Raw genomic sequence first — 72,089 nt, 5'->3', positions numbered from 1 at the left:
GTCCTTGTTATTGGTTTGTTTTTGTGCTCAGATTAAATTCCTTTAAAGCTTTAAATAGTTGGGAGGAGGTTACTTGGAGGACAGTCTTGACCTTGCATTCTCTGCAAGATGTATCATTGGATTCATCCCTCTTTTCTAATTCACAACTTTTACAGACATATTTTCTTTAAACGTGCTTTTTCTTGAAATTATGAGTTGGGTTTTTAAGGTCACCCCTATTTGCTTTTAGTTGTTCTCAGTTGCTTTTTACTAGAGTACTGCAATTGTTTTATGCTTCTGCTCTTACTTAAGCATTTTCACATGTCTAGTATAAATGTTTGAGGCTATTAAATATAAGCCAATTTAGAAAATTCTGTTTTGTGTTAGGGTATATAAGTTGGTAAATGAATACATACGGGTCTCCTTTGCTTTGCTGAGAAAAGTGCCTGACTCACTTTCATTAATCTCAATTTACATGCCCAGGATATCTAAAGGGCTTTTAATGGTTCACCTCTATATTGGATCTTGTACCAGAAATGAATATTGCTATCAATGAAAAACATTAAAGAATGATGTGAATATTGCATGGTAAATAGTCTAGAATGAATATTTACACTGTTGCTTGCACTCTCTCTCAAAAGCACATTTTAATTTTAATTTCCCTTTAAAAAATATTAATAGTAATTTTGCACATGGAAAAATAGTAACAATTTGTACTTGCAACTTTATTGGGACATTTTGTGCAAATGGTGACAACATTGTTAGTTGTAATAGGCAATAAATAGAGATTTTACAAAGTGCCTCTTAATCTAAAAAGCTCAAAAATGATTAAACTTTGTTGTACAGTCTGTTCTTCTTGGCACTTTTTCATTACTTTCTTAAAATAAAAAAGGACAACAATTTTACCACTTCATAAAAATATTCTGAATAGAATATCTTATGGGGTTCTGATGCATATTCATAGCTTTGAGATATATATATGAGAGAGAGAGAGAGAGAGCGCAATAGTAATTTTATATATTAAAAAGAATGTGCTTACTGACTCCTTGACACTTGTTTTTTAGATTTTAGATCTTTTTTTCTTACAAAGTGGTATAGGCTTTGGTGGACATTACCTTCCTCATCAGCTGAACTTCTTTTATAGCAAAGTTGCAAAATAACCAGAAAAACCTTTTCTTTCCTAAATATTGAATGAAATTTGCTAGATTGTCATAGTTAAATATAAAAGGAAATCCCAACAATAGTCAATTCCAGAACAGTTTATTGCGCCCTCAGGAATGCAAAATCAATTTAGTTTATGTAAGTGGAAAATAAGATCATTTTAACACATGAAACCTAAGGAAAAAGTGTGTTCATACAAAATTGCAGTCAGGGTCTTCAGTATAGCATATTTCTTTCAAAGGAGGTTCCTTAATCTGAAAGTATGCTTTCAGTAAGACTAGCTCTTGAATTCTAATGAAGCTTTTTTATGTAAGCAGTGTAAGAAACATAAAATGCTAGAGTTGGAAATGACCTCAAGGGCCATGTCATACCCTATGAAGACCCTCACTGTTTTCCCCTAGTTAAGCCCTTTTTATTTAGAGAGATTAATATTTTATGTACAGTTTCTTGGGGAGGGGGGGGGGTCAGTCTAGACAGTCTCTTTGCATTTGAAGCCTCCATCGCCCTGCCCCTTTAAGAACAAAAGGCAAGGCACTTCTGTTCTTGGAAGAGTTCACCCTTTCGTGACTGGAAGGTGAAGAGAGAGGAAGACCGGTAGATCGGAGCTGTATTCAAGTCCAGTTGGATCTGTACTCAATTCCAGTCAGAGTTAAATACTGAGACCATCTTAGAGACAATAAGAAGAAATAAAGGTTCAACTGCCTTAAGTTCAACCAGAATTGTGTGTATCTCTCAAAGACTTTTCCTCTTCTCATAAATACCTTTTAGTGAGACTCAGGAGGAGAGAAAGTCTTAAAAAAATTTCAGTTAATAATTCTTTTTGATTCAACTATACAGTTTCTGATCTATTCCCTGCACAGTCAGTTCACCTTCCAAGTAGTTAAGATAGCGTGGGGGCAGAACAGGCCATCCAGTCCAACCCCATTCTGCTATGCAAAAACACACAATCAAATGGACAAGGAAATGTGAACATCATGGTGTCACACCATGAAATAAGTTCTATTAGATGGTATACAGAATTAGATGTATGATGACTAACATTTCCTGTTGTTTCTTTAATATCACGTTCACTGTAGTGCTGTAATAATTTACACTGAAGAGACAAATAACCAATATATCTAGTATTTAAGAATAATTTTGGTATAAATTTTATTGTGATATATGGGGGGGGGGGGGAGAGAAACATACAGTCATCAAAATTCAACAATCAAAATCCAAGCACTATTTTCCCAGTCCCACGACCTCCCCATTCCCACCCGTGAACCACCACCCATGACTTCCGAGACCACACTATAAGGAACTTGCATCTAACAAAAACCTGTCTTTATCATTACATTAAAAAATCCCCCATTCAGCTATTTCAAAATCTATTTTTGTCTTCTTTTTTAAATACCCAAAAGCCAGTCTCCATTTTCTAGCGAAATCTTTGTTTCCTTCCCTTATCCTATTGGAGATCTTGGCCATTTTAATATACTCTACTAATTTTCTTCTACAATCCTTAATAATATGTTCTTTTCCTATTGTGATTCTTGGTACCACAAAACTATACTGGCAAATTTCAACATCTTCTTTGCCAATTCTCTCCTGAAACAAACCCAATAAAATATTTCTGTTTTTTTCTTAATCTTCTTATTAATCATTTTGTTGTTTTCTTTAGTCACCTTTTTCCAAAACTGTTTTACCACCATACAGGTCTACCAAACATGGAAGAAGGTGCCTTTCTTCATTTTTCATCTCCAACGTTCCCTCTTTTGAGATTTATGAAGTAGTATTTAAGAATCATTGACAGTTCAAGGTTAACAGTTCAAGATGCTGCCATAGCAGGTAAACTCCCCAGTCTGCCAGAAAAAAAAATCAACATGCACAAATACTTTCACCTGGAAAATAATGGGGGCAGGGGAAGGGTTTCTGAGGTGGCATCTGCACTGTATTTCTTTTTTTTTATCATATCAGAAGCAAATTGAGGGTACAGTTTTAATGTATTTAAAAAACACACAAACAAAGTTAAACTTGACATTATACTAGATTTCCTTTGACCAGAAGCTGGCCACTTGGAGTGCCTCTGATATCACTATGAGAAGGTCCTCCATTGTGCATGTGGCAGGACTCAGCCTACATTGTAGTAAGTGGTCTGTGGTTTGCTCTTCTCCACTTTGTAACCCCATTTCTTAAAATTGGCTCTGCATCTTGTGGTGCCAGAGCGCAGTTTGTTCAGCATCTTCCAAGTCTCCCAGTCTTCTGTGTGCCCGGGGGGGGGGGGTGTATTCTCATCCACTATCAACCATGGATCGAGGTTCCGGGTTTTAGCCTTCCACTTTTGGACTCTCGCTTGCTGAGGTGTTCCTGCGAGTGTCTCTGTATATCTTAGGAAGCTATTTCTTGATTTAAGGTATTAGCTTGCTGGCTGATATCCGAACAGAGGATGGGTCGGAGATGTCAATGTCTTGGTCCTTCATTACATGCTGCTAATTCTCGACGGATGTCAGGTGGTGCAATACTGGCTTAACAGTATAATTTCTCCAGTAGTGTAGGGCATAGACATCCTGTGATAATGCACCATGTCTCATTCAGAGCCACATCCACTGTTTTAACATGGTGAGACGTATTCCACACTGGGTATGCGTATTCAGCAGCCGACTAGCAAAGTGCAAAGACAGATGTCTTCACTCTGTCTGGTTGTGAACCCCAGGTTGTGCCAGTCAGCTTTCTTATGATATTATTTCTGGTACTCACTTTTTGCTTGATATTCAAGCAGTGCTTCTTATAAGTCAGAGCACTGTCCAGAATAACTCCCAAGTATTTTGGTGTGCTGCAATGCTCCAATGGGATTCCCTCCCACGTAATCCTCAGAGCCTGAGATGCTTGTATGTTCTTAAGATGAAAAACATACACCTGCACTTTAGATGGATTAGAAATCAGCTGGTTTTCCCTGTAATAAGCAGTAAGAGCACCTAGGACTTTGGAAAGCTTCTGTTCAACCATTTCAAAGCGCCTGCTTAAGCAGTGATGGTATGCGGTATGCAACCATCTGCACTGTGGAATTAATGCAATTTAACACCACTTAATTGCCATGATTCAATGCTATGGAATCCTGGCAGTTGCAATTTTGCAAAGTCTTTAGCCTTCTCTGTCAAAGAGTCATGGTGATTCATTAAACTACAATTCAGGATTCCATAGCACTGAGCTATGTCAGTTAAGATGGTGTCAGCTAGCTGCTTTATTTCTACAGTGTAGGCGCACTCTTGAAAGGTCATGCCTTGGAGTCCCATGCCATAGCATGAGTGCAATTTAAATCCTCTTTTGATGCTAACAGCTCTATATCTGCTGCTGGGTCTCTAGAAGAAGAGGAAGACTCCAACTTTACAAGGATCTCAGCTGTACTGAATGCAATCAGTGAAGTAGGAAATCAGCTAAAATAATTATAGGAAAACATCATGTTATAAATGCCACATTTTAAACACTTGAACTGAAAACAATATGAAACAGCCAATTAGCTCTTGAATACTGGAGAAACTGCTACGGTAATCATGAATGTAGAACTCAAACATTTAGACAAACTGGTAGTTAGCCAACTTAACCCAACATAGAAGTAATCTATAGCTTAAAAAAAAAAAAGACCCGGAGAATGGTTTTTTGAATTTGTGGTTCCATAGAATCCCAAAGCAGAGAAAGAACATTAACATTAAAAATATCAGTCTAATGAATATATTAATGATTCCAAATAAGACGACCTGAAATCTGAAATGTTGCATACACAGAATAAGCTACATTATGGGATTTTTTTGGCTTGGCAGTCTTTTATGAACTTCTGTTTCTCTTGCTTTTTAGAGCAGAACATATGACCCATAGCTTGAAAGAAGTAGGCTATATCTATCATTATATCTTAGCCCTCCTCCCCACAAATGCCTTTTAGAAATGTCTTAATACTATTCCATTGGCCTTCTCTCACTTATTGCAGTTTAGATTTAAACTTCTAGAAATTTCCCGAAGTTCAATGGATGGCAGCAGAAAAATTGGAAAACTCTTTTGCTGCTTGGTAGAGCATTCAGAGTGGCACAGCTGGAGCCCATTATTCATTTAGGAGTTCTTAAATCGAATGCTCATCTTTCACATTTGCAAGAGAACACCCAACAAAAATAAACATTTTTATTGGTTGCTGCAAGTGACCCAAATAGGCACTTAACTGCTCACTTACCTTTATTGTTTTTTGAACACATTCTGAACATTTTAGCAACTGTCATGGGAATGGAAGTACACATTTTATTAATCAATGGCAACATATTAAACTCAGTAGGAAACTCTCCTCAGTTCACCTTTCGCTAAACATAGACCCATCTGCTTCTCTATATGTTATTATTCCAATTCTTTATTCCCTACTCCCCTCCCTTCCCCTTCAGTCTCATACAACCCAATCCTAATTATAGCCTGCGGTGGGATACATCATGTCTCTTGTTATTTCGTTGTTACAAAAAACACTTCGTATAAATTGTTTTTTTTTAAAGGAATTAAAAAATATGCATTACATTTTAAAATCTCTTGTAAAACAATATTTGTTGAAGCTGGCAACTAGTGTTTACTAACTATAACCAAAAAGTAAAAAAAAAAAAAGACAATGTAATTCTGCCTAGGCAAATCAGGGCCCTTCCACACAGCCATACAACCCAGAATATCAAGGCAGAAAATCCCACAATATCTACTTTGAACTGGGATATCTGACTCCACACTGCCATACATTCCAGTTCAAAGCAGATAATGTGGGATTTTATTCAACTGTGTGGAAGGAGCCTCAGTGTCTGGTTGCATTCCTAATTACAGGATATTAGAGAGCTGAAATGAATATTCCACAAAGCAGTTTCTAAATTGTCCATGGAGTATTTCAGTGGTAAATATATCTACATTAAAAAAATCACACACAGGCATCTTCCAAGAAAAATAAAAACAAACTAACAAAAGTCCCATGGTGATCAGTGAGTGGCGATGGGGGCAGGACTGTGAAATCTGGAAACCTCTAGTCACAGACTGGCATATGGGCAGTGGAAACCTCTAGTCATTCTACCTCAAGATCCGAGGCAGTTGAGTAGTCAGGCATCTGTATCCATGACTGAGCAGCCCTTTTTAGGATCCGCTCTGTTCACTCCACACGGGGAAGGGGCTAGAAAAGGTGCCCTAAACATAGTCTGCCTCTCTTATCCCTGACTGGACTGCCACATCCAGAGGGATCACCACTCTGCGGCCAAAAAAGAGAAATGAACTTTGGAATATGGAACGTACGGACACTGCTGGATAACACTGAATGCCCCGAATACAGGACTGTTATCATCTCAAGGGAGCTGGGACGCTTTAACATCGACATAGCAGTGCTTCAGGAGACCCAGAGAACAGGAGAGGGACAGCTGAAGGAAGAAAAAGGAGGCTCACCTTCTTCTGGAAGGGACTGCCTGAAGAAGAGCGAAGAATACACGGAGTTGGCTTTACTATCAGAAATGACCTGGTGAAGCACCTGACTGAAGCACCCACTGGCATCAATGAACGACTCTCAACCCTCTGAATTAACCTTGCCAAAAACCAAAAGGCAATCATATGTGCCTATGCACCAACACTAGATGCTGACAAAGACATCAAGGAAAATTTTTATTGTCAGCTGGACATCATCCTATCGGAGATACCTAAGGAGGACAAAATCATCCTCCTAGGGGACTTTAATGCAAGAGTCGGACTGGGACTCCGACCTGTGGTCAGGGATCATAGGAAAAGATGGGGTCGGAAACAGCAACTCGAATGGCATCTTGTGTGGAGAGCACAACCTTGTCATCACCAACACGCTCTTCCGCCAGAAAAACAAGCTCAAGACATCATGGAAGCACCCCCGGTCAAAGCATTGGCACCTCTTGGACTATGTAATAACACGTGCCAGAGACTGCCATGATGTGCTTCTCACAAGAGCCATGACAGGTGCCGATGACTGCTGGACAGACCACAGGTTAATCTGATCCACTATGGCTATCAAGATCGCCCCCAAACGCAGACTCCGAGGAAGAAAAATAAGGCGCAAAATGAACACCCAAGCCCTTCAGAAGCCCTCCAAATGAGCCCTTCTCCAAACAACACTCAAGAATCATCTACCCACAGAACACCCCGAAAATGTTGAGGAACATTGGAACAAACTGAAGACCTCTGTAACACCCCTAAGCAGCACGAACACTGGAAACCAACACGGAGGCCAATAAACAATCTAATATCTTTATTAAAGCAATAAAAGTTCTAAACAAAAATGCACAGAGTATATAGTCCAGCAGTTGACATTTTAGAGAAGATAAAAATTAGTCCAATATAATGAAGTTATATGTCCAGTATTAGAGTCCAAAGTCTATAATCCAAATAACTGAAACACACTCAAACTCTTTGGAAGTTTGAGTGGGGAAAGAGCAAGGTTTCACAGGGAGATTCTTGAAGTAAGGTCCAGAACAAGGATTCAAGGCTAGGCAAGGTATTTCGTGGTGGATCTGAAACACAGTCCAAACTTGACAAGGAGTGGAATGCAACTCCCGGTCTACTCGTGAATAAGCGCACCGGAAGGCCGCTTCGAAGCTCAGGAACAAGAGTCAATGTTCTTCTATGAATAGTCATGTTGACACCGCGATAGGGAAAGCTCAGTGCAGAATTTTTATGGAAGTTCAAAAGCTTCCCCCAACAGGTGTTTAACTCCCCAAATTTTCCCAGAGAATGAAGCTGTTTTAACATCATACCAGATGCCTGCCTCCCCGAAACTTCCCAAGCGAAACGGTTTAATCACAATCGTCTCTCTCTGCTAATCTCGCACTTTGTCTTAGAAACTGCTTATGGGAGCGATGTGTTTTGAGAAAAGCCTTCCTATCAAACACCAAACTTGCCGGGGGACCAGGCTCTGTTTCAAGAGCATCCCTAATTGGCTCTGGCATGAAAATGTCAACAGGGGACATCTGGAATGGAACAGAATCTTGCTGAGATGGGAAAAAGCCCAAATCCTCTTCAGTTTGATCTATGATGGCTGCTGGGTCATGGGCCAAAGGTCCCTGAGACATCACAACCTCCATCATCACAGCCTGCAAAGAAACCATTGGATACCAAACTAAAAAACATCAAGACTGGTTTGACGATAATGATAAAGAAATCTAATAGCTAATTGATAACAAAAGGAAAACCTTCCAAACATGCCAGAGAGACACCAACTGTGCTGCTAAGAAAAAAGATCTATGCCAGTGCAAAAGCTGAGGTCCAAAGAAGGACCAGAGAACTCAAGAACATCTGGTAGACAAAGAAGGCTGAAGAAATCCAACACTTTGCAGACACCCATGATGTTCAGGGATTTTTCAAAGCCACAAAGATCATTTACGGACCAAGAAACAATGGCATACAGCCTCTATGCTTATCAGATGGAACCAAACTTCTGAAGGACAAAACATTAATTGCACTACGTTGGAAAGAGCACTACCAGAACCTGCTGAATCGCAGCTCCAACGTGGCCGAAGAGGCCCTCTCACAAATCCCGCAACAACAAACCAGGGATGAGCTTGCAGCACTGCCTAGTTTGGAAGAAGTCAGCAATGCCATCTGCCAACAAAAAAACAACAAAGCCAGCGGACCTGATGGGATCCCTGCTGAAATCTTCAAAGATAATGGACCTGAGCTGAAACAATCCACCAGCTCATTGAAAATGTGTGGGTGACTAACAAAATCCTAGCAGACTTCAAGGATGCCACCATCATCACCCTTTTCAAGAAAGGGGATAGAACAGACTGCGGAAACTATCGCGGTATCTCCCTTCTAACCTCCGTTGGGAAAATCCTTGCAAGAATCCTCGCAAACCGCCATCTTCCTGTCTCAGAAGGCACCTTCCCAGAATCCCAGAATGGCTTCCGCCCCTCCAGAGGAACAGTGGACATGATCTTCACTGCACGACAGCTCCAAGAAAAATGCAGGGAACAAAACCAACTTCTGTACATGGCATTCATTGATCTTGCAAAGGCATTTGACACAGTTAATCGCAATGCTCTCTAGACCATCCTCCAAAAAATTGTGTGCCCTGACAAATTTGTGAACATCCTGCGGCTCCTACATGATGACATGATGGCAACAGCCAACCCTGACCAGGACTGCCTTCCACCTGGAAACCGATGTCCTCACTGCGGGAGAACATGCGGATCAAGAATAGGTCTCTTCAGCCATCTACAGATCCATCCCCAAGACAACAGAAACGGAGGACCATCATCCTCGAACTACGAGGGATTGCCTAAGTAAGTAAGTAAGTATATCTAGATGATTGCTAGGTGTGTGACTATCTGTGATCTTTTGCATTTTAGTATCCTTATCGGACAGCAAAAGATTTTGCAGCAGTTTTATGTAAAATGGCAAGAGGAAGCTTGCTATAAAGTTGAGCCACTTGTAACAAATTACTTGTTGTAATTTGATCTATTAAATAAGCAAGAAACAGATCTTTATCACAAAACAAATATTTTGGTTGGGACAAATCCACAGGAGCCTTCACTGGTATCACAGTCCATCAAATTTTCAGGATTGTACTTCTGTATAAGAAGGGAGCTCCCAGTGGTGCAGCGCGTTAAACCGTTGAGCTGCTGAACCTGTTGACCAACAGGTTGGCGATTCAAATCCAGGGAGTGGGGTGAGCTCCCACTGTTAGCTCCACCATTTGCCAACCTAGCAGTTTGAAAACATGAAAATGTGAGTAGATCAATAGGTACGGCTCTGGCAGGAAGGTAATGGCGCTCCATGTAGTTATGCCAGCCACATGACCTTGGAGGTATCCATGGACAACGCCAGCTCTTCGGCTTAGAAATGGAGATGAGCACCAAACCCTAGAGTTGGACATAACTAGACTTAATGTCAAGGGGAAACATTTACCTACCTTATAAGAAGGGAGAAAAGTTAAAGATTGCTTAACAAAGTTCTCCCAATTGATGATCTCAGTTAAAGTAGAATAATTCTGTACTAGATTGAACCCAAGGAATTGAATGTCCTATTAAGCTGGACTTTTATTATCTGAGATTTGTTTCCAGCCTATAGAGATAATTTTTTCTATCCAGCAGAACATCTGTCTAAACTTTCCTACCTGCTTTTGGCTCGACCGTTCCTATGTATTGCAGAAAAATCTGTATAACTTCAAGTTTTAGAAATGGTTGTACTAGTTCCTTAGGTAATCATAATTTACTTCATACTTTCCCTGAATCCTAGCTACTGAATTTTGCTTGATTTGGCCAGTGTAAATACTTAAATCTTCTGGGTAGGCACATGCTTTCAATAAGCTATTCAGCTCTTCATTGCTGTTACTTGCATGTCCACACCACAAAGCATCCGCTGTGTGCAGATGTGCTATAATTGTTTCCAGAGCTCCAAGAGCAAAATACATTTTATTGCTTAATAAGAAGATGGCAGAGAGATGTGAAACAATGATTTGAGGTCAACATAGGAGGAAAAAGTTCTTTAAGCTGCACTGCCTTCTGCAGAGCCAATGATCTTTACATAGATCAGCTTCATCCTAATAACTGGCTAAACTTTCTCTTCTCCTTTCCCATCTCCCTGGTTTTGGTTAGTGGTTTTCTTTTCTTTGCATTTTTCCAGTTGATTGTGTGGTGATGGAAACAAATCAAACAGAATATCGGCCTTGGGTTTCGAAATGCAGATTTGTGTTTCTTGTTTAATAAAAAGTAGTGTTAGCACTAAGGCCTAAATGCCCCAAAGGCATCAGATCCCTTCTGATCTTGGAAGCTAAGCAGGGTCAACAAGGAGGCTAGCATGAAACTCTTATTCTTGATTTGCAGAAAGAGTTAGAAAGAGAGACATATTGTGTGTGTGTGTGAATGTGTGAGACAGAATTCAATGCCCTGTAAGTCATCAACACTTCTATTCTGAGGTGGCATAGTTCTAGTTGGTACTGGGATGGGAGACCACCAACAAATACCAAATGCTGTAGTGTAGACTATATTTTAAAAGAAGGAGCTGGAAAACCACATCTGAGCATTTCTTGCCTAAGAAAATTTTATGGAACTCATCTGGTCATCATAAGTTGACAAATGACTTGAAGATACATACACATTATTAGCACTGAGTCCCAATATTACAAATTGTCATCTTTGGAAGCTGTGTTGTTGTTTTACCTTGAATAGAGAGAGAGTCCTACCAGGGTGAAGACAAATGACAGAGGCCTTAATTATAATCTGCAGAAGGAATGCAATGTACAGCAAAGGATGCCAAAATGTACAAGCATAACCATATTAGAACATGGAATTATTTTTATACAGTAAACATCCATGAATTAACATTGTCTCTGAATTTTCCCTCCCTGCCTATGAGTGCCTGAGCACTGAGGCTGGCCAGCCACCCCCCTCACTCCTGATTGGCCAGGTGGCAGGACCGAGCCAACTAACCTTTAGATTGGTGCAGGCTCTGATGACGTGGCTGGGGATTCCCTCCCAGCTGGGCAGGGAGACCCGAGCCAGCCAACCAGTTGTCCGGGGTGTGGAGATGATGGGATTATGTAGGTCTGGAGTCAAGGATTTTGGGGACAATGAGTGTTGATCTCCGTAGTCTGTTCTCAGACAGGATGTTGCATCCCAAGGCAGCGTGAGCACTCGAAAACCAGACAAGAGCCAATATAACACACAATATCTTTATTAAAACAATTATAAATCCAAAAGAAATTAGGTATAAAGTCTGAGTAAGGAATAGTTCTTGTCAGAAAGTCAATGACAGTTCCAATTGTGTGAAGGAAAAGGTCTGATATTATAATCCAAAATGAGAACTCGTTAGCTCTCCCAAGAAATCAAGTCCACGAAGTTAAACAGGGAAACAAGGCTGGTAGAAAACAGAGTTCTATCCAATGGAAATGCTTTGTAGCAATCAAGGTAAACAAGGTGTTAAAGCAGAGGCGAACTTGAATCAGGAACGAGGAATAACATCCGAAGTAATGTCAGGGTCTACTTGAGAGTCCGACTGAAAACTGGAAACTTGGCTTGAACAGGAACTAGGAAGGGAGAAACCTTTCTCCAGAAAGCACTGTTGACACCGCAAAGGAATCTACCGAACAACACACTTTTAACAGATTCTGGTCTGTTCAGAATTTGGGGAGTACAAACTCCCAAAACCTTCTCAAGGGAACGCTACCCATTTCCCCATCTGTTTGCCAGTCTCTGGCTGCGGCAAATTTCCTGTTTTGCCCTCCTTTGTCTAGTCACAAAATCTCTACGATTAAACACTATGTTCTCAGGCATTTCTTCCACATCTGGCTCTGTCTGCAATGAAGGACTAGAAGAATCCTCCCCAATTAACAATTCTCCAATGTGAACATTTTCAGGCACCTGCAGCTGTAAAGGCCCTTCTGTGGAGGGTGCAATGTCAGTTAATTCCTCCTCATTATCTATGTCAAAGTGCAGGTCCTGAAACGCTGCAGGCCTTGGTGCCCTAGCTGGCTGGGACCTAACACAGGACAAATAAAGGAAATGTCCCAAGATGTCTATTGGGATGTCAGGGTGATCATAATTCTTTTGTCCAGTGTCCTGTTTGGCTGATGGCCAGGGTCCCACCTGAAGCAATATTGGATGGGAAATCATAAGCCCATCAGCTGAGTTATTTGTCCATTGAGGCACAATGAGGTATTTCGAGATCATTGCCTCTACCTTGGGTCCAGCAGAGGTGAAACAGTGGATACATTTGTGTTATGCTTAATGTTCTTCTCAGGAATAAAATAAAATATAGTTCATAGCTAGAGCTGTAGAAGAGGGAAGCAAAGGTATAGGTTATTTAGAATGGTCTGGATTGGATATTTGCAGGGAGATTGATGTATTGCATCTCTTTTTGATTATTAACCTCTGTGCACATGCGCATCCCAGAATCCGTGGAGGTGCAGATATGATTAGTAAATAGATATACAGAGTGAGGCGGAGTGAGAGAAAAGAAGATACATTATATTGGTAAGAAAGATACATTTTATTTAGAAACTTGACATTAAGTTGCCCTCTGTGGGAGGCTTTCGTATTAGGCTTACCTCACTTAGATATGTGTTGGTATAAATCAGCACATATTAAGAATTTTCTTTAGTAAAAAATAAAAAAAAATGGGAAAATGGTTAAGGATTTGGCTGCTGCTGGTCCATTGCGTAGTGGCAATGACTTCATGTAAAAGGGAAGGGTGCAGCTTTATTTCATTCTGACTTAATATCCTTTGAAAACTATAAATCTTTTGGGGCGATTCAAGTTTGACTCAATTATATCACCCCAGTACCATTTTAACTGCCATGGCTGATATCTATGGAAACCTGTGATTTGTTGTTTTTGAGAGATAATCCCAAATATATTAAGGAACTACAGAAGATGCTTGTGATGTCTCAGGGACCTTTGGCCCATGACCCCGCAGCCATCATAGATCAAACGGAAGAGGATATGGGTTTTTTCCCATCTCAGCAAGATTCTGTTCCATTCCAGATGTCCCCTGTTGACATTTTCGTGCCAACGCCAATTACAGACGCCCTTGAAACAGAGCCTGGTTCCCCGGAAAGTGTTGTGTTTGATAGGAAGTCCTTTCTCAAAACACATCGCTCCCATAAGCAGTTTCTGAGACGAAGCGCGAGATTAGCGGAGAGAGACGATTGTAATTAAACCGTTTCCCATGGGAAGTTTCAGGGAGGCAGGCATGTTGAAACAGCTACTTTCTCTGGGAACAATTGGGGAGTTAAACACCTGTTGGGGGAAGCTCTTGAACTTCCATAAAAGTTCTGCACTGAGCTCTCCCTATCGCGGTGTCAACGTGACTAATCAAAGAAGAACATCGTCCCTTATTTCCGAGCTCCTAAGCAGCCCTTCGGTGCGCTTACTCACGAGTAGACCGGGAGTTGCGTTTTCACTCCTGTTCAAGTTTGGACTGCATTTCAGATCCACCACGAATTACCTTGCCTAGCCTCGAATCCTTGTCTGGACTTTACTTCAAGAATCTCCCAGTGAATCCTTGCTCTTTCCACACTCAAACTTCCAAAGAGTTTGGGTGTTTTTCGGTTATTGGATTGTAGACTTTGGACTCTAATACTGGACATATAACTTCATTTATTTGGACTATTTTTGATCTTTCCTAAAAGGACAATTGCTTGACTATATACTCTGCATACTTTTGTTTTATTCTTTTATTGCGTTAATAAAGATATTAGATTGTTTACTGGCCTCCGTGTTGGTTTCCAGTGCTCACGCAGTCTAGGGGTGTTACAATGTTATAGGATCGAGTCATGGCAGTTATAGTGACATCAAACTGTTATAGCTGCTATAGCGTGAAAGAGACTTTAGATATAAGCAAAACCTGCACTGAGTGACTTCTTAAGTGTTTCATGATCCCATATGAATTTGAAAGTATTTCTGGGCATACAAATGTGACATGTACACAGGACATATGTCTAAATTCCCAAAACCTATTTGTACTGAAAGTTTGTTTGAATTGCTGTTAGGCCTTCTTGTCTGAAAAAAAAAAGAGAAAGATAACCAAAATAATTCCTGTGGCTCAAAATATTAGCACTATTTTAATCTGTTGTGACTCTTCTCCTCACCCCACCCCTAATTAGCAAACAGGGATAAATGCTGAAGTAATATTTATTTCCAGGTACACTTAGCATTAATGGTCTGATGAATATTTTTATCCCAAAAACAAAATATCTCCAACTGAGTGAAATGCCTTGCAATGATGTGCTGTTCTTTGTGACAACCACTCTATAGGCAGCCAGGGCATGTCACTTAGATGCTGCAGTAGCCACTAAAAGCAAATTTCCCACATGGGGTCTGTTGTCTGCTAGTTTTCATATATATTGCCCTGTTGCAGAAGCAACAGCTTGAATGGGTAAAGGCTATTTAGTTTAATGATACCAATGTACATTGATTATTTGGCTAGAAAATCTAAGATATTGAAGAAAAAAGTCTCCCACCATATTTTCTCCAATATGATGACATGCTTCAATGATTGTTGTCACTACACCATAACCAATCTGGGTTTCTTGTGATGCAGCAGGTTGTCTGCCCAGATGAATAGCTCCCTTCATGATACTTTAGCATTGCATCAGCACCACAATTTAGTGCCATATTTTCCTGGTTTAGTCTGTGTATACTGCCTAAATTCTTGGGAACTCAACCAACTGTTATCAGGGGTTGAATCTGTCACTGAGCTATGCGTAGCAGGCTGTTTGCCTGGTGACCCCTATGCAAGCCTCCTGCCTTCCAGTATAATGAAAACCATGTATCATTGTCACTCTAGTTCAGTTGTTTTCTGTAGCTGGAATTTGAAGACACTTTACTACAATGCCCATTTGATATTGATCACCAGTAACCATTTGATGTTGACCTCTAGCTGTGTTAATAGGACAGTAAATAAAGAACAACACTCTGAAAACAGGGGAATTCCAGACAAGAAACAATCAAGCCCAGCTAACACCTCCCAACAAAGGATTCCCTCAGGCAGGAAGCAGCCAGGCTTTGAATCTGCAAGGCCATTAAATGCTAATCAAATTGATCAGTTGAAACAGTCACACTTACCTCAAACAGAGAGTTTTTTCTCCCACCCTGGACATTCTACGGATATATAAACCCCACTTTTCCAGCTTCCAACAGACCTCACACTTTGAGGATGTCTGCCATAGATGTGGGCTAAACGTCAGGAGAGGATGTTTCTGGAACATGTCCTAATTACAGAGTCCCTTAAGTCAGTCTCTAATATTGTGTGCCCACGATTTTGAAGTGAGTGTGGTAGAGATATGTGGTAGGACCGGGTTGTGGCGCAGGCTGGAAAGCAAGCCAGCTGCAACAAATCAACAAATCACTCTGACCAAGAGGTCATGAGTTTGAGGCCAGCCCGGTGCCTGCGTCTTGTCTCTGTCTCTGTTCTATGTCATGGCATTGAATGTTTGCCTTTATGTGTGCAATGTGATCCGCCCTGAGTCCCCTTAGGGGTGAGAAGGGCGGAATATAAATGCTGTAAATAAATAAATAAATAAATAAATATGTTATGTTATGTTTGATCTACAGCCCATTAGGCACTAGGATAATTTGTTGTACTGGTATGAGCATTTTTTTTTAGTTGTTATCCAAAAATTAAGTTTTGGATGGGGAACTTGTAGTGGAAAGTAAACCTTTAAAATGTAAAAACTAGTAGAAGTTAATAGCCTTTCTCACAAGTCATAATCAAAAACATGTATGTTGCCATGAGATCCATGATACAGGGAAGGATCTAAATATTTTCAATCATAATATTCCGTTTGACAATCTTTCCATTTAGCAATCTCATTAAATCTAGAGTATGAATCAAAGTTAATTTATCTTTCCCACTTTAGTTAAACCTGGTATCTCTGGTTTTTTCATGGAAACACTTCTCCCTCATTTCTGGAAGTGAGTTACAAATCTCTACTTCAGACCCTTTCCATAATCTGTGTTTCTTGAGCCTTGGATTTTCCACTTCACATGTTCATGTTTTAGCTTTCCTGCTTCTGGTTGCCTAGAATTACTTCAAGCATTTGGGAGTGCAATTTGAGATGCCTGTTTTTATAGGAAAGTTACACACTATTGCCTTTCTCTTTTCCTCCCCTAATAATTATGCTGTATTGGAATACACTTGTACGATTCCATCTGGATAGATCCAAATGCCTCTAAATGAAAAAGCAACAGAGTCAGCCAACCAGGCCTAGATTTTAAACAACAGGGCCATTGATATACCTGTGTCACTTAGTTATATCAATTCAGGGTGAATATGGGGGCTCAAAGGATGGCTTTCCCCGATGAAAGGGAAAACCAATCATATGTATCTCTATGTCAATTTCTGTAGCTAGTAAATTTTGACTTGAAATGGAGAAAAATCTCCCACTTAATCTCAGAAGCAGTCTGCCTTTTTGTGGTCATTCTTTGCAAACACTCAAAAAGAAAAGAAAAAAAACCCTGAAGTATTTTGGGGAGGATTTGCTAAGATTGATTTCAAAAAACACTTGGCACCCATACTCTGCAAACAACCTCCCCCTACTTTTTTGTGTTGTGAAAGGGAAACAACTAATAGCAGGAGGGGAGTAATGTATCTCGGATGGAAAGTAGGATCAAGAAAAAAAGAAGAGTAAATTAGAGACTTTAAAACAGGAGGGGGAACAATATATTCCAGGAATTTCAAAAGAACCAAACACACACACACACACACACAAAACAAAGAAAGATGGAGGGAGATGAAAAAGGAAATAGAAGATTTAGAAAACAGAGATTAAACAAAGGACAGATTAGGGATTAGGGATGGAAGGATGCTGTGGAGTCTAAGATTGCAAATCATTTTGCCGTCTGTTCAAGAGAATGGAATTGGATCAATATCTTCCATTTTTTTTCAGTCTGAAAAAAGTCACGTATACCTAATCTTAAATGCTATTACTCTGTTTTACACCCGTTTATTAATAACAAGGCTGGCAAGTATACTTCTAGATTTTTTTGGTTTTTGTTTCCAGAAATGTTTTAATTTTTAGCAGCATTCAAGTGTACCAGATCTAAAGTGGTATAGTCTATGCAGTGCTGTACCAGTGATCACTTCTAATTATATGTATTGCAAATTGGTCTCTGTCAGGGTTGTATATGTGTGTGTGGTATATTTCTATAACATTAAGTATCTAACTACGGTGTTTTTGTTTTACTGCCTGACATGTTTAACTTAATTTTCTTGTCTGATAAATCACTTACTGTTTAAAACTACTGTATAAACATACATATTCAACTTTAGAGCTCATATTTTGTGAGAAGGTATTACTGTAATTAAATCCTTAAACTGCATACACACAATGTTTTTTTCACATGTCTCTAATTCCTGCTCATTTTATGACTTCAGTTCTGTAAAATTTGAAAAGGGAAAGATTAACATTAAATATTTGTAAGTATAAATATGGGGACATTTATGAGATGATTTGGTGTGTTGGGATTAGGGAATCTGTTCTCTTTTTTGGTTCAGTTATAGATTAGAGCAGACATTTGTATTGCTGGGAAAATGTTCATGTGACCTTTGGGAATTTTAAAAGCTAACCATTTAGAACTGTGAATTTCAGCACTTTTCAGATATAGAAGTCTTTTAATGGTAATCAGCATGAAGGTTTTGGGTATACTTTCATATAACAATTTCCTCTTCATTTGCACTCAATTGTGCAAAATAATTTAAAATGATATCACTTAAAGTACACAGGAAAAGAATAGTAAGATAGAAAAATGACTGACTTTCTCCAGACAGGACATGTGTTCTAGGGCAAAACCTGAAAAGCATACATAAACTATGCTTTTGTTTGCAGGTATCCTCATCCTAAATGCGAAGCCTTTTAAAACATGTGTGTATCTATGTGTGTATACACACACTCCTGATTTATTGAATCTTTTCTGATTAATTGACACCAGAGCTTGGAAAAGTTGCATTTTCAAACAACAGTTCCTGGAATCCTCAGCCAACATGGCCATCCTGAGAACTTTCAGAGTTGTAATTCTCTTGGCGATTTTATGTACTTTTTTGATGACTGGATTTATTCTTATGTAACATTGGAAAAAAGTATTATGCTGCATAAGAAAGTATCCAGTACTTCCAAGTTTCCGCCATCTAAATTTATTGAATGTTTTTTCCAAGACTTTGTAATCCCAGTGGGATAGCAGCAGGGTGCAAGTTTGCCTCAGATCCAAATGGCCACTGGTTAGTTATGCGGATGTGCCAACTCAGTTCTTAGGGCTCAGTCACATATTTGGCAACCCTTGTTCTCTTGAACCTCTATGTACGTTTGTTCCCAGAACTTTCCATTTTGCAGATCGAATATGATCTCAGCCTGAAAAAGTAACTTTTTGAAGCTCTGTTTCCTCCCTTGCAACATGAAAACTGTTCCTGTCTGGGAAATACAGAGTATTTGTAATTCTGCTCATTACTATTGATAAATTCATAGAAAGATCAAACTAAAACCTAAACTTTTGAAATGGTGTGAAAGGAATTTCTCAATTCCATCCTCATTCCCAAGTCCAGCTTTGGTTCAAGACAGCCTAGTAGGGCCCTCATCAAACAGGCGGGGGGGGGGGGGGGGAAGCAGGGGAAAGTGGAGGGAACCATCTTCATTAGTTCTCTACTGTCTTTCCCTGTCTTGTGAGATTACCTCCCATCCCACGTGGTTTATCTTCCTGTCCCCCCCTTCCTCTTCATGTTCTCCAATTAGGAGACACTCCTTCAAAGACACTCTGGGTTTCTCCATGCTGCTGAAACGGAGCCCCACGGATTCCCACCAGAAGTTGCTCTGCATCATGTGATGTACTATGTGGGACTCTGTTTCGGCAACATGGTGAAATGGGGAGAAGACACAGAGAAGACTGCATCTGATAAGATCCTAAGACACAGATGTTGCTCAGAAGATTTCCATCTTTTTTTTTACTCTTCTTGATCTGCACTGCAGGAGCTCTCAACAAAATCCTTCCTTCCTTCCTTTTCTCTCCAATATCATTCTGCCAAGTCCTGAATAAAGAGGAGACAAAAATATAATGTTCTTGCTGCGGATACACACTGAGTTTACAGGTGCATTTGTGCCTAACCTTTAGAGAGGGCTGATCAGTGGTTTTTTATTTCCAGCACATAGCATGTTGCACTCCAAGGCAGCGTGAGCACTGGAAACCAAACAGAGACCAATAATCATATAATATCTTTATTAAAACAATTATAAATTCAGGAATGAATAAGTGGAGAGGATGAGTGAGCAATAGTCCTTTATGAGAAGGTATGAATTAGTCCAAAGAGTTGAAGAGAAATGTCCAATATTATTGTCCAAAGTCGAGAAACCGAAACACGCTCAAAACTGTTGGAAAGTTCTTGAGCGGGGAAACAACAAGAAAGCAAGAGTGAATAACAAGGTCCAAAGTCACTAGGAAGTCTTTGATATCAAGGCAGGAACAAGATGAAGCTAAAAGCAGTCTGGATTCAGGAACAAGGCAAGGACGTGAATTTACTCCGGTTTAAATCGGGAGTCGCGGCTCGGCTTGACCACCAGGATCAGGAGACTTGGCTTGGTGAAATCAGGGAACTGGAGTCGGTGAAGTGTTCTCAGGAGATCACTACGTTGATACCACAAAGTGTTCACAGTGTAGGAAACTTTTATGGAACTTAGATCTAATCACAGCGAAGGGAAACCAAACTCCCCAGAGGTTCCCAAGGGAATCACCTATCCATTATCCCCTCGAGATGCCAAACGTTGACTCCTTCAGAGCCCTTGTTTTTCTGATCTCTGGCGATGCAGAAACTCCCTTCTGTTAAAGGATACATTCCCTGAGGAACTCGGGACATCTGGTTCTACCACGGGAGTAATATTTTCAGTATGTCTCCCAATTAAGGAAGCTGTCTCCCAATTATCAACAGCTGGGCTCCGTAATTGGAAGGAGCTCTGTGAACTAGGTAAAAAGTCAGAATAAGCATCATCCTGGTCAAAGTTCATTTCTGAATCAGGTTCAGAACCCAAAGGTGGCTGGGGTATGACATAGCATTTAATTATAGGGCCTTCTTGTATGTTCTCAATTATTAATATGTCATTTTTCCAGTTAGACGCTTTACATGGCACTGGGTAAGAACCAGTGTTTCTGAAGGAATGCAACCATTCAGATCATTAAAATATCCCTTTAAAAGTACCTCTGTTTGTGATGAGCATAGAACACAATTGTTCTCTTGATTTGCAGGGGTCAGTAATTTGGATTAGTGCCATGTACAGTGTAATTGTAACCACCTTTATTCAGAAGCAAATCTCATGGAGTTGTTGTATGTTTTCCAGGCTGTATGGCCATGTTCCAGAAGTATTCTCTCCTGACATTTCACCCATATCTATGGCAGGCATCTCAAGGAACTCAATGAAAGTTTACTCCTTGGCAAATGTGTCTTGGATTGCGGACTTCTTGCCAAAGAGGCATTTTAATCTGGATCAGAAAGTCAATTGGTTCTTTATGTCACCCATCAATTCCATTGTCTCCTGTGCAATATGTTTGAACTATGCTTTCTTGAAAAAGTGCTTAGAAAATGGACAGATTTGAGGAACAGAAGAGGGTCGAGTAGCAAAAGCCAATCACTTCGTCCATGTGATATGATACACAAAAAGAGAGGACAGATCGTAGAACTTTCAACCTGGGACTCTGTGTTGCTACTCATAATTACAATGAAAACTGAAAGATAAAGTATCTCTCCAGTTTGCCTGCATTGCCTTTGCCACATTTTATGGGTCCCCCAAATTCTGAACACGAAATAGATTCATTAGCTTGTCTGCATCTACTGTCTACAGTTTTTTTATCCAAAACATGGGGACTGTTAAAAACTAGATTTCAACTGATGTAAACTGACAGCCCGTCAGAAATTTTCTTGGGGTGCTGAAGCCTTCTATAAAGTGCACAAGTTAAGAGGATTTGCTTATGTATGTAGATTTGTATGCCTATAATAGATGATAATAAGGAAGGCAGAACTAGGAAAGGGTCCCATTGAATTTTGAAATAGGTGGGAGAAATGTCGTGGGTTCAGGTGTCCATTGGCTGAGAAAGAAAAGAAGAAAAACGGCAGGAAGGGTGCAGACTTGTGCCTGTTATCTCAGTGGACCAGCAAATCGACTCCATGTTTTAATCTGCTGAACCTATCTTGGGGGTGTGGTTCAGTGTCTTCTATAGCTCTTTTAAAGTTCAGACCAAAATCCAAAGTGAGTTCACTGCCCATTCAGATCAAAACCGCCACCTTCCACTGTGAAAAGCTGTTATGAAGAAATTAGGGAGGTGTATTACCAGTTAAAAAGCTGCTCTCAAAGCTGTTGAGTCGAGCTACTGAAATTGTTACACACAGAAAAGCAATACTTCTAAAATGGCATTTACCAGCCATCTTTCCTTTGTATCAAGCCATACAAAAGTTCAAACAAAATAACACAATGTTCTCAGCATCAAACATTGGAAAATAGATAACTGGCCCCTTCTCATGTGTAAAATAGGAATAAAATGTAATTGTTTTATAGCAGCTCTGTACAATTTATGAACTCCCCCCACCAGCTGAACACAGCCCACAAACTCACGGGCCACCCAAACTACTGCATTTGCTTCTTGTGTGAAAAAAGTGAGAAGAGGATACATTTTCAGTCCCTGATGAATGTCAAGTGGATTATATTCAGTTTGATGGACCAGATGTTGTGCACAACTGTTCTGAAGAAAATAACTGATCATAGTTTTTTTCTAGATCAAGGGCAAGGGTTTAGTCAGAAGTCCCACTGATTTTTAATAGGATTCATGCATCAGGTTGCTTAAGTATTAGACTCCAACATTTTGAGTAATTTTGTTAAGAAGCAGTTTTTATTCACAGGTTCTGGAAATGATGACACTGTCTGAGTATGTAGTAAATATAATGGCAATGGTCTAAAAATATTTGGGAAACTCTGTACCAGAAAAGTCCCAAAGCCCTTGAATGATGTCATGGTTAATTAGAATGATTGGGAAGACTAATTTATGACTTCTGATTGTACAGCAGTTTGATGAAGAAGCAGAAAGTGGAACAAATCAAGAATGACATTAAGCACTAAGTGGGTTTCATACTAATGTATTTTCAAATATGTCTGTCCTTAATTCAACCCTTTAAAACCACACTGTGTTATTCTGTAAATTTTGTTTAGATGCTATCTTTGGAGCATTTTAATTGCTCCAATGCTATTGTTATTCAAACAATACTAATGTTACAGGATCATTTCTGTATTCAGCGAATAAACTAGTGCCAGTGACGTGTATCAGTATGACTGCCAGATTAGGACTTGGGGTTGAATGATGTGTCCTTACTTTTCCTCATGCTGTTAGAAAATAAAGACGTTCCTCTCCTTCCAATGTGAAAACACTTCTTTTTGAAGGTTGCGGATTTTAAGGTGACTATAAATTCCTCTCTAGTTTGCTCTGCTGTTTTGGGGAAAGAACCTAGTTTTAAAAATATGTGGTTTAACCCCCTCAATTGGGAACAGGTAGGTAGGTGGTCACCTCGGTTGCTTAATCATTCGCAACACAAAAGGGTACTCCCTTGTATCCTTACCCAAAAAAAGGAAATGTTGATAAAGTGAATATGTGAATATGCACAAGCATTGTGGGAATTTTACTCCCACAGCTGCTAAAGTCATGTGACCAGACAAACTAATATAATGAATACATCCACACCATAGAAACACCCCCTTGGATAGGTACATGGCTATGTATTGGGGGTTCTATGTGACTTTCCAAACTGAATTCAGTTTGGGTTTTAAAAGGTGTATGTGGCAGTAAAGAGTTCAGATCAGGACATCAGTACTGTACAATTGAGCACAGCTCTCAGGTCAATTCACCTTGAGGAACCAAAAACTGAAACCCCAGTGAACTAGGGAAATCCAGTTGGCTTGAGCAAGTGATATTTTCTTTGCTTATGAGAAAGCACCATCAAGCTTCCTTGGAATAAATCATGCCAAAATAAATTCAAGGATAGAGTTGTGGTACACTTGAATGACAATGAAGAACATGGAAAATGGGGAGTGTTAATCTTAGGGCATCCTCTGCCCTATGTAGTTCTTGTAATATTCTGTCAGTGGACAAGACAGCGTCAGTTCTGTAACACCAATCCAAAAGTTAGTGCTCTCTCTCTCTCTCTCTCTCTATATATATATATATATATATATATATATATATATATCTTAGAACCACATCCTTTCATAACATTAATGCTACTCAGTTTACATTTGTTTTACTACACATCCTCTTTTCCTTCATCAATCTTTCTCTTCAAATGCACTGTGTATTTGATTCCAAACAAAGATTTTAAATAAGATTTACAAAGAATGTAAGGCTTGTTTGTTTTCTCAATTCAATCTACATTCTGTGGATGGTATGGTAGGTATAGCCTGGTTGGCGTTCAGCTTCTGCCTTGCCAACTGATTACTCAACTGGAGAAACTTGAGGGACCCTCTACTATCCTTCAGATTTATCACCAGTCCCAACACTACAAAACAAAACAGAAAAATATATATTTTCTTCTCTTTTTTTTGTATATGGGTTGCAGTAACCTGACTGATAAAATTTCTGCATTGAAACTGAACCTAAATGTAATATCTTTCAAGGCTCCTGTTGGAACTATTGGAGCCCTGGTATATAATAGGAGCACTGCCTTAACTCACAGTCATCCTAGCAATGAGTTTAGGCTGTTAGTTATTACTTCACAGTCTCTGCTTTATGTAATGAAAAGGGGAAGTGGCATGAGAAGGTGACATAAACTAAAGCAGCAGACCCAACTCACATAATTTTATCCCATCTTAAAGACACTTTGACAACTTCTAGTGGCAAAGAAGATTGTTATAGTCTGTAGAACACCTGTTTTTCATTTTTGTCTATTGCTTGGATGTAATATGTGAACCCACCAAGATATGCTAAGTGTTTCATTACTTATATCTGTCAAAGGAGAAGTCAGGTTTCAAGTTTCCTTCCCAAAAACTAAATTTATTGTGCATTCCAACTCAGTGATGCTACACTTTAAAATGAGGAACTTCGTTCATTCTGCACCACCAAATAGGCTTTATACCTAACTTTATAAAATCGACTGTCTGTAATATTATACATTTTTAGACATCATGGCAAGGATGCTGTAGTGAGGAAACAAATCTGAAGGACTTCAAGAATAGAGTCCAGGAAGCTTTGCAATCAGGCACCAAGCCACAAAATGCTGCATGTGAAGAGGGCAGGACATACAAGTTATTTAAGGCCAGACCCTTTTCAACTGCTAAACGCAACTCACCCTCAGTGCTGCATGAGCTTCTCTGGTAGCTTTGGTGTTGGGTAGAATTTTTCTCACCTTTTACAGATTCGTTTTTGCCTATACTGTATCTGGGGGACTTTTATAATAATCTGGGGTGGTATCTATGCACTGGTTGTCATCTGGCAGACAATGTGAGTAGAATTTGTGAGTTCACCTTGGCATCCATTTTGGTGTAGGTTATGGCTCTGAAACATTATCCACAAGTCATGTAGCTTGAGAATTTGGAGAATTCTCAAGAGAAATATAGGTATTTTTTTCTCACTTAAATGTCCCATAGCTTTGGTGAGCATATCTGAGGTTTCCTTTCAGTAAATGATTTGCTGGCGCGCATCCCAAATATTTGGACTATCTTAGGGCTCAGGTGATTCACCTAAGGAAGGGCTGTGGAGCTGGTCTCCAGGTAGACTGCTGGTCTCAGCTGGATCCCCATCAGGTTACTATCCCTCTCTCTTTTGCTTTTTTTATCTCCAAAAAACAAACAAACAGCATATAGGCTAGATAAAGTAGCCTTTGTTTCAACCCATTCTTTGTGTCTGCTCTCATTATTCTATGGTTGGCCATCAATTAGGAGAGAAAAAACAGATCTGATTCCATATATTTATTATTGTTAATTGCCATTGAGTCAAAGGTGACCCTGAGAAGAGAAGGCTGAGGAGTGAGATGACTGCAGTCTTTAAATACCACAAGAGCTATCAGAGAGAAGAGGAGATAGAACCAGGACTGGTGGTTTTACATTACAGGATAATACATTTTGATTGAATATTAGAAAGGATGTCTTGACATAAGACTACTTTGGCAATAGAACCAATTAAGTAAAGCAGGGGTCTCCTTCTCTAGATGTCTTTAAAAGGAGGCTGGCCGGTTACCTGCTCTGGATGCTTTAGCTAGAGATCTTATCTTGAGTATGGGGGTTGGACTTGATGGACCATGAGGTCCCTCCAGATCTTTGATTCTATGAATGAGCGACCTTCAAGAGGTCAGGTAAACAAGTATCCTACCCAGTCTTTCAAAATCAACTCCTTGGTTGAGTCTATCAACTTATACCTTGTAATGTGCTCTCCCTCTTTTTACTGCTGTCTATCAAGCATTAGTATTTTTTAGACCAAGATATGGTCAGAGTATGAAAATCTCAGTTCAGGCTTTTTTTTTTTGGCTCCTAGTAAGAGTTTAGCCTTCTTTCTAAGATCCAATCACTTGCCATTTTAGCTGTCTGTGGTATCTGTATAACTCTTTTCCAGCACCACATTTCAAATACATTGATCTTTCTTTTCAGTTTTCTTTGCTATTCAGTGTTCACCACCATACATTGGAATCAGAAATACTACAGTAAACATGATTTTGATTTGGACCACATGATTATAAGGAAAGCTTACCATTTGAATCAGCAATGAGTAGGATGTACAAACCCAATTTGGCTATTTTACACTGCTAATTTTACTTAAATTCACCATCAGAGAAAAGAGCTGTGAAAATCACAAAAGCCTCAATTCTTGATTGGTGGCATTTGAATTGTCCACAAGGCTTCTGGGTTTTCATTAACAGCTATATCAGGGGTAAACAAAGCCCAGCCCACTAGATGCTTTCTGTGGATGATGGAAGTTGCAATCCAGCAATAAGCTATAGTGAAAAGGTCTAGGAATTAGAGTCCAAAAACATCTTTAAGGCTGCACTTTGCCCATCCTCACTTCCCATGTACTGCTCACCTTATTCTGCAATCACAAAGGAAGACAATTTGAAACAAAACAAAATATGAGAAGCTGTATGATGACCCCAGCAACATTTCTCCATTTATGTACTCTACCATGGAAGTGATGTAGCAGTGGAAGAAAGAAAAATATAATTCTACATTGAATGCAATTGATATTCATTATTTATAATAAGCCAAAATGAACTGTGCAGGAGGACAAAAAGGAGAATCGATTAAGTCTGCAATTTTACCAGTATTTGTGGCCATTCAAGTACCTACATGGCTGGATACTGAGTGCTGATGGTCAAGGTCACAGGATCTAGCTTTGGGAGATTGTTTCTCAGATAATTTTACTGCTGTGTTGGAAGTAATACCTGGTGTTCAACTTTTCCTAAAATGCTGTGTTTCCATCTTTACGATAAACTTTATAAACTTAAATTGAATTATAACAATTCACATATAATTCACTGTGTGTGCAGGAGAAAGTGTAGCAACACCTTTAAATTCTGCATGGACTTTTGGAATAAAATGTAAAATGGATTGCCCTGACAGTAGCACTATTTCTGTTTCTTTTCTTTTAAAAAGTTGCAGCCCAGTGTTGTCCTAAACTCTTCTTATACACTTCATTAGAAAACTCCTCTGTTTTTCTGAACAGCAATGAGGAGCATTGTTTCTTTTTTGAAGATGTCTGGGGCAGAAGCCACCATCTGTAGTCAATAACCGATCCAAGATAGATTGTAGTCAGTGACTGCCAAATCCAAGCTACTGAATGTATATTCACCATACTATATATTCTCAAACTGTTACAGCCATCTTAACAGCATATCTCAATTTATTAAATGGTCATATGCCTCATTCCCACTGATCATGATTCTACTGAATGACGGATGTTGCAGTTTAACCTCTGGAGACAGCTTGAAAACATTATGTTCTTGGGCTACAATTCCAGAAATACCTCAGCATGGGAGTGAGTAGCATTTTAAAATTCTGTCAAGAGACCAATAGGTTGGGCAACATTCTTTTAGGAAGACCATACTATTCATGACATTGTAGAGCAATATATTTTTTTTGGGGGGGGGGGCTGTTATGGTTGAGCCTTCGGGCTCCGGTAATAGAAGAAGGGGTCATAAGACTCCTCGAGAGTCAGACTCTTTCGAGGAGCGTGAAAGAAAACGGCTCCGGGATTTGTTTACAGACCCGACAGATGAGGACTCATTTGAGGGTTTTTCTGAGGGTTTGGAGGAAGAGACGGCCAGCTCGGAGGAGGACGACATGGAATGGACTCGTGTGAGGGAGGATTTGGGTGTTGGGGAAACAGGCAATGAAAGCATGGGAGGTGATTGGCGGGTTGCAGGATCAGACCCATGGACTGGCTGGAGGGATGGAGCGGGATCCACAGCTGGGGATGCTGTGGGGCGTAGTCAAAGGTGCTTAAGCTCTGATGAGGATTATGATGTTGGGGCACCTGGAATTGGGATGGCAGCTGACAGCGATGATGAGCTTGAGCTGGGATAAATTGGGGTTTGGGACCAATGTCTAATTGCGTTGGGCAAGGTAATCTGGACGGACGCTTGGGCTTTTGTTGGGGAACTTCCTGAAGACGGGTGTGATTCGTTACTGGATACGTAAGTTTACCAAGGACACTGGGCATCGACGGCGGGAGGAACTGTGCGGGGTTTTTCTCTGTGCAACTTGTGTTTAATCTCGATAGCTTGGACCTCCGTCATCTTTTTGACGGGCAATATCTACTCGCACTGGATTGACGCTGGACTGACTGACTTCGATTCCGGATTATCCCTTCTGCTGGCTATCGGTGAGACCTTTGGATTTCTAGACGACTACGCTTGGCTATTGACCTCTGGACCAGATTGGGACCCTGCTGACTGCCGTTACCCTGACTGCTGTGCCTGGACCTGGATATCGTTGGCCGCTGAACCTTAAACTGAATCCTGACTACGACCACGCTTTTCGTTCGCTGCAGGAAGGAATAAACAAGCCTGGTTTATTCTCCTGCTGTTTCTGAGTAGCAGAGAGGAATCTGCTACCAGTCTGTTGTTTACATTCTGACTCCTGTTGATCCTTTTTTGTTTGCATTGTTTGCCAGGCTGAAGTAAGCACTTTTGATTTAATCCGGATTATACTTCTGTTTAACCCGGTTTATCCCTTTGAACCATTTAAGCTCAAACTGAGCTGTTTTTTGTTACTTATCACACTGAAGTCAAGTGTTTGCCCTGTTCTTTGTTTCCTACGGGCGTTTTTAGTTCTGTAACCTCAATAAACTGAGTTTTGTTTTACTCGCTGGCGTTCTGTCTGTGACAGGGGCATTCAGAAGTTGGATTGAGAGCAATGTCATAGCACTTTGAGAGGCAATGTGTTGGAATGATTCCACTGTTATTTACTTTATTTATATCCCGTCTTTCACCCCATGGGGACTCTAGTGTTGCACTTGAACCCTGGGTAGCATCATTTGATTGCCTGCTTGGCCATGGAAACTCACTGAAGGACCAGAAAACCCTGTGATGGGGTCATGTTAGGGTCACCATAAGTTGGAAATGACTTGAACTCACACAGCACCACCACCACCACCACCACCATCACCAACAACAACAACAGCGGCAACAAATCACCTAGCTACATGGCTCTTGGACTAGATGGTCCTTGTGGTCTATTCCAGCTCTCTGATTCTACATGGCACGTGCATATAAGAATAAAGCTCCAGTGGTAGAGATTTGTCTGTGAAACAACACTGGGAAAAATGTGACCTCCCCTTCCTCCATCGTTGTATCCCACATATCAAGATCTTCCTTTCAATCATGGAAAATATATGAGTGCTCGAATATCTTTTTTCTTTTGGCATTATGAGTGGATCATTTTACATGTCTTCCAGCAAAAACTAAGCAATTTTTTTCAATTGAAGAATTAAGCACATTCATCATGCTTAATCTTATGAGTGTTGAGTGAACATTTTTTGGCTTAGTGGATCACAAACTTTGTAAACCTATTTTCAAAAGTATTCCAGCTTGTTTGGGGGGGGGGGGAGAGGACGGCCTGTATTTTCAAGGAGTGGGGTTTGATTTGGTTCCTCAAGGAAGTTTATTAAAAAGATAGTCTACTTTTGTAGCATAAATGTACTTGCATTCTCAAAAGTATACAGGCAAAATATTTGGTGTGAAACCTATTTATGTAAGGCTATCAAACAGAACCAAAGAATTTGCATGTATTACTAAAGATATATGTTCAATATTAGTTACTGTGATGTGGGAAAGTATCAACAGTGAACTTTTTTCCTGTACTATATAAAAGTAATGACAAGCAAATAACAAATACTTTTGGTTGAAACCTCAAATGGAATTTTGTTTTTGCAAACAATTGGCAAGATGTAAAAAATAATAAACCAAAGAAGATGGAAATATTAATATGATGTCCTTTGACAGATCAACAATGGTTTTTAGGCTTGTACGTATTCTATTTTAAAACACATCTTGCATTACTGGAAACACTTTTTGGCTTTGGTATCTCTGACTCTACTTAAGATTTCAGCCTTAGGCTAGTTCCTTTGAAATAAAAATCTGACCACATGTGTACATAGTATTACAAGTTCCCATTTTAACTACGTTTTGAATTACAAGCTTCATATTGATGATTGAGTTCCAGTTATGTATTTTTCCTTTGTGTAGTATATTAATATGATGGAGAATTATTGAGAGACTACAATAACAGTGGAACCTCGACTTAAGAAAACCCCAACTTAAGAGCATTTTGAATTAAGAGCTGTTGCTTGACCCAGGGTTTGCCTTGGCATAAGAGCAGCATTTTGAGTTAAGAGCTAGCACCAGAGGGAGCGCTAGTGCGAGAGTACAGGGCTTTAGGGCTTCAAGGGAGCAGCCCCCATGCCTTGTGCTCTTGTCTGCTTTGAGAAACCTTGGGTTAGTTGATTTTGTGTGGTTTTTATTCCTGGTATGTTTGGCTTAATGAAGAGAGAGGGAGAAAGAGTTTAAACTTTCCCGGGGGTTTCTCCATTCTAGCGTATAAGATGCGGTAAGTATTTTATTTTATTTTAAGACATTGGGGGGGGGGGTTGGTAAGGGGGGGGTGCCCTCCACGGTTCTCCTTAGTTTTGGAAGCTCAAAGAACTGAGGTGGGTTGTGAGAACTGACCCCAGAACTGCGGAAACAGTCCTGTGAGTCAGTCTCCACTGACCCTATTCTCCATTAGATTCTGGCCTTTCAGGAAGGGCTGGGTCTAATAAGGTATCAAAGTAATTAGGGAAAAAGCTTGTCAAGGGTCTGGAGAACAAGCCCTATGAGAAGCAGCTTAAAGAGCTGGGCAAAAGAAAAGGTTGAGAATTACATATTTCACTGGAATTGCATATTTTTACACACCTGTAATTAGAGAATAAATTATTACAGACCTCAGAGATACATGGTCACATTACTTTGAATTGACTTTTCCTAAGTAATATAATCCCACATGTTTATGGTCCTCTGTTTGAAAAGGCTTCTTGGTTTCTCTTTATATTCGATGCTGGGCAGTGACAATTTTGCTGTCACTCAGGAGGAAGCAAATATATTCATCCGGTCTCATGATTTCCACTCCCACTGCGCCCTAGTATATCTTTCAGGAAGACTGCCCATCCAAGCTTGGAGCTTTCACCACTTCTGAGTTACTTCAGTTATCCAATTTTCTGTTCTCTTTCAATGATATAAGCTGTTGTATATGTTTCTTTCTCTCACTCTCTATTTTGTTCAGCTTCTTGGAAGTATATCCTGGTGCCTTTTATTTTATTGTTGGCTAATGGTCCCTTTCTGGAGAATCAATTAGGCAAAGGAAATAAAAACCAAGGACAAAATAGTAATAATAAGTCTATAAAGTATTATGCAACATGTCTTCTTTTTCTGCAGCCTTACTTCTTATTTTCACTACTGTTAAGTTCACTGCTCACTGGCTCATATGAGATCCTATCTCCAAGCAATGGATTTTCCTGATGTGTCTCATATTTGTTCCCTTCAACTCCTCCTCTTATATTTCTTTCAAAATGATTTTCTTGTGAATAACTTACACACTTACCAAGCAAGCCCATTTCGCTATTTTAAAAGCAATCTCTCACATTTCTTATTTAGTTCCCTCCAAAGAAAATGTGGTGTAACGTTTAGTGGGGCAGTGACTTCCTCTGTATGGAAAGGCCCTTTTGCAGTAGGTTCTTTGGTAGGACATAAAACACAAGAATGCAAAACTATTATGAGAATTTATTTTTCAGTAAATATCATATGTCTGAGAAAGGATGTGCAAAAAATCTGGTTAGTTGCATCTTGGTGTAAAATTATAAGCTTTTTACTTCCTGAAGCTATGCACCTAAACATAATATATCTCTGAAATCTAAACATTTCTCAAGTTTGTGACGTAATTCACACTGGAAAATCACTTCAAAATAAAGGTGTATATGAAAAGTGTCAGTGATTAGTATGCATTCATTCCAGAAATACACATTCATCCTTATAAAGAATTTCAAAAATAATAAATGGCATGGAACACATTTAACATTGGGAAAAATGAGCAGTTAAGTAAAGCCCCCACGAGGATGTTGTGCTGGTACAATAGCCTAATGTTCAGGTGGAATCTCTTTTCCTGTAATTCGAACCCATTACTCCGGGTCCTAGTTTCCAGAGCAGTGGAAAACATGTCGGTTCCCTCTTCCTTATGACATCCTTTCAAATATTTAAACACACTCAGCTCTTTAAGCCACTCCTTGCAGGGTATGCTTTCCAGATCAACTATACAACTATTACAAGTTGAAAATTATATGCATGATGATCTTAGAGATATTACCAAAGTCTAAACATGAAATTCATTTATGTTTCATATGCACCTAATACACATATTTCCAAGGTAATGTTATACAAATCAGAAAACAAAGGTTTCCCTATTTCAGCCATCCATATGGACATTTTTTGGAGTACATCAAATTTCAGAGGGGAACAGTTATACCTTAACTATTGTAAAAAAAATGAATGAAAAATAATTAATCATTTGTAACACTACTTCCATGCTCTGTTCCCCTTGAACTCCCATTGTTTCCCCATAACAAACCAGCAGTATTTTGTAGATCTGCTTCTTGCAAGTTCTCCTATCATTGGACTCAGCTGCTTTTGTGAGTAGGCAGCTCAAAAAAATGTTACATTGGAAGATGGCATTCACAGGAAAATCCACTTTCTCTTCCCCAATTTTTACCTGATTGTTAAGTGTCTAAACATGTAATGTTTATGTTTATGGAGCCCATGCTTTGGACCAGTGTTTCTCAAACTCTACTCCTCCAGGTGTTTTGGACTTCAGCTTCTGAAATCTCAGCCAGTTTACCAGCTGTTAGGAATTGTGGGAGCCGAAGTCCAAAACATCTGGAGGACACACAGTTTGAGAAACTCTGCTTTGGATGATGGATCTAGCATATGGAAAATAAATGTGCAATTAACAACATATGGAGAGATGGTTTCCTAAGACTAAAACCAGACAAACTGAGAATATTAAACACATCTGATTCCATTAATATGTTCACACAGTGTAAAATTAGCCTTAGGTCACTGTAACACAAGTAAAGTACATAATAAAGTCAAGACAGATAGTGCAAGCCAATAGATAATGCTGGGACCTAAGTCATCTATATGCTAGATTGATCAATTCACGGTATTAAATAACCTCTCACTCTGAAATTTGAATAACACTGTATTATAGACCTCCTTGAATCTGCTTAGTAGATCACATTACAGTGACTTACAGAATTATTCACCTCCTTTTTGCATTTTGTTATGCTCCAGCCATGAGTTGATAATGGATTGTATTGGAGTTGTTATCACTTGTTGTCAGGGCCGGCCCCACTAATGAGGCACCTGACGCCGCCGCCTCGGGCGCAGGCCCGGGGGGGCGCCGTCAGGCTGGGCGGGAGGCGGGGCACCGCCCTGACGGTGCCCCGCCTCCCGCCCAGTGCGCCCTGGCCCGTCTGGCCTGCTAGAAAAGGCCAGACGGGCGAGCGGGGGTAGCGTGGGAGGCGGGGCCAGCTCTGACGCCGCTCCCCCCCCGCCCAGCGTGCCCTGGCCCCGCCTCCCACGTTGCGTGGGAGGCAGGGCCAAGGCACGCTGGGCGGGGGGGGAGCGGCGTCAGAGCTGGCTCCGCCTCCCACGCTACCCCCGCTTGCCCGTCTGGCCATTTCTAGCAGGCCAGAGTTAAGCGGAGGTTCCTCCAGGCCGCAATCGCGGCCTGGAGGAACCTCTGCTTAACTCTGGCCTGCTAGAAATGGCCAGACGGGCAAGCGGGGGTAGCGTGGGAGGTGGGGCCAGCTCTGGCCCCGCCCCCCGCCCAGCGTGCCCTGGCCCCGCCTCCCAAGTTGCGTGGGAGGCAGGGCCAAGGCACGCTGGGCAGGGGGGGGAGCGGCGTCAGAGCTGGCCCCGCCTCCCACGATACCCCCGCTCGCCCGTCTGGCCATTTCTAGCAGGCCAGAGTTAAGCGGAGGTTCCTCCAGGCCGCGATCGCGGCCTGGAGGAACCTTCGCTTAACTCTGGCCTGCTAGAAATGGCCAGACGGGCGAGCGGGGGTAGCGTGGAAGGCGGGGCCAGCTCTGGCCCTGCCCCCCGCCCAGCGTGCCCTGGCCCCGCCTCCCACGTTGCGTGGGAGGCAGGGCCAAGGCACGCTGGGCGGGGGGGGGAGCGGCGTCAGAGCTGGCCCCGCCTCCCACGATACCCCCGCTCGCCCGTCTGGCGATTGCGGCCTGGAGGAACCTCCGCTTAACTCTGGCCTGCTAGAAATGGCCAGACGGGCGAGCGGGGGGTAGCGTGGGAGGCGGGGCCAGCTCTGGCCCCGCCCCCCGCCCAGCGTGCCCTGGCCCCGCCTCCCACGTTGCGTGGGAGGCAGGGCCAAGGCACGCTGGGCGGGGGGGGGGGGGAGCGGCGTCAGAGCTGGCCCCGCCTCCCACGATACCCCCGCTCGCCCGTCTGGCCATTTCTAGCAGGCCAGAGTTAAGCGGAGGTTCCTCCAGGCCGCGATCGCGGCCTGGAGGAACCTTCGCTTAACTCTGGCCTGCTAGAAATGGCCAGACGGGCGAGCGGGGGTAGCGTGGAAGGCGGGGCCAGCTCTGGCCCCGCCCCCCGCCCAGCGTGCCCTGGCCCCGCCTCCCACGTTGCGTGGGAGGCAGGGCCAAGGCACGCTGGGCGGGGGGGGAGCGGCGTCAGAGCTGGCCCCGCCTCCCACGATACCCCCGCTCGCCCGTCTGGCGATTGCGGCCTGGAGGAACCTCCGCTTAACTCTGGCCTGCTAGAAATGGCCAGACGGGCGAGCGGGGGTAGCGTGGGAGGCGGGGCCAGCTCTGGCCCCGCCCCCCCGCCCAGCGTGCCCTGGCCCCGCCTCCCACGTTGCGTGGGAGGCGGGGCCAGGGCACGCTGGGCGGGGGGGCGGGGCCAACTCTGGCCCCGCCCCCCTCACTATTCGCCCTGGCCCCGCCTCCCACGCAGCGTGGGAGGCGGGGCCAGGGCACACTGGGCGGGGCCAGGGCGCCGGTGGCGGGGGCGCTTTTCAGCACCCCCGCTTCACATCAAAAATTATCTCCGGCCGGCCCTGCTTGTTGTATAGAACAAAGCTTGTTAAACTGTGGGTCACAACTACATTTGGGGTCCCCTAACTGAATGTGGGTATTGTGAAAAATATGTGGACCTTGCTCCCTCATGGTTGTTTTAGTCATTTATATGAATCTGTTACCATACCAACAACATGCAGCAAATGATTCAGCTCTGCTTCATAATAAAGAAAAAAATAGCCAGCCTTGTTTAGCAAGCCTTGATGTTGTGACTGCGCCTTCGGGGATTATGGTTGATGGTGATGGAATTCGAAGAGGAAGAAAAAACCCTCGTGATGAGGGTTCACTGGAGGAGTTGCGCAGGAAGCGACTTAGAGAGCTATATGGGGGATCTTCTGAGGAAGATTCAGATGGGGAGATAGATGCTGAGGAACAGGTGGTGGCTGGGGAAGCGGGCACTGAATGGGCACAGCCACCGGAGATGTCTGGGGATTTGGGGTCTATGGATACTTCTGAACCTGGGGTTTCTGCAGGAGCTGATCCCAATTGGGATGCTTGGAGAAGGGAGGATGGTTCTTTAAGTGTTCATGGGGCTAAGTGTGGGCAGGATGATTGGGACTCCGACAAATTGCTAGGTACTCCAGATCCACGAGCTCTAGCTGTGTGGAGTTCAGACTCTGAGTAGATTTGGGACACCTGGTGTTTGGGTGTGAGTGTTTGGTCACCCAGGAGGAAGGGGAATAAAATGGGAATGTTTGGCCACTGCACTTTGCGTGTGGCAAGGTGTTGCTGAGGCGCCATTGGGATCTCTGTGCTTTTGTGAAGACTGGACATGGACTGTGATTCAGATCTGCTGATACCATCTTTGTGCCTTTTCGTGGACCTGGTTTGGATGACTGCACCCTCTTCGGACTCTGGATTGGTATTTGACCTGGCTTCTGTCTTCGCCCTCTGACTGACTACTTCTCCCGGCTTCTGACTACTGGTTTGTCTTTCAGAATTTCTGCTGCCTCCTGACCTGACCTTGGATGTTTCTGACGACGGCTATTCATCATCCCTTTGAGGCTCTCGGCTTAGCTGCACCGTGGAAGCAGTTTTACTGCTTTTCTAGTTTGTTTATTTTCCAGCAATTAACTCTATTTGTTTTCCAAAGCTGAATTGAAGCGTTATTTAGTTTTTTATTGAATGCCAGCATGGGAAATTAGCGTGGCTCGTTTTTGAGTTACTATTGTCCAATCTACTCTCGAAACACTGATAAGTGAAGTGTTTCAAGGATATTTCCTGTGTTTATGTTATTTTTTGGCTTATCTTCGGAATAAACTCTGTTTTGTAACTGGCGTCTGACTCTTGACACTTAAAAATGCTGATTTTGCTTGATGGCTGTCTTTTCAGTTTCAGAAATACTTCCCTTCAAATATTGACTCTAAAAACCCAAGTTGGGTTCATAAACCATATTCAGTTGGAATCAAAATTGTCAGTCATCTGTCATTAAAAATTCAAGAAAAATTTGCCTGCAACCTGTACAGGCAGGTAAGGATTAATACCACCTATTTGCTTTCTGTGGGAGGAAGGATTGTGGATTGTATGCATTTATGTGAACAGATCACTTCCATTTCAGGCACATGGCCCACTTCTCAACCTGGAACCTTTCAACTTGGAGATACAGACTCCCAAAATATCCCACGTGGTTCAGGAGAAAAAAAAGGAGAGCCAACAGAGTATATTCTGTCACTCGAGGCTGCAAACCAAGCATGCCAGCATGCCATGAAAAATGTTGAAGATGCTCTACAACAGTGGAACTCAACTTGTGGGTCCCCATGTATTTTGGCCTACAACTCCCAGAAATCCCAGCCAGTTTACCAGCTGTTAGGATTTCTGGGAATTGAAGGCCAAACATCTGGGGACCCACAGGTTGAGAACCACTGCTCTACAACCTGAAGTATTAAATATTCAGCCAAGATTTAATTCTTTATGTAAAAATAAAAGGCACATCCATCTCAATAGTATGCAAATTTGCTTTCATCTTTAAGAAATGGTAAAACAACGTATATACCAAATAATGGTTTTAAAACATTCCTTTATGATTTATCATCAATAATTTTTTCGTTTGTAGATCTAATTTATATACCTATATACCTGGGTTGTGTAAAAAATTCTCAGGAAAAAAGGAATGAGTGAAAAAAAGTTTAGAAAGCCTTGGTATAGAAGGCACTCAACACTGTGATGGAACAAAATATCTTTTATTGTAACACACAGGTTAAATAAAGATAAAAAGTGGGCACTTGTTGATTCCATAAGTATTCACACTGTCTACTCACACATGACTAAGAAATGGCAGGTGAACCCACCCCACTGTTTGATAGACTGGTGTTTCTGGATATATTCAAATTCAGAGATTGGAAAGAGAAACAGCAGAATTGGAATATATACACAATCACCAGTCAATTGATGGCAAGTTAAAAAAAGAGAGACAATGGTTACCTGGCACATGATGTATATTATGACACTAGTTAACACCTCAACCCCATGAGAGCTCTCAAGCCCATTTTATCACAAAACCTGGTTCCCAGCCATGATCTCACTACATTCCAAGAATTGCCTACATCATTCATGTGGTTATCTATTCATCTTCACCTTACGAAATATCTTTTCTCCCAACCCAATGGCCCAATTAAATTTGTCACATTATCACCATGCCTTTTAATATTCACACATATATTTGATCATTCATGGGTATAAATACAGTTTTACTCACTGGTATCCTTGAAGTGACCTTGAAGGAGCTGGGGATGGTGACTGCCGACAGAGAGCTCTGGCGTGGGCTGGTCCATGAGGTCATGAAGTGACTGAATGAATGAACAACAACTCATTTCTTCAAGTGTTGTGAATGCACCTTCAGAGACTGTGGATGATAGTGGTGGGATCAGGAGAGGAAGTTTTCCTTCCCTCGCGAGGAGGGCTCGTTGGAGGATTTGTTTAGGAAGAGGGTCAGGGAGACTGATGGGGAGTCTTCTGAGGAGGATTCAGATGGGGATCTGGAAGAAGAAATGGATGCTGGGGAACAGGTATTAATGGAGGAACTGGGCACGGACTGGGCACAGGCACCGGAGATGCTTGGGGAAGAATCGGGGCCCATGGATGCTGCTGATGCTGGGGAAGCTTGGGTGTCTTCAGAAGCAGATCCCACTTGGTCTGCTTGGAGGAGTGAGAGGGGGTCCACAGGTGTGGATAGAGTTGGGCATGGGCAGGATGATTGGGACTCTGATGAGGAATTAGGAACGCCTGACCCAAGGGCATTGGCTGTGTGGAGTTCTAATTCAGATTAAGAAGTTGAGACACCTGCTCTTTGGGCGTGGATAGTTTGGAAGCCCAGGAAGACCTGGATATATTGGGGTTGTTTGGCCATTATACCTTGCGTGTGGCAAGGTGTTGCTGGACACCATTGAGTTTTCTGTGTGTGTTACTGAAGATTGGACTGGGACTTTGCAACGGATGTAAATTTAATCTGGGTTATTCTGCAACAGAGGGCTGGAATGGTGTGGGTGTTCCTGGACTGCACTGTTATTACTATTTTGTATTAGCTGCTGTTCACCCTCGTGCTTTGACTCTCTGTGCCATTCCATGTTGTGACCTTCTTGGATGACTTCAACCTCTCGAACCTTGGACCTTGGACTGGAACTTGACTCGGCTTTGCTTTTCACTCTCAAATCATGGTTTGGCATCATTCTCTACTCGGTGGCTGCCTGACTGCTCATCTCGACTCCAGACTGGCTTGACGACGCTTTCTCGCTCTGCCCCTTTAACTCCTGGCTTGGCGTTTGCTTCTATAACGGCTTGGTGCTGCTGGCTTATCCCGACTCCGGACCGGCTCAATGACGCTTTCCTGCTCCGCTTCTTTAACTCCTGGTTTGGCGTCTCGCTGTTCCGCTGGCTTGTTTGCTCTTAACTGAGAGTCCTTTAGCCCAGTTTGGGAGTTTGTTTGGTTTTGAACTCCTTTTGAACGTTTAAGTTTTGGGAAGGGTTTGTGGGCTTCAATACTGCTTGTCTTAGTTTTTGCCCTCGTTTTTCGGCCCATTGTGAACTCTTGAGTCAAGTTCTAGGACTCTAAATTTAATCCGGATTATATCTCTGGTTAATCTGGATTATTTGCCAGTCTTTGTTTTTGGGGTTTTTTCTTGCTCAATCTGCTTAATAACACTGAAAGTTAAGTGTTTTAAGCCTTTTTGTGTTTGTTGAGCTATTTTTGGACATTTGCTTTAATAAACTCTGTTTTGCTCCCTTATTGGCATCTGACTTTTGACATCAAGGCATCTGATGAAGTATACTAGTCTCTGAAAGTTTATGCTACAGGTGTTTTTCTCGAAGTTCATCTCAAATATGTTATAAATATCCCTTTGCAATAAAAAGGGCATTCACAACACTACACTGGTGCATATCACTAAAAGAGGACTAGCCAAAGGGTTATACAAAGCCAAATGTATTAATTGCTTGGAGAACACAATTTCTATGATGAAGCATTGTGGTGGAAGCATCATGAAGTGGGGTTGTTTTCCTTGGAAGAGACTAAGGCTGGATCTACACTGCCCTATATCCCAGGATCTGATCCCAGATTATCTGATTTCAACTGACACTGCCAGTCTGCACTGGCAGATAATCTGGGAGTGTAGATCCAGCCTACAAAATTGGTCCAGATTAAGGACTAAGAAAATCAGGGCAATTCTAGAGAAAAGATTCTTTGAATCTGTTGCAGATCTGGGACAGCGTGGAGACTCACTTTCCAGCAGGATAACGACCCTAAACACACTGCTAAAGTGACACTAGATTGTTTTAAAAGAAACAACCTGAATATCTCAGAATGACTCAACCAAAGCTCAAGGCTCAATCTGGATAAGAATATTTGTCAAGACCTGAAAGTGTCTCTATTTTATCAACAGTTCCCATTCATATTGATAGAGCTGGAGCAATTTTACCAAAATATGGGTAGATTTACTCAGGAAGATTGCAAGTGTATTTTCCTCCAAAGGAAGTATTGATTCAGTGTATGGGTCAATATTTATGTGTGTGTCAATACTTATGCATCAAGCAAGTACCAATTTCTTTTTATTTACTTAAATTGGTAGATTACAGTTCTAGATTTAATGGTGCATCTTATTATCAATGGATCATGTGCTGTAGGTACACAAACCATTGATGATATTGTGACATGGTTCCATTATTACTAAACTGGGATGCAGGAGGAGGACTGGGTTACTGGGAAACAGGTGTAGTCCATCAACTTTTCCTTTTTTATCTCCAATCCTCACCTTGTGCTCATGACATCTGTATCAAAATGCAAGGGGAAGAAAGTTTTAACTGGAAAATCTAGCATCAACTTGGGACCAAGCCAGCTGAAATCACTCTCTCAGACCACCCAGTATCTGGGATTTTGGCCAGAGAATCTTCTTAACACATTCTCTTCCTTAAACTCTTAGATCTGGTTTAGAAGACTTTGATTATCTAGTCCTCCTCTTCTATACATTGCTTCACCTAGGAATACAACTCTGTGGGTTCTTCTCAGAAATATTCAAAGGAATCAGGGAGAGGTAAGGAGGGATAGCTTTTGCCATTCCTAAAATCTATCCTAAGAAGAATATTTTCTCTCCTCAAGATGCTTCCTTCTTCCTTTTGTGTGTGTGCTCCTCTGAGCAACCTCTAGACTTCAGATTGCTTAAACAAGAAGTTGGTTATGTGAGATAGTTTTTGCTCATGCTAAAATAACTGTTTTATTGTAATTAGCTGTTTGTAATGTGCCTGTTCTAATTGCAATTTGCAATTTATTAAGCTCAGCCACAGTATTTGCCATTCCCCAGCACATTTATTGTGAATATTTTGATTCTTATATGTTAAGTAAAATTCTCTATTACATAATTCTATTTGGAAGTTGGTTACTGACCTCAGTTTGCCTAAGACAAACTACTGCCAAGGTCATGAGATCCTTTTCAGGTGTGTGGGAATATCCTGATGGAGATGAAAACAGCTATAAATGTTTTGTGGATATGGATGAAGTCATCTCCTTCAATATTTTGTTTGTTCTGGAGATTATGGCTATGGGGAGTATCATGATAATTGTCTATTATTAAAAAATGCCCTGCACCATTATGCAAGAAAGTACCAGACCACTTAATTCAGTAAGGAGTATGAGTTCCTCTTGTTTCAGTGTAAATAGCAGCCCACAGGAAGAGCTGTTCCTGAGAAGAGATGGAGAAATTATATGAAATAGTTGAAGACAGCTAGAGTTTTCCTTCATAAAACATGGTTTGATATGACAACTTTTGCCATGAAAATAAAACCTGGCACATTGCTAGGCTTCATGAATGGTTGAGATACTGTTTTCCCATGAACATCATTATTCTGTCAAATAGAATCATAGAATCATAGAATAGTAGAGTTGGAAGAGACCTCATGGGCCATCCAGTCCAACCCCCCCCCCCCCCCCGCTAAGAAGCAGGAAATCACATTCAAAGCACCCCCGACAGATGGCCATCCAGCCTCTGCTTATAAGCTTCCAAAGAAGGAGCCTCCACCGCAGTCCGGGGGAGAGAGTTCCACTGTCGAACAGCTCTCACAGTGAGGAAGTTCTTCCTGATGTTCAGGTGGAATCTCCTTTCCTGTAGTTTGAAGCCGTTGTTCTGCGTCCTAGACTGCAGGGCAGCAGAAAACAAGCTTGCTCCCTCCTCCCTATGACTTCCCTTCACGTATTTGTACATGGCTATCATGTCTCAGCCTTCTCTTCTGCAGGCTAAACATGCCCAGCTCTTTAAGCCGCTCCTCATAGGGCTTGTTCTCCAGACCCTTAATCATTTTAGTCGCCCTCCTCTGGATGCTTTCCAGCTTGTCAACATCTCCCTTCAACTGTGGTGCCCAGAATTGGACGCAGTATTCCAGGTGTGGTCTGACCAAGGCAGAATAGAGGGGGAGCATGACTTCCCTGGATCTAGACGCTATACCCCTATTGATGCAGGCCAGAATCCCATTGGCTTTTTTAGCTGCCGCATCACATTGTTGGAAGATTACAAGCATGATGATAAATCATTGATTTCTGAATGTTTTGCCTCTTAAACCCAGATATGAATTTTTGTTTTTGTATGGACCTTACTGGTGGGGTCCATCCCTTCCAAATAAAGTACCATTCCACATTCCATAACTTAGAATTATAGAGTTGAAAGACATCATAAGCTCCATCTAATTTGCCCTCCTGCCATGCAAGAGTACTCAATTACAACACCTCTGATATGTGTTCATCTAGCCTCCATTTAAAGAAGAGATATCCACCAGACTCCTGGGCAGCCCTATTCCACTATTGAACAACACTTCTAAAAAAAAATCAGTTATAGACGCAAGAAGTCCTCTTCAAGCTATATATACTGCCTAAGATGTTCCTCATAGAGCTCAGTTTCCAGATCGTTTCCGTGGCTATTCTCCTCTTTATATGTTTCAGCTTATTAACACTCTCTTTGAACTACGATGCCCAGCAGTGGGCACTGTATTCCGGGTAAAGCCTCACCAACATGAAGTCAGTCCCTCTGTCTGTCTGTCTGTCTCTCTCCTTCCCTCCCTCCCTCTTACTCACTCTCTCTTACCCTCCCTCCTTCCCTCTTTCCCCCCCTCTCTTGTTCTCTCTTTGTTTTCCTATAGATGCAGCCTCGAACTGGATTGGTTTAGTTTTCTGCTGTATCACACCATTGACTGAAGTCTACTAGATTCTTTTTCACAGGATTGGCTTTCAAACTAGGCGCCACATGTCTTATATTTCTGCTTTTAATTTTTCCTGTGTAACTATAATACTTTATATGTATCCCTGCTGAAATTTATTTAATTAATTTTGGCTCAGCTATCCAACCTGTTATGGTCATTTTGAGTCCCAATCCTGTCTTCTATGGTATTTTGAATTCTGATCCTGTCTTCTGGGGTATTACTCTTTCTCATTTGATTCTTTTGAAAATTTGGTATGCTCACCATTCCATTTTAAAGCTATTTGAACATCCGTGGACCTTGGACAGAAGCCTGCAGAAGTCCACTAGTCGATGCCTGCCATAGATGTGGGCGAAACGTCAGGAAAGAATACTTCTGGAACATGGCCACACAGCCCGAAAGACATACAACAACCCAGTCCACTAGTCACTTCTGTTCAGATTGATGAGCAACCATCTGTGAGTACTCTCTGGATTTGATATGTCAACTAATTGCAATTCTCTAATACATAATCAAAATAGACTACTAAAGGACTACCACAGGATATTGATATCAAGGGATTTTTGACTACCTTTGGCTGTATCAATCTTTTTTTAAAAAAAAGAAAGTCACACATGTAACTGTGGTTCAGTTATTGGAAAAAGAACCTTGACATTATATATAGCAGTGTGGAAGGAGTATTAGGAATCTATGAGTCCCAGTTCCATGACTCACCAAGGACTTTATCACGTGAAGGTGACAAATTGGAATTGAAGGAGGACCATTCCCTTTGATTCTTATTAACTGGCTCTGTGAGTATCCCATTGCTGGTCTGCCACCTTATGATATATCTGTCCCTTTCTGTTGACAAGGAAAAACCATCTATAGCTGCAGATTGCACCATGTTCTTGTCACTTCCCTGGTGCAATGAGCCCATTCTATTTCTGTGCTGTCATGTCAGTACTGAATTGACATTAGGAGCAAAGATTCTCCTCTCCTCTCATTCTTTCCTCTCATTATTCCTCAGGCAGTAATTAATTGATATAAAGTTTTGTTTTTTTATAGTTCACTAAACTTAGCTGGAATTGCAAAATTGCACACACACAGAGATCAGAAGAACTTCAAGAGGGTGGAATTACAAGGCTACGTGAAAGTATTGCTGCGGGACCATGGATCAATGTAGTTGAGTAAATGACAAGAGGGACGATCATATTGGTATGTTGCTGCTATACATGATCACATGACTGCTTTGGGATAGGAACTGTTCCTGCACCCTTCTACACAGCTAACACTCTTCCCATAGAAATAAGACCTTCCCAGTGTTCCACTGTGTCTCTTAAGATTTATTGCACTACTAGTAAATTCATTATTATTACTACTATTATTATTAATAATAGCATTATATATTTAATATTGTGGATCCCCTGGTGGTGCAGTGGGTTAAACTGCTGAGCTGCTGAATTTGCTGACAGAAAGGTCAGCGGTTTGAATCCGGGGAGCGGAGTGAGCTCCTGCTGTTAGCCCCAGCTTCTGCCAACCTAGCAGTTCGAAAACATGCATATGTGAGGAGATCAATAGGTACCACTCTAGAGGAAAGGGAATCGTACTCCATACAGTCATGCCGGCCACATGACCTTGGAGGTGTCTACAGACAATGCCGGCTCTTCGGCTTAGAAATGGAGATGAGCACCAACCCCCAGAGTCAGACACAATTAGACTTAATGTCAGGGGAAAACCTTTCCCTTTACCTTATTTAATATTGTACATGTTAAACTTCTCAATAAATAGGCAGTGTTAATTTTTTTATCATACAGAAAGAGTCCACAGAGGTTTATAGTTACATCAGGTCGGCCAGGATTCATCGCCAAAATCAGTACAGTAACATTGACTTACATATATATCAATTTCATAGCTTGCTTTTTAAAACTCTTATGGAACTCAAAATATCCCTATTTGGCAGAAATGGAAGTGATTTCAGCAAGCAAAGAAGTCATGAATTACTCCTTATAACAACTTTTTTCAAAGAGAAATGAAGAACAAAATGATTCCTCACAAAGAGATATGAAAGTAGAGGCTCAGTGATACATCTGGATCACACTGTTCTATTATTATAATGTTTATGTATGATATTCTGCTACATGCAGCATATTAGACAAGGCTAAAATAAATAAAACTGCACTCCGGCAATGAAAATTCTATGCCAAAATGAATTGAATTCCGCAACCTGTCTAAATCATGTATTTTATATAGGTTATTATAATTATTAATATTTCTTTTCCTGCCTTTCTGCATATAGGACCTATAGGTATGTCACAAATGGGTTAAAATAAGGTACATGAATGAAGAAATACTAGTAAAGCAATTAAAACAAAATTAAATAAAATGACATAAATGCTTATCAAAACAAAATGTTTATAAAAATGAAATACACATAATACAATATAGACAAATAAATCAATGACATAGAGCCTTGGTATTAATTATGAGCCAAGGAAAACCTATGTGTAGAAATACATTTTCACAAGCTGTTTGAAGCTCATCGTAATTTCTACCACTGGAACCACGCATGAAAGGACACACACAACCTCCAGAGTATGCATAGTAATGGTAAGAAAACCCATTTTTATATGAAAATGGATTTTAAAATGTCTGAATACAAGGTGGGGAAAAGAAAGAATAATATTAAAGGGCAGTACATAGGATATGGATGTGAACATTTTGGTAACATGTTGTTATTCACAGATGATCAATAAGATATCCTCCTCATAGTTCAAAGGTAAACTAAATGTGCTTTAGAAAAGGTATTCTGCTGAGATTCTTGCTCCAGAGTTACTTAGGGTTTTGTTATTAACTGCTATCAAACTGACTTTGATTTGAGAGGCCTCTAAGCCATGCTATCATCAACAGTACTGCTAAGGGCCTTAGCTTCCCTGAATGCATCTATCCACCTGTAATGGGGTCTATTTCTTTTCCTACTGCTTTCTAAATATTATTGTATTTTTAGTGAATGTCCTCCCAAATGTCCAAAGTGTCACACTCAGTGTAATCTTGGCTTCTAGGAAGGCTTCAGGCTTAATTTGTTCTATGACCCATGTATTTGTCTGACAGAGGCTGGATGGCCATCTGTCGGGGGTGCTTTGAATGCGATTTCCTGCTTCCTGGCAGGGGGTTGGACTGGATGGCCCATGAGGTCTCTTCCAACTCTACTATTCTATGATTCTATGATTCTATGATTTTGGCCTACCAACGGTATCCAATCCATAGAACTCCTTTCTAGTACCACATTTCGAATGGGTTGATTTTCTTCCTGTCAGCTTTCTTCATATTTAGCTTTCACAGTCATACATAGAAATTGGAAATAAGATGGCTTGGGCAATCCTAACTTTAGTACAATTGGTCTTTCATATACATGGGTTCTGTATCCGTGGATTCAACCAACTACAGACTGAAAATATTTGGAAAAAATAATCTAAAGAGCAGATCTTGATTTTGCCGTTTCCCAAATCCTACTCTGATATTTAGGTCACGTCTGCTGTTCATGATGGCTTCTAAGTCCAGATTTTAAAGAAACTATCAAAAGTCCTAGATCTTAACCCTCAAACAGGTTCAGCATTGGAATAGTTATCTTAAAAATCAGACTAAATCATGAAACAGAATCACCATCCCACTGACACTGTCTGTACATGAATGATACTATTTGGCTATATAATGAAATTAGTAGCCTGGGCACTAGAAATAGAGAGAAAGGTAAAAAGCAGGTGTACTTTAGATTGCTTAAAAGAGTTTGTTGAAATATTCATGAATACCATAGCACTTGAATAGCTACGTTTTAATGAAACAGCATTTATGTTAATACTTAGGACTGTCGTAGAACTAATATTATATCATGTGAGATTTTGAGAACTGAATCCTGAAAGAGCACATGACCACCTAATACAAGACAGAGGGAAACATTCAGTATCACATTAAAAGAGTATTTCCCCCGCATTTCTTGGACTGACTTCATCCATCTGCTGCAGCATTTGCTTGAATTACCATTTGTTTCCAGAACTGAATTATGCTAATAGTGAGACAGATGAAAGTATCAAAGGTAACTCAGCTTGTCTCACAGTATCCTATTAGCGAAGACTTTCTCCCCATATGGTGGATCAGCTGGAAAAGTGAGATCAGCAGAAAGTTTGGGAGTGGAAAAAACTATGTTTTCTGGCAGCAATCAGATGGGCAAGTGTCTCCTCTTGAGTTAATTAGTGTGATGCAATGATGCCTGAAGCCAAGAGGAGTATCTTTCATACAAAGAAAATGGAGAGCAGGTCCTGCACTCACCATGTAATGTATAAACCAGAACCATAATGTAAATGTATGTAATCAGGCAAGAATGTGCTGCCCTTCATCAGGAGAGCATAAACAGAAGAGGTCTTTTCTACAGGTTGCACTGAAAGAAACAGATTGCTTTAGGGGTCAATGCACACGTGAGATAAACTGGTTTAGTGGTCATGGATATGTTTGTAGGTTCTGCTTATGCCAAATGATTCAGGTGACCCCATTTGTATCAAGCAGTGAAGGTGATAAGAATGTGAGCAGACAGCACAGATCTACTGAGTATTTTAGGGAATCTCTATCACCTAGTATTCCTAGGCAGTATTTCATCCAAGAAAAACTGATTCTCCTTAGTTTCTGAGATAAGATGAGGGGCCGGGCTGAGGCGCAGCTGTTGAGCAGCTGCCTTAAATCACTCTGACCACGAGGTCATGAGTTCGAGGCCAGCCCGTGGTGGGGTGAGCACCTGTCAATTAAAAATAAAAAATAGCCCCTGCTCGTTGCTGACCTAGCAACCCGAAAGATAGTTGCATCTATCAAGTAGGAGATAAGGTACCACTTATAAAGTGGGGAGGCAAGATTAACTAATTTACGACCTGGAATGATGAAGTGCCGTCAGTGTGGATGATGAAGCAGCTGCTCCCCCCTGTGACCAGAATCGAACATCCCCTCAGAAGAAGGTTAACTTGCCTCTGCGTGTGTCTCTCAGTCTCTGTTTGATGTGTTTATGGGCATTGAATGTTTGCCCTATGTGTGTTATAATGTGATCCGCCCTGAGTCCCCTTCGGGGTGAGAAGGGCAGAATATAAATAATGTAAATAAATAAAATAAATGATATGATCATCCATGGCTGAATGAAACAGTTCTAACACTGAAGGTCTGATTCTGTTTAGGATAAGTCATCATTAGTAATTCAGGAGATAAAATTGACAACTTTATCCAGTTAGTCCAGGGCTGGGAAAAGTGTGGCTTCCAAAGCCCTCAAATTCATTTTTTTAAAAATGTCCTTCATTGTTTAATAGCTGAATGTCAAACTGATATAGCATTGTCCTCTCCATGTTGAGAATAGTTGTTCCAAATGAACACATGAGTTTGAATGTTTAGCCTGAAATTTAAAGGAGCTATCTCAGGTGCTAAACTTTATCCTCCAGAAATTAGTTGAGTACATTACACAGCTACAGTCATGAGTGAACTAAAGCATGGAGTGGATTTTCATTCCCAACCATAACAAATACATTAGCTTCTATTATTTTGAGAGAAACACATTTGCAAATTTCTTCATAGTACAGACAGAATAAAATAATGATTGTGAAGTTTCAAATGCAAGAGAAAGTGAAATAGCCACACTTTCCCCTCTTTTCATTTGAACCTTTTTCCTGTTCCCGTTCTGTTCAGAGTACATGCCACCACAGAATACCTGCTCAAGAAGATGCTACCTTGGCAGCCACCTCTCCACAAAAGTCAACATTGACACTGAAATACAATACCATCTGAGCTCTGTGACTGCAGCATTTTTCCGAATGAAGCAGAGAATGTTTGAGGATCAGGACATTCATAGGATCACCAAGATACTTGTTTATAAAGTTGTTGTCCTCCCAGCCCTGTTATACGCCTGTGAAACGTGGACTGTTTATATACATCACTCTCAACTTCTGGAATGATTCCATCAGCATTGCTTCTGGAAAATCCTGCAAATCTCTTGAGAAGACAGGCAGACAAATGCTAAGGTTCTGGAAGAAACAAAGGCCACCAGCATTGAAGTGATGATCTTTTGCCATCAACTTTATTGAACTGGCCACGTTGTCCAAATGCCTGGTCACCGTCTACCAAAGCAGTTACTATACTCTCAACTCAAAAATGTAAAACGGAATGTTGATGGACAGGAAAAGAGATTTAAAGATGGGCTTAAAGCCATCATTAAAGCCAACCTTAAAAACTCTGGCATAGACACAGAGAACTGGGAAGCTCTGGCCCTTGAGTGTTCTAACTGGGGGGTCAGCTGTGACCAAAAGTGCTGTGGGATTCGAAGAGGCATGAATGGAGGGCAAAAGGGAGAAACATGTCAAGGAAGGCATATCAAGCCAGCCCTGACCGGCATGTATTTCTGGCATTGCAGGGAGATTGGCTGGTGGCTGCTGGAAGAGCACTTTGGTTTTCTCAGTGCTCAATGAAAGGCCGAGCTTCTCGTATGCTTTTCCATATTGCCAGAACCCAGCAGGCAATGGTCACCCAGAGGACCTTTTCTCTTTGGGAGAAGAAAAGGGATTCTAATTCTCTTGGGGGGGGGGGGAGGAAGCCCCACCTAGCATTGCAACCTCTCTGCTTTCTGGCTTACACACATATATCGATTTCAAAACGCACCAAACCCCAACACAGTGATTAATTGGATTTTACAGTGTTCAGATTTTACTCTTTTATTGAAAGTTGTTGATCTCATCTTTCTTGTTTAAAGGGGACAGTCAGTGCAATGAAGGCTTATGCCAACTACAGCCTTCCACTGAGGATTCAATTCAGTTGGCTGGACAATGAGCAACTAGAATTGTTGCATTCCTTTGTGTGTCACTCTAGAGCACAGAAGTAGGGAGACAGCCATATATTCACATGGATTTTCCATCACTGGAGCATGCACCATGTGTTAGGCCAATAAAAGCAAACATAAATCAAAGGTGGGCTTAGTCTCATAACTACAAACACTTTTTAAAGCATTAAAGCTCCTGGTAAAAGAATCTTCGAAACCACATAAATGAATGTTCTATTAACAGGAGGAGAGGAGCATCCAGAAACAGACGCCAAATGCACGCATAAGTGCTATGAAGAAATTACACTTCCCTTGATTTTTACCTTTAAAACACTAATTCAGTTTTGGTTGCTGCTGAGGATATGAGTTAGATTGATTTTGCTTCATAGTTTAATTGCTAATGACATCTCTGTTTCTCCCCAGGACAGGAAACTGCTGGATCACAAGGGTGTATTTGAGTGTGCAGTGTGAGAGAATATGTCTTGAAAGGGGGCCTGTTATCGTAATTAATGAAGAGATGTGTTTCCCACATGTATATGTGGCCACAACCCAACACACTTAAAGAAGTTTAATTCCATTTAAACCAATGGATTGGAGCATGCCTAACCCTATGCTGAATTATGCCCCGTGGATTCTCACAACTGCATTTGGTGTTTCTTTTCAATTAAAATGAAGTATAGAAGATCATCATAAAAGCCCCCCTCCCAAAAAATCCTCCTCCAGAATCCAGGTAGCTTTTTTGATTATAGGGAGCTGTGAGAGTTTAAACACATGCACAGGAACGCGGGGGGGGGGGGGGGGGAGAGAAAGAGAAATGGGAAGACCTGTATTCATATTCACAGTCAGTCCTGGTGTTCAGAGAATCACCCTGGAATAATCGCTGTCTGGGAGTAATCTACCTAACAAAGGGATCATGCAGGGGCCAGACGTCTTCTCTAACCCTCTTACAAGCTTACACTTCTGGCAACAACCACTCCAGTAAGTAATGCCATTGTTTTCCTCTCTAGTCTCCAACATTTACTATACAGCTAGCTTGCCACACAGATGGCAATTTCATTTTTGGAACTAAAGTCTTATTGTTTCCTTTGTTTTAGAGCTCAGCCATCAAAAACTTCCTTCTATCCTTCTCTGGTCACTTGTAGCCATAGTATGTCATTCCATTCAGAAAGGCTTTGTCTACCTTCAAAATGTTGAAGAAGGGCCTGCATATATCAAACATCTGAGAGGGATAGTTTTAGAACTGAAGAATGACTGTCAAGAAGACTACCTTATGTACTTATCTGGAATCTTGAAATACTCCAAAACCCCAAATTGTCCACATGGGTGATTGAGATAGTGACAACTTTTATTTCAATGTGCAAAACACTTTTATGCACAAAGTTATTAAAATATAGTACAGTAGAGTCTCGCTTATCCAACGCAAACGGGCTGGCAGAACGTTGGATGAGCGAATATCTTGGATAATAAGGAGAGATTAAGAAAAAGCCTATTAAACATCAAATTAGGTTATGATTTTACAAATTAAGCACCAAAACATCATGTTATACAACAAATTTGACAGAAAAAGTAGTTCTATACGCAGTAATGCTATGTAGTAATTACTGTATTTACGAATTTAGCACCAAAATATCACGATGTATTGAAAACATTGACTACAAAAATGCGTTGGATAATCTAGAACGTTGGATAAGCGAGTGTTGGATAAGTGAGACTCTACTGTATATAAAATGCAAGGGTATGTGCACAAGATATGAAACATAAATGAATTTTGTGTTTAGATTTGAGTCCCACCTCCAAGATATCTCATTATATACACGTATGTGAATATTCCAAAACTTGAACAAATCCAGAATTCAAAATCTTCAGGTCTCAAAAATTTAGGATAAAGGATATTAAACCTTTATTGCAAAAGAAAGGGGAGGGAAAAAATATTGTCCAAGGAAACCATCAACTGTGTTAACTATATATCTGAACAGGTAATATATGTGCTATTGAATTCAGTAGAAATTGCATTAAAACAATTTTTATTTGAATCATACAAGTAGAATATAACATATTCACATTTCCTCCCAAGAAAGTTTAGAAAACCGCTGCTCTGAATTGCTTCATAATATATCTACACTTTTACTAGGTTATATATGACAAGGGTTGCTTTGGTGTTGTTGACTGCTGGCCCATTTTCATCTCTTCTTTCTCTTTCCTTCTCCTCATATCTTTCCCCCTTTTCTCTCTTCCTTCTTTTATTCCCTCCTTTTTCTTCCCCCTCTCTTCCTTCTCCATTCCTTTCTTTCTCTTCTTTCTTTTTTTCCTTTCCTCTCCTCATTCTCTCTTCTCTAGCTCTGAGAGGGCCTACCTCACAATCTCTCCATGGCAATGTGACTATCGTTTATGGCTCCTTCCTTCCTTCCTTCCTTCCTTCCTTCCTTCCTTCCTTCCTTCCTTCCTTCCTTCCTTCCTACACATGCCACCTTTCTTTCCCAGTGACATCACAGAGGGTCATTTCACTTAGCAAAGCCAATCTAGTGACATCACAGAAGGCTACTTCACCTAGCAACAGCCTTTGTGGTTACAAACAGACAGATATACTTTGACTTTTATGTATATATAGATTGCTTTTCTTAAGTCTGAACAATTTGGAAAGGGGAGTCTTGTTCTTAAAACAGAGATGTTTTCCTCTTCAGGGGCAAGAGCCATCAAAAAGAGTCTCTTGTATAATTGGGGATGGAAAAACTAAGTATTTACCTCTTCATAAAATCAAGACCACCCTTTGCTGTTTTTATGTATCTTAGTTTTAACCACATTACATGTTTACCATGCTGCAGCAGCCAAACTAGACACATTTGTACTGTTTTATTAATTAAAAACTCACAATCCAGTGCCATGGCACTATGGCATCAATCCAAGCTTTAATAAGCAGTGTGGAGAGGCATGCTAAGTTTACCAGGAAAGAAAAGAAGAAGGTTGGGCGACCTCACAGCACATTTCCATCTCATATATCAACCCTGAAGGTGAACTAGATAGCCCTGTCACTTCTCACAGTGCAATAAGTCATTTGTGTGCTGCTGTTGGAACAATTACTGTGTTTCCTACTTTAACACTACGGGGTTCCAGCCCCCCCCCCCCCCCCACACACACACACGTAATGGAAACACAGAAGGATGATATATTCCTTTGATTCCCTCTTTATAAAAACTGAAACATAAAAAAGAAAGAAACAATCTGTAAAAACAGTTCACTGGAAATAATTTATGGTTTCAGTCCATACCGCATTCCAAGTTGCGTCCCTGATGTAACACTATGTGCCATTACTCTGGGAATATGCATAAACAATATTGTTTGTCCTCGGTCTCCATTTTGGGGGAAACAGTGCTGCCAGCTTGAAATCATATACGTCATTTGTCATCTGTGAGACTAATTGAATGCCCAGTCTTGGGAAGCTTGGGTGACAATTTTAAATTATTGTTGCACAGGAATGTTCACTTGAAATTTATGATGAGATGATGGAATTCTACAGAACAGTATTTACTGCAGGAGCCTGACGTAAGTGGAATTGGTTCTTTTCTCTAGGTTTACTAAGGGTCATTCTTCTGACTTTTAGCCATATGATTCCAAGCCAGCATCAGTGCCCAGCTGGGGTTCTTGTCTTATGTTACATAACTCTTGAGAAAATTGATTTCATGTATGTTTGTAAAAGCACTAGTAGTGGAGCATTGTTTGCAAGCATCCAAATCTCCACCTCTGTGCAATGCTGATATGTCTTCTATTAACATTTTTAAGAAGCTCAAACTTATTTGGATGTTGGAATTTCAATTTCCTCTACATATCCATCTTTGCAACTTGTAACTGCCTGAGACAGTCCCAAAAGTAGTTCATATCGGTTCCCTTATATTTCTAAAAATATAGTAATGAAGCCAGGGATAACCAATGCAACCACAAACAAACACAATAAGAGAACAGTATTTTATAGCAAAGAGGAAGCTTCAGGAAGTAGTGGACCTCTGCTGGTAGAATAGTGGAATCCAAAAGAATCAGGATGATTAAAGCAACCCAACTGCCCCAAAACGCTGCTCAGAAAGGCTAAAACACCTGAGCTGATTTGATGTAGCACCAAGAACAACAAGAAGGAGGTGGGGATGTTCTGTTGTTCTACTTTGGTTCATACTCCCATGGAGACAATTGCACCAAAAACAGGATTCCTAGAATATAGATGAATATTTTAATGCAGGTATCTTGCAAACATGTGGGATGCAATCAGTCAGCTTCGCCCATGTTGTTTCATTTCAGTGATGTGGAGCAAGGGATGTTCCTATGGGAGATCTGTTCCTAAGCACTGATGCACCAATTCTTTTCTCAGGTCCTTTAAAATTATTTAATGTAATAAAGAAATTGTGCAATTGAAAGATATCACCGTATTAGCCCGGGCTGTGGCGCAGGCTGGTGAGCACTCAGCTGCAGCCAGCTGCAACAAGTCACTCTGACCAAGAGGTCATGAGTTCGAGGCCAGCTCGGAGCTGCATTTGTCTCTGTCTTTGTTCTATGTTAAGGTATTGAATGTTTGCCTTATATGTGTAATGTGATCCGCCCTGAGTCCCCTTCGGGGTGAGAAGGGCGGAATATAAATACTGTAAGTAAGTAAGTAAATAAATAAATATTTCAAATACTGTGATGTTTCAGACTTCGTAATTTCAAAGTTCCCCCCAAGTTAAAAAAAGAATGTGGAATGGGTGGAGACTACGCTCGCTCATGTGATGGTTCAGAACATGGGAGAAAGGCAACAAAACATCCAGTGGGATTTGGAAAATTGTATGAGTTTTAAAAAACCAAACAGGATGATATGCTGCGCTAAAAGATGCCCCCTCCATAATTTCTACAATTCATGTAATAGTACTTTATCTACCTTATCCCACAGTTTTGTACTTATGAATCTGCAATACCTTTCTGAACCACCCAGGGAACCAAATGATTTGCTTGCTTTTCTTTTCTTGAATCTGAGTGCATTAGCAGCCCTCCTACACCAGGGACCATTACAGTTGTGTTGGGTTTGCTAAAATAAGAAATAGGTTTTGGATCTTATATCCTTTATCGTTATTAAATAGCATTCGAATGGCAAACACTTGCTAGTGTTTGACACAATCTGGACCATAAATCTACATTAAGTTTACATTTGGCAATAGAGTAATGGTGAATTCATATGGGCAAGTTTGGATCCAGGACTATAACTGACTTGTAACTATGTATAGCACAAAGTTCTAAAATCCCATATTGTCTCAGATTATCAAAGCATGCTGTTTATGGCAGTCTGGGAAAAGAATTTTTCAGAGCAATTTACATCTAACAATGTCTTCTATCCAAAACATATTTCATGACTTACTATCTCCATAGGTTAGGTCCTCAATGTCCATTTTAGAGCAGACATTTTTCATTCACTTATTAACTGTCATAATAGTTTGGAGAGCCAGTTAGCAATAATGGTGTATTTGGCAACTTGAGTCAATTGCATAATCAGCTTTCTTTCCATTGTTCTATGGTCTAAATGAATTAGAAATAAGATCCCAAAGGCAGTTTCTTGTTTATTGTTTCTTATTTTAAACCCGTTTATACTTACTCATCAATACAAAATGGTTCTAAAACACAACATCTCCCCAGAGAACTGAATAATGCATCTATCAGGTCCTAATTCACACACCAGAAATTCACACACCTATTTAATTCCACAGGAGACAGCCAGATTCCATTGGAAAACTCACAAACAGGGCATGAAGCCATATGTATCTCCCTGTTGTTGTAACTTTTAGTCAGTGTTGTAATCTTTCTAATCTTTCTGAACCTAGGAGTTGCTTATAGGCACCCATCAATACTCAGTGGGAAACCTGACCCATGTATTGTCTCATCCTTGTTGGTGGATTCCTGTCACCATGAAAACATAGGATAAAATATAGGTGTGTTGAGTACTTTTCCATATCCATGGAGTTGGAAAAGAGACTACTCTCTGTCTGGTAGATCTATCTCAGAAGCTAGCATGTCTTCCAAATATACAGGAACATAATATACATGGTTTTGGGCCAATGTCTGGATAATAGAGTGCCCTCTGAGGTACTCAGGAAGAACAAAAGAAATTTGTTGAGAAAGCAAACAAAATTGTGACTTATGATTCATTAGACTGTCCCCGTTTTTTTTCTTCATATGAATGAAGAGGGTGAGTAGCTCAATGGCTGCTATACACTTAATCTGAAATGGGGAGAAGAGGGAATTGAATTGGGAGAAGGAAAGCAGGGAAAGAAGGGTTGGGGGGGGGGAGAACAGAAGAGAGGGGGAGAGAAAGAATGTAGTTTTCCTTCCTTATGTTCTATGCAAGCATATGTGAAATGTGTAGGGATCTTTCATGTCAAGGAAAATACAAAAGAATATATATATAGATTTTCCTTGGTCATGCCAAGCTTTACTGACAGAAGCCCAAAGTACAGGAAACAGTAAAAAAAAGCTTTAGTTTCAGACTAAGTCAGGCTATGTTTGTCAAACCAAGGATCTGATCTAAAAACACCTGGAGTGTTCAGTGATGTAATACTGAGTGTATATCTGAGAGCTCCAAAAACCAGTGGAACAATAGTTTAAAAAACTAGCAAAGAGTATTCAAGGTGGCCTATGCAGTGGACTCAGAAAACTCTCTGGATTCAGAGTTCCAAAAGAAATATAGGTTTAGATGAGAAAGGTTCACAAAAGAGCAGCAGGATGCTGGAGTGGTGACTTGCAGACACAAAAGAAAAATGTTTTTTTTTCTGCTTGAAAAAGATAGAGGGTTTTAGATGGATTGGAAAATACTTCTTGGAAAGGACTTAAGGCTCTCCATCTTTCTAAATAATTTTGCAACTGGCTGTTTCTGCTGGGTTTTTTTAAAAAAAGAAGCAAATAATAATTATTGCATTAATGTTTTATTAAAAAATAAAATAAAATGCAGCTAGTATAGTGTTCACTTTTAAACCATTGTGGGAGGGAAAGATGAGCACATGGACCAAAATTAATCTATATATTTGCATGTATATTTGTGATGGAAACTATGAATTCACAAGAGAATTGTGAGAAAGGCAACTTTATGGTCTTGCTGTGGTTGAAGACCCCTTTGTGAGCTCTTGTTAATTGAATCTGTCTTCAAACATAATGTTGGGATTTAGACAAGACCCAAGCAGTGTAAGATGAATTGGTGTAAGACAGGCCAAAGGATTGCTTTATCATCTCCCTGCATGGCCACTCACTTTGCAAAGTTTGGAATGTTTGGGGTGATTTGGTAGGTCAAGATTTTCCCCTGACATTAAGTCTAGTCGTGTCCGATTCTGGGGGTTGGTGCTCATCTCCATTTCTAAGTTGAAGAGCCGGAGTTGTCTGCAGATGCCACCTAGGTCATGTGGCTGGCATGACTGCATGGAACACTGTTACCTTCTTGCTGGAGCGATACCTATTGATCTACTCACATTTGCATGTTTTCGAACTGCTAGGTTGGCAGAAGCTGGGGCTTACAGCAGGAGCTCACCCTGCTTTCCAAATTCAAACTGCTAACCTTTCGGTCAGCAAGTTCAGCAGCTCAGCGGTTTAACCCACTTTGTCACCGAGGGCTCTGTTTGTGGTGATTCGGTTACCCACAATTTTTGAACATGGTAAGGCAATGAAGCACTTTGCCATAAAATTATCACTGACTGCTAGAGTTCATACGTCTTGTAAATGTCATAGACATATATGCAATGGATACAGATTTAGCGAAATGTACAGGCAAGATCTGAAACTGGAAAATTTAGAGGAAGATGTGGGAGAGTATAGGACAGTTGGAGGGACCTCCAAAATAGTGATGCAAAAAAAGAAAAGAAAAGAAAAAAACCATTATACGCCACATGTCAGCCACAAGTGAAAAGGAAAATAAATGCCACAATTAAAGTGGAACAAAGAATATTTTTTAAAGGCATAAGAAAAAATCATGGCAGCAAAGGATAAATAAATAGTATCGGCAGCGGGGCACACGGTCAGCAAATGGCATCAATAAAACCAATGAGTCATAAACCACAAGGAAAGCATGAAAATATTTAAAGCATTTTTAAATATTTTGGCCAAAATGCTGCACTATATGCTATCCCTATTAACAATGAAGGAAAGTGTTATATAACCCAATTGAAGTTGGCGCAGAAGATACCATTCTAATAAAGAAAGGAGAGAAGCTAAATTACATTTATTGTTTCTGCCCTCCCAACATATATAATTTCTTTTTTAAAACCAGAACGTTAACACAAGTGGGCTATTTTCTCTTATGCACTCCAATGCATGACCCTTAATGCAGGAAATTATTGTCTGTTTTGGCTAAGCCTATCATTCTCCATCTTGTTGCTTCATTTTATTTTGGTTTTGGTGAAACATTTCCTCAATGATTATTATTACCCATAATAGAAAAGTTATATAATTGTTCTCTGGGATCCAATATACAGCCAAGTATGGGAGAATTCAGTTGCTTAAAATAATGTATTCTACTTTGGCTTCAACCAGACCTAGCAAATTGTAAGACAGATGTCATAATAAAGGCATTGTATCGGTTATAAAAGAACTGTAATGCATCTTAGGACTGGCAGTCACAAGCATCCCAGTTACAGTAGGATGCACATCTGAGAAAACACATGAGGACCACACTTATTAAACTATGAAATACATACCCGGGATAGGAATATGCTTCAGCATCAATCTGTGGATTGATTAAAAACAATAAAACAAGAATTGCAATATGTTTTTAAATATTTTCAAAACTTGTCTTTCCTCAAAGACAACATAAGTCAATCCTCCACATCTGCAGATTTTACATTCATGGTTTTAATCATTCCTAAATTTTTACTGCCATGTTCACCTCTTGAAATTGGGTCTGCCATGTTAATAGACCCATAGCATTCACATGGCAGCCTTGTTCTAAGGAGTGAGCCTGGGGGAGGAGGGTTGAGTCCCTGGCTCAATCACTCATTCATTGAGTTGGGGGGCCTGGGGGAAAGGGATCAGGCAGGGGAACTGGAAAGCGGGAGGGCAGACGTGCTCTCCCAGTCAGTCACTCAGTCCCTGGAGTGGGCAGGCTGGGGGAAAGGGGATAGGACAGAGGCATCATGCCCCTAATCAATCACTGATTCACTGAGGTGGGGGAAAGCAGGTAGGATGGCAGTATCAGGAAGAGGGATACTGTCAGTCAGCCATTCATTGGACCAACAGATCACACTGGCCTAGGAGACCAGCATATCTCCAAGGCCAGTAGTTTTCAACCTGGGGTCCCAGATGTTTTTGGCCTTCAACTCCCAGAAATCTTAACAGCTGGTAAACTGGCTGGAATTTCTGCGAGTTGTAGGCCAAAAATATCTGGGGACCCCAGGTTGAGAACAACTGTCCTAGGCCAATGGAGGGAGCAGGATGGGTGGAGGGGATGAGGAGAGTGCAACCAATGCCCCTTTCTGCTGCCCTTGCAACACTGACTTGAACATCACCCATCTTCTGCCCCATACATGTCTATCTGTGTCTTTTGGGAGAATTAAAGCCTCCTCATTCAGTTTAGGCCACCAGAACTGCTGCTATACTCCTTGTTACTGGGCAATCTAGTCCATGTTTTCTGTTGTGGTTTTGACTGAAGTGTTTTCAAGAACTGTGGGCTGTTACGCTTCCTTTCTGCTCCATTCTTAAAACAAGATGCAGAAGAAGATAAACTTTGTCCAATAGCATCTGTGCATACTTTTAACATGTTTAATAGGTTTCTTAGAATTTGTATTAATGATGAGTGAAAATATATTGAGAGTTTTATTACAGAACATTATAATTACAAATGGAAAATCATGGCTAAAGAGAAATAAAATAGTTTCCAGACAAGAGCAAGCCATGACTGATGTAAAATAGAAATCACAGGACCTAAAATACATAATATGCAATTTTGAAAGGCAGCTAGGTTAATAAATCTATGCATGCTAGACCTCAGAGCAGAAACCTCATGCTTCCAGGCTCAATTTCCCATGGACTTGAGACACCATGCTCAAGAAAGACTAGGCCAGGTGCCTCTGCAACAGCAAGCATAGAAGTAACCTGGAATGGGACTCTTGAGGAGCTCATGTTACCCATGGAGGAGGCTGAGAAACCACTCAGACTTAAATGCATCAAGACGTAGGTGCACAGGTGACTTTCTGTCAGTGAAGCACATGTTAAGAAACAGCTAGCTCTTCAAAAGTGAGAGGGTTACTCAAGAGCAAGAATCTCTTCTAAAGATGAAATCTTTGTGATTTGGTCTAACTATTTACTGTTGGTTTGAGCACCAGGGTATGAGGCCATTTAAAATCTTCATTTCTGCTCTTTCCACTGACAAATGTCACAAGTCATATCTCTGTGGAAATGAACTGTGGAAAACTCAGAAGCTTGGACACAATTCTGAAATTTTACTTGATTCTTAAACTCATCTTCAGATTATGTATTTTGCTTTGTTACTGGTAAACATATCTATCTTCATTTTTATAACTCTACAACAATACTTATACTAGGTTATGTATGTGCCCCACAAATTGGTTTGAAGCCTGATTTGGCAATTCAGGTCTGGGTTTGATTCTGTCTCGATCAGGCCCGTAGCCAGGATTTTGTTTCGGGAGGGGCTGGGATTTTGGTTCGGGGGGGGGGGAGGGATTTTGGAGCGAGAGGGGGTCTACCCTAGCAAACCTTTTGTATTGTTATCCCAATACCCCCATGCATATGGGATATATTGAGCATGGTGATCAGATCATGATATGAATAAATATAAGTTTAAATAATAAATGTAAGGCCTTCTTGCGGACCAACTTGAGAATTTCGGGGGGGGGGGGGGCTGAAGCCCCTCAAGCCCCCCCCCCCCCCCCGGCTACATGCCTGGTCCAGATCAATTTGTATCCAACCCAATTTGAACCCTAAATCCAAACTGAGATAGAAGAATTCAGATGTTTTGTCCTCCCTCATTGACCTGCATTGGGAAAGAAAAGATAGCTACACCCTTTAATTCTTTTTTCTAAATATCCACATAAAATTAGTAGCTAAAGAAAGGATGAAGTCAAGGAAGTGCGTGTGTGCATGTCCATGTTAAGCATCTGTTTCTACCTATTTGATCCTAAGTCTTGTCAATTCATGCTGCTTTCATCCTAGTATTACCCTCCTAAGCCTAGAGCACCAATGAGGTAACTATTTTAACCAAGATATAACCAAGATAGGGGCCCCTGGTGGCACAGTGTGTTAAAGCGCTGAGCTGCTGAACCTGTGGACCAAAAGGTCCCAGGTTCAAATCTCGGGAGCACAATGAGCGCCCGCTGTTAGCCCCAGCTCCTGCCAACCTAGCAGTTCGAAAACATACAAATGTGAGTAGATCAATAGGTACCGCTGTGGCGGGAAGGTAACAGCACTCCATGCAGTCATGCTGGCCACATGACCTTGGAGGTGTCTATGGACAATGCCGGCTCTTTGGCTTAGAAATGGAGATGAGCACCAACCCCCAGAGTTGGTCACGACTGGACTTAACGTCAGGGGAAAACCTTTACCTAACCTAATAACCAAGATATATGATATGTTATGATATGATAGTGAAATGACAGCACATTTGAGGAGATGTGGTTTTGCTTTATTCTACCAGCCACCTAATTATTTAAATTAAAGCATACATTGTAGGGAAGTAGAAAGTGCTTGAAGCTGACCATACAGTTACACTGGTGGCCTAGGTAAAGGTTTCCCCCTGATGTTAAGTCCAGTCGTGACCGACTCTGGGGGTTGGTGCTCATCTCCATTTCTAAGCCGAAGAGCTGCCGTTGTCTGTAGACACCTCCAAGGTCATGTGGCCAGCATGACTGCATGGTGGCCTAGAGATTACTAAAGAGGACATATTAATCAAATCCAGGAATAATCAATTCTGCCAAAGTCAAGCCTAGATATGTGTTGGGCTGACTGTACTTATTGTTTTCCTACTTGCCAAAGGATGAAGTTCCTTCACCATGAGGAGTCTTAGTTTAAGAGTTCATTCTTGACATGAACAATGCTATTGCTTTTCATGTCTACATGAAATGACATGAAAAACCATCCGTTCATGAAGGTTTTCGATATCTTCATATTCTATTCTCTCAGTCTGGTGCTGAGGATTACTTTATCTTTTGTAAGAAAGCAACCTATATGATAAAATAAAGAAATGAAAAAGAAAATATGGTCCATGTTAAAAGCAGAATATTATCTAGCAGTTCTAAAAGATAACATTTTTGTATTTGTTTGAAATAATATGGTTTGGTTTTCTCTGACCCAATCCCTAAGAATTAAATTACATTTAAAATAATATGGACAAAAGACCTGGTTGCAGCCCAGCGGCAGTATTTGCCTGATTGTGCTATGCACAGATGCCAGCCATAGCTCTACAAATATGCATGATGCGTTTTGTACACCATAAAATTAATTAAGGTCAATGAGAGAGGAATGGAAATGTGCTTATGCCATAACCATAACATTTCAGGTTTTTGATGCTTAGCCAGTGGCCACTGCAGGTTTTTAATGTCATCCATGTTTTGTGAAGTACTTCCATGGAAACAAAATAGGTTGTTACAAACACACTGGTGGCATTTCAAGTACGAAACAGAACATCACAAACCTCTGGCTGAACATCCAATGCGCATCTAATGCTAGACTGTATTGTGGCCTTGAGTTTTTAAAAAATTAACAATAGATATAAGATTAGAGAATAATAATAAATAAATTATCCACAAGAATAATTGATATTGAAGACATGTTTTTCTGTTTTCTCTGTGATGCACATTAATTTCTATTGCATTAAAAAAGCATTCTTTTTAAATGGACAATATCTGTTTATTCCTGAAAGGGCAACAGAAAGATAAGATCATGCTTTCTCTAATTTCTTCTTGGAGAAAGGATTTTCCTTTCCGACTTACTTCTTCCATAACTGAGCTAATGCAATAAATAGCCAACATATGTCTGTCCGCAACTTTGTTTTTGTAACAACTAAAATAAAAAAGATGGTATTTTGCATGCTTGAATTAGTGGGTATTAATGTTTGGCAGTTAAAGTTGCTGAGAGGCATTTGGGAAGAAGCTATGCTGCTCAGCTTCAAGAAAATATTTGCCTTTATAGTCTGTTTATGGAAAGTATAATTTAAAAACTGGTGGCTGCAGTTTTGCAATTTGTGTCCTGAAAGTGATTTGCTGTTCCTGTCCTTATCCCTAGGATATTGTAATGCTCCTGTGTATGTAAGTCCTGATAAGTAATGTTTGATTTGCTTGATTTGGTTAACCACCATTTAAAAGTATGAAACTCGATTTTGGGAGGCTATGTGAATGTTACAGTCCTATTCAGCATATATATTTTATTACTTGGGGAGTAACATCCAAATCTCTCCTTTTCTTCTCCAGTTCATCCCAGATAGTTAACACTTTACAAGAGTACAAAAGCAGGATTTTCTCAAGCTTCACCTAATTATTCTAATCTTAAATGATGGCTAGGAAAAACATTATATCTAAATTAGATCGCAGATACAGTACAGTCCCTATTCTTACATTTCATTTGGATCAATATGAAAAATCAAGGACTTTCTTGGCATAAGTTTTATACTGTTAGCTTTTCACAAGGAGGAGTCGGAAGAATGTTCTCAAATGTTCAAGGCACACACAAAAATGGGTTTCCCAAGTGCCCTGACAAAAATCTTCTATGAAAATAATATTTTTAATTCATGAATTTTTTTGACAAATTGTTTCCATAAAAAATAATTACATTTGTGTGTATGTATGTGTATGAGTTGCAGATAGTCCTAAACTGCCATTTAATCTCCATAACAGGGAATAAATTGATAAAATAATGCATTCTAGCCAACTGACCTCATCAGACAGAACTTACTTTGGCAGCATACTGTTCTGTTGTAGTTCAGTCAGATGCTGACGATGAGGGGATGGTTGTGAGGGCTGATGGGTTTTCCAGTGAGGAAAATGAGGGGATTTTAGAACAGGATTCTGCCTGTGAAAAGGGGCCGCAGAGGGAAACAGCTTCTGAGCTGGACAATAAAGAGATGATCCTTTGGTCTAATAGTTCCTTAGCAATGCAAGATAAGGAACTGCAAGAGAGTGAAGCTTCTCATGAGAGGGAAGTTTACCCTGGGAACACACCTGTTGTTGATAGTAAGAGTTTGAAGCTCAATTCTAGGGAGGAGGGGGTGAAACTCTGCAGGTCAAACAGAATTTGGGAAAAGACCCTGAAGTGGCAAAGCAGATGCCAATGACATGGTTCCATGTTCTGGGGTCCTTAAATGAAAAGAGTTTTCATTAGAGGCAGATCAGGCAACGTCGCTGAACACGTATCTTAAGTCTTGTTTCTAGTTCATATCCTAGTTCATGATCTGAGGAGTTTGGGTGCAAAGAATAAGAAGATTTGGGTTTTGGTGGGTTTTGGATTCATGTTCATGTTTTGGTGCTTGTTTCTCTGGATTTACTCTCATGCTGGGTTTTGAAATTGCTGTACCTTATTTCTTGAGACAGCTTTGAGCTATTTGGACTATTACTTTTGGATTGTTTTCCTATTGCCAGTTTGGTCTGGCTTATTGCTTATATGACTATTTTTCCTCATCTCTTGGATTTTGCCTTTCCTATTTTCTATAGTGATTTTCCCTTTTGATATGTGCTTTTATCAATAAACTGTTTTACTATTACTTTTGGTTTCCTGGTTGGTGTTGTAGGCAAAGTGAACTCCTGCAGAGGTGCAACAGGTTCAGCCCTAGTTTACTCACGGAGCCCACCAACTCTCATCCCATGATGCAGAGTAACTTCTGGTGGGGGTCTGTGGGTACACTAGCATGGAACTGGCGTATGCCACCATGACAGCAACACCACAAGTAATGGGGGGAAGCTGCGTGGTCGGCGTTTCCCCCATGGGATTGGCTTGATGGTAAACCAGGCGATGTGGGATGTGGGGTGACAGACGTGCCCCAATTTTCCTATGTCATAAAAGTGCATGATGCTACAGGGTAATTGCAATGTAATATGGAAATGAAATTTGAACTGAGCCAACAGCATGTCTAAAACAGTCCCAAAATGTTTCCACTGCTATTTGAAATACAGAATGATAAAAAAAAGGTTATGAGGGACATATTGTGCAATCATTTACGAAAATAATGTCTTGTGCTATCGATAGAATGTCTGTCAGTTTTTGAGGAAAGGCTGGAAAATCAGTTAGATGGGTTTGTTTATAGCGGTTATATGATCTAAACTGCATGAAAAGACCACATAAATACTGCACTTAGAATGTTAAAACTGGGGTTCTCTTGTGGTTTTAATAATGGCATGTTTTTCTGCTCATGTCAAGGTGAAGTGACTTTGGTGATCTCATTTTGGTTCCCTTTAGATATTTTTCTTTCTTTCTTCCCTTAACCCAGATGATGTAGTTTCTCAAATATTTCTGAAAACCACTTTTAAACAGAAGCCCAGTAGTGGGATAGTGGGAAGGAAGAGCTAGAATTGTTGGTCTGGTATAGCCATGTGTATGAAATGTACTGTCTACTTCAAAAATTGATTGGCTAGTGTAATGCATAGGAAACTATTACAGAAGAAAATTTCTATTTGACTAATTTATGTATTCAAAACATGGTCTAGGAATACTGGTGAGAGAAGTTCATTTTGAGATAGAATGCAAGAAGATTAGCCTGCCACACACCCCTTTAGGTATTAGTGGGATTCATTTAACTATGAATTTCTACCAAGAGTGTTGTAAGGTTCCACCAGAATATCCATTTGCAACATTACATCTCCCATGCAGCCATCATAGGTCTAAATTCGAGTGAGAATTTTAGAGATCTCCAGATTATTTTGAGCTGCATGTCCCTTCAGCCTTAGCATCAGACTTAATCAGGTGGGGAATGCTGGAAGTTGCAATCCAATGGCATCAGAAAAGATCCATAATTCCCAGTCCTACCTATATCCAATATTAATCCTACATAAAGGAGACCCATTGAAATTAATGGGTTTTTTTTTGCTAATCACGACTGATTTAAGCCCCATTGATTTCATCCTTAATAAAGTTCCTGGGGGACTGCTTTCTGAAAATTTGAGAAATGGCACACACATGCAACCACATTCACACATTCTGGATGTGGCCTAATTAGACCCATATTTCAAAGGATTTTAATATTTTCTACTTATGCCAGAAGTGGCAAGTGAAGATAAGCCTTGGAGGTGAACTAACTTCAAAAGGTATTTTCATTAGTGGAATCCACAGATTTTCTAATGGCCTGTTATCAACTAAGAGAAATGAAAGGATGTTGTGTTATGCAAAATAGCATACCTTAAAGGCAGGGTGTGGAAAGCCTATTAATATATATTACTTTGTTTGTGTTCTGAGTCAACAGCTTTAAACCTAGACGACTGAAGATAAGACCTAAATGGCAAAGCAGAGATAAATGTTGGCTAAGGGATATCTCATGCCATTCAGATAATAATATATTTAGACCTCATGATCAAAATTTTGCATCCAACATGTAGCAATGATACTGAGTTTATCACACAGAGGTAGAAACTGGCACAGAAGCAGGTGATTGCATTTTGTCATGGGATACCTGTTGCCGACCCACCACCTCCCTGCAATGAAGTTGTCAGTGGCTATTGATGGGCATGGTACTTATGGTACCACAGTCCGGAGTCCCCATTGGGGAGATAGGGCAGGATACAAATAAAGATGATGATGATGACCTTGTGTGATGAAGTCCAGCCACTTCTGTGGTCACATACTGTCCTCTCCACTCACTGATTTTTTAAAAAAATTACACAACACTTTACAATCTTTGAACTGCCAAATCATCACAGTTACATGATGCCAATGGCTGTGCAATAGGAATCCCCATAATGCCTGCAAGTAGCACTATCCCACACTACAGGAATGCTGCAGGACAGCGGCATCCATGTGGTATCTTAAATGTTAGCTCACTCAAAAGATCAGCTATCCGAAAAGGCATTTGACAATGTAAATTGGGATTTTTTCAAAATGATAATTAGAGAACTAGATATGGGGTACTATTTCCAAAATATAATTAAAGCGATTTACAGAACTCAAAATACAAAAATATTAGTAAACGGACAGGAATCGGAAGTAATACAAATAAAAAAAGGAACGAGACAGGGATGCCCCCTATCACCACTTATATTCATTCTAACTCTAGAAATACTCCTAAATAAAATAAGAGAAAATTCAGAACTAAAAGGGGCCAGCATTCAAAAACAAAATTATAAAGTCAGAGCCTTTGCTGACGATATTATTTATTTGTATTATCGAAGACCCAGAAAAAAGTATAGGAAATTGGATCGGAGTAATAAAAGAATTCAGAGAAGTTGCATGATTTAAAATTAATATGGAAAAAACAAAGGCAATATCAAAAAATATTACAAGAAAAGATCAAGAAAAAATAAAGGAAAAATGGAATATACAAATTGAAACAAAACTCAAATACCTGGGAATTGTATTAACATCCAAAAATCTTCAATTGCTACAAAACAATTATCACAAATTTGGAAAGAGGTAAAAAAAAGAATCTGAATCTGTCACTATTAGGGAGAATTGCCAGTGTTAAAATGAACATATTACCAACAATGATTTTCTTATTTCAAAATTTACCTATAATTAGAAACCAAAAACTATTAAAAGAATGGAATAGAGATTTATCAAATTACATTTGGCAGAAGAAAAAAGCTAGAATAAACCGAAAAGACATGATTAATGAAAAAAAAAAGAAAAAAAAAAGAGGAGGCCTAGCTACTCCAAATTTGGGAGTGTATTTTGAAGCATGCGCCCTAACATGGGCAAAAGATTGGTTAAAACTGGAAAACCAAAAAATTCTAAATCTAGAAGGCTTTGATCTTAGACAAGGCTGGCATGCCGATGTATGGTATGCACAGGCCAAAAAAAAAAAAAAAAAAGAAAGAAAGAAAAGAAAAGAACTTTGGAAATCACTTTGTGAGATCCATGATAATAAAAATTTGGGAAAAATACAAAAAGAAGATATATGAAAAAATACCTATGTGGATTTCTCCACTTGAGGCTGCACAGAGACGAATATCAGGATGGAGTAAGGGGCTGGGATATAAAGAATTACTAAAAAAAAACCAAGGAGGAGTATGGCTAATGAAGTCACAAGAAGAAATGAATAAATTAGACAGAAACATATCTTGGTTCCAATACTGGCAGATAAAGGAATATTACAAAAGAGATAAGGAAATAGGGTTTGCTGAACAAAACAATTGGTGGACAAAATAATGCAATCAGACAGAAAAATAATACCCAAAATATATAAAAAGCTGATAGAGTGGGAAGTAGAGGAAGATAAAGAAAAGAATTATATGAAAAGATGGAAGGAAAATTTGGGTAGACAAATCAAACAACAAGAATGGGAAACAATTTGGAATAGAAAATTAAGATATTGCTACGCAATAGACTTGAAAGAAAATTGGTATAAAATGGCATATAGGTGGTATATGACCCCTAAGAAATTAGGGAAATCTTACAAGAACGCAAATACAAATTGTTGGAAATGTGGCAAGAAAGAGGGATCATATTTCCACATGTGGTGGACTTGCGAAAAGGCCCAAAAATATTGGAAAAATATACCAAAAAAATAGAAAAAAAATTAGAAATCAAAATACCATTTAAAGCAGAAATATTTCTGTTAGGGATACATGACATAAAATTAGAAAACAACGAAGATAAAATACTGTTTTTATTAACAACAGCAGCAAGAATTTGTTATGCCAAACTATGGAAGGAGAAAGAGATTCCAGAGGATGATGCTTGGATGATAAAGGTGCTTGACATAAGAAATATGGACAGACTGACTTTTCTACTAGCAAAAAATAAAGGAATCCCAATTAAAGAAACAAATTGGAAGTGATGGAAGAACAAAAACAGACTGAGAACAAAAGAAAAGAAAAGTAGAAGGGAAAAGGTGGGGATAGAAGGGAGAAGGAAAGATAACTCCATCAGAAGGGAAAAATCAAAAAAGAAGAAAAGGAGAATAGAATTAAAAGAGGTTTAGGAATGGGAAAAAAAGAGATAGGTGAACCACCCTGATGAAACTGCCGAGAAGTCACTTTTTAATTTTTTTTTCTCTCTTTCCCTCTTTATTTTTTCCCCCTTTTTTTCTCTTTTTTCATTTCTTGCTTCCCCCTCCCACTTATTTTCTCTCCCATGCTGGGAGGATACTTTTAATGATTTGTAAAACCAATAAAGATTATTTTTAAAAATCAGCTATCCTGGACAACATGTGTATGTACTGTTTGCAAGCAGGGTGCAACAGGATCATATGACCCCTTTTGCAAATAAGCAAGGCTACAGTGAAGATTTTAGATCAATCTCATACAAGGTCCTGCCTCTGCCTCCTGTGCCATGGCTTATTGTCAGGAAGGGGCTGATCACATCATCCTGAAACACATCTTTTGGTAACAGCAACACAGACCTCTGTCGCTCAGAATAATTGACTAGTTTTTAAGAGAGGTTTCATTCACGTTCAGTAATGCCATAATCACATTTGAGAATATGAAGCAATAGGGACTTCAGATGGGCACTGATGGTGGCAGGCTGGACTCTCGGAAAGCTCTCGGAGAGCCAACCACAATTCTGTTCTGGAGGGCAATTTGCCCCTCTTCTCTGGTGGATTGAGGCTGGAGAAGTCACTAAACTTGATAGTCACCAATCGATGGCCCTGAAATGGGTCCAGACTGGTGCCAAAGGTACTGCAGACCGGAGTTCAGGAAGTGGGGTCCAAAAGGATCCACAATAACTGCCAGCCCCAGCCCATTTAAAATACTAAGAAGAAACAAGAAGAAAGCTGGGAGACCAGCAACAATGAAACTGTGAGTTTCTAAAGAGAATCAATCTATTTTTGTGTGAAGAGATCTTTACTGATCTAATAAGAATATAATAAAGCCAATCCTCTGAAAATGTAACAAACCCAGAGGGAGGAAAATCAGAGGGAAAAAGAAAGAAAGAAGGGAATACTTTGTGCCCCCCTTTTCTTATGGGGGAGCAAGTAAAAGGAGAAAAATAAGGACAAAACAAAGGATTATAAAACTGTTTATTTTCCATTACTTCATTGTTTCAAAGAAATTAAAATGGAGCTGATGGACTAGAGAGAGGAAGACTGACCTTGAGAGCATTGTTTGGCCTCAGGCTGTAGCTTCTTCATAAATAAATGGCTATAGCGACGAAAGAAAGGAAAGCCTGCCAACATGGCAGGAAGGAAAACCTGCGAAGGATGCAAACTGAGGGTGGAAGAAGGCAAGGATCAGAAGGGTGGAAGTAAACAAAGCAGGACGCAACCAACGAGAGCAGAGATAGAGCGACTGGGGACCCGGCAACTGACGGATGTAATATAGGTCTATGGGAATACCATAGAGATAGGATGCGATGAGACGAGAGACCAAACCATGGAAAGGCCAGAAAAAGAGAACATAGAGAAAAGATAGAGTGGCAGAAAGACTTAGAGACCAAATAAAGGGACCAAGAAAAATAAGAGGTGGAACATGAACTTTAACTGTCAATTATGACTACTCCAAAGATGAAATGGGACAATGAGCTAAAAGATAAAAAGGGTCTATCAAGGAGACCCCCAGGAACTGACTTCCGGTGGGCAACGATGGCGGCGGGCACGACTTGCTAGGAGCTCCTGGCAAGCCACCTCCATTCTCCGGTCGGGAGGGCTTTTAGCCCCCCTCCATCCCTGCGGATTGAGCCAGGGAGGATTGCAAACCCCGGTGTGGACCTCCGAAGCTCTGAGGCGAGAGCCTGAGGGACTTGGGGACCACGGGGAGCAGACGGAGAGGAGAGAAGCAGATCTCTGCATTTACCGCGAGCCGGCCCATTTTTAAATTCAACGAAGGAAAGGAAAGATCAAACAGCCGTTTCCCCAGGAGAAGTAAGTACTTCACCAAAAGAAAAAAGCTTTCTATTCTATGTGGATGTGGAACTAGAGATGAACAAAAGAACGACTAAATGTCGGATTCTGGGTTGAGACAAAATAACAAATATAAAATATAAATCATACAGAAATAGAAAATTAACGCAACCGAGGGTTGGAAGAGCTGCCCCACCGAGTGGACTGCCGTCGATCCGAGGGGCACACCGAAGGGTGGGCAACCTGCCGGATCCGGCGAGTCGCGGGGGGAAAACGTGGTGCATCTGACTTCAACATTACAACAATGAATGATTAAACAATAAATGAATAATACAAGGTAGTGATATTAGATTCCTCAAAAGCAGCGGGGGGAGGGAGAAGAGAGAAGTAAAAACCCGCGGACTTTCTTAAGAAAACCCCTGAGGAGACAAGAGAAGAAAACGGAAACTTTTAACATACCCATTGACGACCTTGGGAGCCATGTTGTTATGTCTACGGTGCCCTTCTTTATAAACAAAAAAAAGGAAGGGGAAAACCGGAAAAGCTGCAACCAAACAGGGTGGAACTGAGTGTACATAGGGTAACCCTGCTGGTGCATATTGGAAGGACCAGGACCAAGGAATTAAAGGGGAAGGAGTTAAAGAAGAGAACGAACAGTGAGAAAGGAGTTGAACTCTTAGAGAAAGGACTACGGGAATAAGAGTCTTATTAAGACGGAAAGGACTATAGAGCACTAGAGAGTACCCACCCCAATCGAATACTGTGTAAGAACCACGGGAGACCGTCGATCCGAGGCACTCGTGGAGACGAGTGTACTGCCGGATCCGGTAAGCAGAAGGACGAGACTCAAGAAGGAACAGGAGAAGACGCGGAGACGAGAGGGACAAGGAAGAAAGAAAGAAGAAAAGGAAGAAAAGAAGATCGAGAATAAAAGTCAGACAAAGAAAGGGACTAAGATCCAAAGATCTATAAGAGAAATTCAGGTATTCCAACACTAAGCGAATCTAATCAGTAACAGAGAACTGAAATGGCAGGAGCAAAACCTAAAATGGACAACAAAATAATGGTAAGAAGAGCATCAGAAGATGTGTCAATGAAAGACCTTTTGAAAGAAATCCAGAAACTGGGAGAAAGACAGGAAAATTACCAAACAGAGGCTCAAAAAATAATGGAAGAATATAACAAACAAATGATAGAAATGAGAACGGAGATAAAACAAGAAATTGGTCAATTAAAGGAGGAAGTGAGGAAAACATTCGAGGATATAAAAGAATTAAAACAAAATAGTGAAAAATTGGAAAATTCCCAAGAGAAAATAAAGAAAAAAATGGAATATTTAGAAAATAAAAACCAAAAAATAGAAAAATTACAAGAAAGAGTAGAACAAAGAGAATTAGAATCCCAACTCCGTTTCAGGAATTTACAAGAG

This window comes from Anolis carolinensis, chromosome 1 (genome assembly GCF_035594765.1).
Source record: "Anolis carolinensis isolate JA03-04 chromosome 1, rAnoCar3.1.pri, whole genome shotgun sequence".
In the NCBI taxonomy this organism is placed as follows: domain Eukaryota; kingdom Metazoa; phylum Chordata; class Lepidosauria; order Squamata; family Dactyloidae; genus Anolis; species Anolis carolinensis.
The sequence above is the reverse complement of the archived record's forward strand: the minus strand, read 5'-3'. Positions refer to the sequence as shown.